Source organism: Pseudonaja textilis, chromosome 17 (genome assembly GCF_049901715.1).
Source record: "Pseudonaja textilis isolate UNSWEBS1 chromosome 17, rPseTex1.2, whole genome shotgun sequence".
Taxonomy (NCBI): domain Eukaryota; kingdom Metazoa; phylum Chordata; class Lepidosauria; order Squamata; family Elapidae; genus Pseudonaja; species Pseudonaja textilis.
In genome coordinates this window covers 5,238,654-5,310,321 of record NC_142006.1, presented here as the reverse complement: position 1 = coordinate 5,310,321, position 71,668 = coordinate 5,238,654, and the positions used below count along the sequence as shown (strand labels likewise).

The 71,668-nt window shown below is 43.0% G+C and overlaps 1 protein-coding gene across 5 annotated transcripts; it reads right to left on the bottom strand.

Annotated features, from left to right (window-relative positions):
• Positions 1-12,930: 12,930 nt before the first annotated feature.
• On the bottom strand, positions 12,931-64,489 carry TNC (tenascin C). Of its 5 annotated transcripts, XM_087914482.1 has the most exons (26): positions 64,006-64,489; positions 50,002-50,574; positions 46,816-48,315; positions 46,237-46,500; positions 45,440-45,555; positions 45,199-45,355; positions 43,942-44,211; positions 42,762-42,947; positions 41,206-41,295; positions 38,290-38,553; positions 36,074-36,346; positions 34,008-34,280; positions 31,057-31,233; positions 29,660-29,932; positions 27,572-27,844; positions 25,232-25,354; positions 23,465-23,608; positions 22,332-22,451; positions 21,054-21,197; positions 20,066-20,196; positions 19,110-19,242; positions 17,500-17,651; positions 16,486-16,582; positions 15,762-15,923; positions 14,753-14,916; positions 12,931-13,950 (listed from the first exon to the last, which is right to left on the bottom strand). In XM_087914482.1, the coding sequence occupies exons 2-26, from the start codon at positions 50,462-50,464 to the stop codon at positions 13,840-13,842; spliced, it is 6,060 nt and encodes a 2,019-aa protein (XP_087770608.1). In that variant the 5' UTR covers positions 50,465-50,574; positions 64,006-64,489; the 3' UTR covers positions 12,931-13,839. The 5 variants fall into 5 exon arrangements, with proteins under 5 accessions (XP_087770608.1, XP_026568228.1, XP_087770605.1 ...); XM_026712443.2 differs by lacking the exons at positions 29,660-29,932; positions 31,057-31,233 and having other exon boundaries at positions 64,006-64,487; XM_087914479.1 differs by lacking the exons at positions 29,660-29,932; positions 31,057-31,233; positions 36,074-36,346 and having other exon boundaries at positions 64,006-64,486.
• Positions 64,490-71,668: the final 7,179 nt, after the last annotated feature.

Genomic DNA, 71,668 nt, shown 5'->3' with positions numbered 1-71,668 from the left:
CTTCCTTCCTTCCTCCCTTCCTTCCTTCCCTTGGTGATGCAGTGGTTAGAGTGCAGCACTGGATACAAACTCTGCCCATGGCCAATGGTTCAAATCCCACCAGGCTCAAGCTTGACTCAGCCTTCCATCCTTCCCAAGTGGGTAAAATGAGGACCCAGATTGTTGGGAGGACAAGTGGCTGACTCTGTAAACTGCTTAGAGAGGGCTGTGAAGCACTGTGAAGCGGTATACAAGTCTAAGTGCTATTGTTATTCCTTCCTTTCCTTACCTCCCTCCCTTTTCTCCTTCCTTCCTTCCTTCCTTCCTTCCTTCCTTCCTTCCTTCCTTCCTTCCTTCCTTCCTTCCTTCCTTCCTTCCTTGGTATGGTGGTTAGAATGCAGAACCCAGATCATTGCGGGCAAGAGGCTGACTCTGTAAACCGCTTAGGAAGGGCTGTAAAAGCACTGTGAAGCGGTATATAAGTCTAAGGGCTATTGCTACAAACTCTAAACTCTAACTGCAAATGGTCCCTAAACGAATAGCTAGCTGTACAGTAGCTGCATTAGCGAGCCAGCTCAAATGGATTGAGAAACAAAGAAAGGCACTGAATAGTGAAAGTCAATTCAGGGCAAAAATAAATAAATGTCCTGTATCATCGGAAGAGAAACCAGATCCGGTAACTGAAGGATGGCAGGTAGCCAGCCACTCCTTTCTCAGGTTGTACTGAGTAATTTTGCGTGGGTGGTTTATGATTCTTCAGTCCGAGATCCTTCTTAGCCTTAGTTAGAGGAGATAACATCTCTTTGTGCTATGCAAAGTTGCCGAGGAGGAAAGAAAACCTATTTACAAGCTCCTGCAGGAAACTGCACCTCGAAGAAGTGAGGAGGAACATAGAATCATACTGGCTGGAGGGGACCTCAGAGGTCTTCTAGACCGGGCCTCCACTCAAGGCAGGACCCAATAGGGAAAGGGCCTTTTTTTCTTTGATGTGAAAACTTGGAACAAATTACGCAGTGGATCGATCTGATGGGGGAAAAGATCAGAGGAAATATTTTCATATTAGATTACAGAATAAGAGTTGGAAGGGATCTTGATGGCCTTCTAACCCAATCCCCCGCTCAACCAGGAGACCGTATACCATTCCAGACAAATGGTTGCCCAATCTCTTTTTGGAAAGCCTCCAGTGATGAAACCACCACATCTTCTGAAGGCAAGCTGTTCCACTGGTTGACGGTTCTCACTAAAAGGACATTTCTCCTTAGTTCCACCATGGTTCTCTCCTTGGTTCGTTTCCATCCATTGTTTCTTATCTTGTCTTCTGGTGCTTTGGAAAATAAGTTGACCTCCTCTTCTTCGTAGGAGCCCCTCAGCTATTGAAACAGTACTATTGTGTCTCGCCTAGTCCTTCTTCGTACTAGACTAGACCTAGCCAATTCCTGCCATCGTTCTTCAGATGTTTCAGCCTCCAGCCCCTTAATCGTTGCCTTTCTCTGCACTCTTTCCAGAGTCTCTACATCATTTTTATATTGTGGTATAGAATATAATAGAATAACAGAGTTGTAAGGGACCTTGGAGGTCTTCTAGTCTAACCCCCTGCCTAGGCAGGAAACTCTACACCACTGTAGACAAATGGTTATTCAACATCTTTTTAAAAACTTCCAGTGGTGGACCATTCCCAACTTCTGGAGGCACTGATTAATTGTTCTCACAATCAGGAAATTTCTCCTTAGTTCTAGGTTGCTTCTCTCCTTCATAGTTTCCACCCGTTGCTTCTTGTCCTGCCCTCAGGTGCTTTGGAGAATAGCTTGACCCCCTCTTCTTTGGGGCAGCCCCTCAAATATAGGAAGACTGCTATAATGTCACCCTTAGTTCTTCTTTTCATGAAACTAGACATACCCAACTCCTACTCAAGACTGGGTTTTTTTGGGGAAAAGATACTCCAGAAGAAAGAAACGACATGTTGTTTCCATGATGCTGTTGGGAAACTTACGTGGATGTGTTCCCTGCAGATTTGAGTTTCTCTCAAGGGGAAAAAAAAAAACTTTCTTTGTCTCTGCAAAGAACGGTATCTGGTTTGGTTGGCTTTTAGATGGGAAAACACTGGGAATTTAACGCTGGAGGGTGTATTGGGTGCTTGAAAGGACCTGTTAGAAGAAAGCAGAAGTTAAAAACACTTCTGTACCATTGCCACTTCCTCTATCTGCTGGCATCACCCCCGGTGTCTAATTTTGTGTCAGATGGATCCCTCTTTTGCAACAAACGTGTGGGAATTTAGGAAGATAGGATAAAAGAAAAGGTTGCTTGATTCAGGCAGAGGTTGCCTTCGCCTGGGAAAATCAAAAACCTCACGAGCCAATAAGGAGGGCAGTTCATAGTATTCTCAGATCACAGAATAAGACTAGGAAGAGACTTAACCCAACCAGTGGTGGGATTCAAATTTTTTTTTACCATCAGTTCTGTAGGTGTGGCTTGGTGGGCGTGGCTTGGTGAGAGGATACTGCCAAATCCCTGTTCCCTCCCCCAGCCAACTAACCTGCTTTCCAGCTCCGTTCTCCTGTGCAGGGCAACCAAAGAAGACCCAGCTGATCAGCTGGGACTCAATGGGAGGCGGAGAATAGATGGGGACAGGGCCAGTCAGAGGGTGGGATTTGCCGGTTCTCCAAACTACTCAAAATTTCTGCTACCGGTTCTCCCGAACTGGTCAGAACCAGCTGAATACCCACCTCTGAACTCAACGTCTCTCTCAGCAACAGACATTTCGGGCTGTGGGTTGTGGATCGACATCACTAGACGGGCGAGGAAAAGCAAGATTAGCAAGGAAGGCCAAGTAAAGAAAGAGAGGTTGAGTTATCCGGAAAAAAGATAAAAGTCAAGAGGAAAACACCGAAATCTCAGGAGAAAAGACTCAGCTTTCATTTCCCCTAAAATCTTTCCCAGGTTTTGGAGGGGAGTAGCAGACCTTCCCCTTATCTGGAGGCATCTGTGGGGGATTCAATCAGACTGTGATTCAACCCCCCTGCCCCCCATGGGGTTCTTGACCCTCCACTAACCCGCTGAGGGCTCCACCCGTTGCAGCTTGTTTTAGACTTCCCCTAGTGATGCAACGTCTCCGCTTGTGCCATAAACCGAAACTTGGATGCTGCCAGTTGAAACAAACCAGTCGTCTTTTCTTCAGAGAGAGACAGAGAGAGAGAGAGAGAGTGACGAGGAGGAAAAGAGGAAGCGAATCTTTTAGGAACAGGCATTCAAATTGCATGGTTAGCTAATACTTTCTTTGCCTGCCACCAAAACAAAAACCAAAATTTTTCCTCCTCTTTCTCAGAAGGTTTCTTCATCAGGTACAGGGGTGACCAAGGGCAGGAGATGCTGGTAACAGGTAAAGAGTTTATATGTACAAAAGAAAAGAAAAAAGATGTCGAGGCTCTAGAAAGAGTGCAGAGAAGAGGAACCAAGACAATCAGGGGACCGGAGGCTAAAACATATGAAGAACGGTTGCAGGAACTGGGCCTGGCTAGTCTAGGGAAGAGAAGGACCAGGGAAGACAGGAGAGCAGTCTTCCAATGTTTGAAAGGCTGTCACAGAGAGGAGGAAGGGGTCAAGCTATTTTCCAAAGCACCAGAAGGCCAGACAAGGAATAATGGATGGGAACCGATCAAGGAGAGATTCAAATAAGAGCTAAGGAGAATTTTTCTGACAGTGAGAACAATCAAATGGAACAGCTTTGGAAGTTGTGGGTGCTTTATCCCTGGAGGCTTTCAGGAGATTGGGCTGCCATTTGTTAGAAATAGTATGGGGTCTACTGCTCGGGGCAATGGGGCTGGATTGGATGACCTACAAGGTCTCTTCCAATCTGTTTAATATATCAATAGTTGCCACAAAGCAGGCAGGGTCAAGCTATTTTTCCAAAGCACCAGAAGGCAGGACAAGAAGCAACGGATAGAAACTGATCAAGGAGAGAAGCAACCTAGAACTAAGGAGAAATTTCTTGACAGTGAGAACAATTAACCAGTGGAACTCCTTGCCTCCAGAAGTTGTAAATGCTCCAACACTGGAAGTCCTTGGTCCTACATGCCATCTCACAAACGGTTTTTCCCCCTTCATAATAGGATTAAATAATGTAAGTTTTTGGTTGAGCCAATTCGATGCTTTTCTTTGCACAGCAGGCAAAAAAAAAAAGTGTAACAGAAAACAAAAATAAACAAAGCCATTTTTAGATTTAAAGGAAGTGTTAATAATAATTAAAAAAAAGAAAAAAAATGAAACCACCATCCAGAGAAAGCCTTAAAAATGAGGATTCATCAGGAATTAACTCATCAACACATAACACTCTTATGAAAAATGCATGCGTGAATTTGAATGCCTTTGGAAGTTCAGGCCATGGAAAACAGAGTAGGTTATGAAATGAAAGGATTCTAAGAGAAACTCATCGCACAGAAAAAGGGGTTCTGAGAAAAGGTAGGACAGGTTTTGGCAGAAGATGATAACTGTAAGCCTGTCCTGAAGAGGAAATTACAGTGACATCAGGACTTGGAGAACTGAATTTGACTCAGTTGACATATTGGATAATCAAATCACAATTAGCTAACCGCAAAGCTATTTTTAGCAACTACACAGCGTAGGCCAATAGGAAATTATTATTGTGTGCCTAGTTTTGGCTTCTCCTTCTTTTCTGACTCTATCTTGACAGTTCTAATGATTCTACCTTGGTAGATTATTCCTCCTCCTCCTCCTCCTCCTCCTCCTCCTCCTCCTCCTCCTCCTCCTCCTCCTCCTCCTCCTCCTCCTCCTCCTCCTTTTCTTCCCCTTTTTCTTCCTCTTCTTCTTCCTCCTCTCCTCCTCCTCCTCTTTCTTCTCCTCCTCCTCCTTCTACTTCTCCCCTCCCCCTCCTCTTCCTTCTTTTCCTTCTCCTTTTCCTTTTCCTTCTTCTCCTTTTCCTTCTTCTCCTTCTCCACCTCCTCCCCTTCCTTCCTTCCTTCCTTCCTTCCTTTTTTCCTTCCTTCCTTCTAGTTGGGGAGGCCACACGTCCAAGAAATGAGCCCGTGAAAGGCAAAACTGGTGTGCCAGCTTTCCTGCTCTCCTTTTCAAGAAAACTTCACGATTCTAAAGAAATGCCAAATGGAGGAGCGATACTGCACAGGAGAAAAATCTGTGAGACATTCTTGCATTCCTAACTACTTCCTCAATGCAAGAATACTTCTGTCAATCACCAGCTGTAATGATGTGTGGGAACGACCTTCTGGAACAGGGTGAGCCAAAGAAATGCAGTGATCTGGAGCCGTATCTGGAATGTGGGTAGGGCAAGCAGTTGAGAAGGGATCTTCCCTCATTTCTTGGACTGTAAAGGGACGGCAGCCATGGGAGATTACTTTCATCTTGCAAGATCAAGATCTTTAAGCACTGATCTTTGGCATTAGATTGATCTTGCAAGGTAAACCAAACAATGAGGTAATTCTACTTTATCGTAAGATTACATTAGCCGAATCTTGCAAATATGAAACTACATCTCTCCACCCTCCCCTTTACAGCCTAACAAACTAGGGAGGGTTTCTTCCAAACACCCCTCTCATATTCCTGCTACAGGAACTGCTTTTATTTGCATCTTCGCTTGATTGAGTTTCCTTTCCTTTAAGGTCATTCCCGGATACCATTACATCAGCCTTTCTGGATTGCTGGACTACAACTTCCATTATCCCCCAAGGGGTTGATGCAGGCTGTTGGGTTCTGAACATCAGGCAGTCTACAGATTGTCTTGGCTTTCCTCAGACAATGTTACTGAACATTGGATAGCCATTCATCTAGGATAGCATAAGGACTTCAGATTTATATGCCTATGTTGAAGGCCTCCACAGTCCCTTAGGTTCTATGATTCTATGAAGATCAGGGTTCTGAGAAAGGTCAGCAGATGTGAAGAGGCCCATAGGATCAAGACTCAGACATGACCAAATATCTAGGATCTAGTGAAAAGAAGGGATGACAGGAAAGCAGTATTTCAATCTATGAGGGGCTACTATGGTCAACCTATTCTCCACAGTACCTGAAGACTGGACCTGGAGCAAGGGATGGAAACTCATCAAGGAGAGAAGCAACCTAGAAATAAGGAGAAATTTCCTGATAGAACAATTAATAAATGCAACAACTTGCCTCCAGAAGTTGTAGGTGCACCAACACTGGAGTTTTTTAAGAAGATATTGGACCCTCATTTGTCCAGAATGGTACAGGGTCCCCTGGTTGAGCAGGGACTCGGACTAGAAGACCTCCAAGGTCCCTTCCAACTGTGTTATTCTGTTACACTGTTATTTCCAACTCTGTTTTTTTTTTAAATTCTGAATGAATAACATCACCACCATGATTCTATGGTCCTATGGGTCCATGAGTCAATGATTCTATGGTCCTATGGTTCTGTGCTTCCATGATTCCATGGTTGCATGGTTGTATGGTTCCATGGTTCTATGATTATATAGACCAGGAATCTTCAAAGTTGGACCATAGGACCATAGAATCATAGACTCATGGAACCATAGGACCATAGAGTCATAGAACCATGATCCTATGGTCTATATCAAGGCTCTTCAAATTTGGCAAGTTTAAGACTTGTGGTCTTCAACTCCCATAATTCCTCCTCCAGTCATGTTAGCTTCTGGGAGTTGAAGTCCACAAGTCTTAAACTTGCCAAGTTTGAAGACCCTTGATATAGACAATAGGATCATGGTTCTATGATTCTATGGTCCTATGGCTCCCTGAGTCTATGATTCTATGGTCCTATGGTCCCATCGTTCTATGATTCTATGATTCCATGGTTCTATGAATACTTGGTTCCACGGTCCTATGAATACATGGTTCCATGGTCCTATGGTTCTGTGGTTCCATAATTCCATGGTTGCATGGTTGTATGCTTCTATGTTGCATGATTCTATGATTCTATGGTCCTATGGTTCTGTGAGTCTATGATTCTACAGTCGCATGGTCCTATTGTTCTACGGTTCTGATTCCATGGTTCTATGAATCTATGGTTCCATGATTCCATGGTTGCATGGTTGTTTGCTTCCATGGTTCTATGATTATATAGACCATATTAAATATAGACCAGATTTTATAGATCATGGTTCTAAGATGCTATGGTCCTATGGCCCTATCATTGTATGATTCTATGGTTCTATGTATCTATGATTCTATGGTTCCATGGCTCTTATGATTACATAAACCATAGGATCATGGTTATATGATTCTATGGTCCTATGGTTCCATTAGTCTGTGGTCCTATGGTCCTATCGTTCCATGGCTCTAGGTCCTATCATTCTATGGTTCTGATTCCATGGTTCTATGAATCTATGGTTCAGTGATTCCATGGTTCAATGATTCCATGGTTCTATGATTATATAGACCATAGGATCATGGTTGCATGACTCTATGGTCCTATCGTTCTATGGTTCTGTCTATGGTCCTGTGGTTCTGTAATTCTGTAATGACCATAGAGATAGGCAGGTGCTTTATTGATCTTCCCTGCCTGCCAATTCTTCCTGCTCCTCTCAATACTTTCTGTAAAATTAAACACAAACTGGAAACGGCAATCGGATTGTGGTTCATTTTTTTTCTTGTGCTCGATGATCGCATTCACTCGCCGTGTTTCACCATGACTTCCCAACAGCAAGTTAAGCAAAGTTGTCATGTCTGCCTCATTATTACTATTATCAATGTTTGTTGCAAGTCTGTTTTTGTTTGTTTTTAAATAGACGTGTCTGAGCAAGCCACTGGGGTATTTCCCTCTATTACTCTCTATTTACTCTAAACTTACCGGCTATATTTTGAAACTGAGAGTTAGAGATAATACACTATCAACTCAGCAAATGGAATGTATTTAGCGTCCACAAAGAAATCTAAGCCGGTTCAAATCAAGTCAGTTTAGTTCATTTCGTAACAACTCACAAAATTCATCCCTTCGATTCATTTGCATTTTAAACTTGGAGAAAGCTGAAACGTGTATGATTTTACAAGATTATAAATCAAATCTTTTGACTTTTTTCTTCAGCTATGCTTTGGCACCTGTAGTTTGAAACAATCTCTGAATCTTAAATCATAACATATAAGCACTTCGAAGAATTTGTTTTGGTGCCATATCTTTCATTATTATTTATAGATTAATGTGATACCACTCAGGGGTGGGATTTAAATTTTTTAAAAATTTTTTATTGGTTTTTAAAACAAACATAAACAAACAAAACATAAAAACATCAAGTCATCTTCCATATATGTACATACAGTGTGCCGGTTGGCTTACAAATTGTTTTGTGCTTCCATTTCATAGTCTTCAATTATAATTACATTGTATATAATCTCGTATTTTCAATCAAATATTAAATACATTAATATCATTATTAATCAATCATTTGACTATACTTTTATTCATTCATGTTTTACAAAACGATCATATTTTACTTAATTTGTTTTATGTCAATTCATATTATCATTCCAGATCTATCCTAGAATCATTTTGTAGATATAATAAGAAAAGAATACATCTTTATATATTTATTATTTTCTAAAAGTCTACATATTTCATTACTATATTTTATTGTCTAACCATTGATAGAATAGATCCCAAATTTTATAAAATTGTTTATCATCTTGTTCTCTAATTTCAAATGGGCGTGGCAGGGGAAGGATACTGTAAAATCTCCAGTCAGAGGTGGTGGGATTTGCCGGTTCTCTGAACTACTCAAAATTTCCGCTACCGGTTCTCCAGAACTGGTCAGAACCTGCTGAAGACCCACCTCTGCTACCCACCCACACCCACACCCACACCCACCCACACCCACACCCACCCAAACCCAAACCCAAACCCACCCACACCCACACCCACACCCACCCAAACCCACACCCACCCACATATCAGAAAGAGGAAGACTGAGAGTTCACAAGATTGATACCATATGGAACAAAACTATGACCGTATCTGGATGTTCTGCTTCAGTTACCACAAAGCTCCTCCCAAAGAGAACAGGGAAAAAACATGCTGTGTAAACATGCTGCCTGCTGTGATATTTCTGTGTCATATATGTGTATGTATGTGGGTATGTATGTATGCATAATGGTTATCTTTTGAGAACTGAATGCAACTAATTTTTTTTTAATTTATGTGGTTAGTTTACATTTAAAGTGACAATAAATATTCTATTCTATTCTATTAATTCTTCTATTCTATTCTATTCTATTCTATTCTATTCTATTCTATTCTATTCTATTCTATTCTATTCTATTCTATTCTATTTCATTTCTACTCTACTCTACTCTAATCTACTCTATTCTACTCTACCATTCTATTCTATTCTATTCTATTCCATTCTGTTCTATTCTATTCTACTCTACTCTACTCTACTCTACTCTACTCTACTCTATTCTATCATTCTATTCTAATTCTCTCGTGTCTTCTAATTCTCTATTCTATTCTATTCTATTCTATTCTATTCTATTCTATTCTATTCTATTCTATTCTATTCTATTCTATTCTATTCCGCTGTATACAGCTCTATTCTACTCTACTCTACTCTCTACTCTATCTATTCTTCTATTCTATTCTATTCTATTCTATTCTATTCTATTCTATTCTATTCTATTCTATTCTATTCTATTCTATTCTACTCTACTCTACTCTAATCTACTCTACTCTACTCTACCATTCTATTCTATTCTATTCTATTCATTCTCTATTCTATTGTAATTCTTTATTCTATTCTATCATTCTATTCTAATTCTCTCGTGTCTTCTAATTATCTATTCTATTCTATTCATTCTCTATTCTATTCTATTCTGTTCTGTTCTGTTCCGTTCCATTCCATTCCGATTCCCATTCCATGGTGCAAATACATGCCAATTGCCAAGAGCCCAAATTTTGATCCCATGAGCATTTGGGGTACTGTGATGGTTCTAAGTGTAAGTACCAGTCATAAGTCACCTTTTTCAGTGCTGATGTAACTTCAAATGGTCACTAAATGGATGTAAGTAGAGGACTACTTGTAACTCAGATTGAAAACTAGGGTTACTTTTAGCCTTGGGATCTTAGCTATTTGGGAAACTTGATAAGTATCATCCAGGACTTGAGGTGTTAGCACACAGAAGAGGGAATTGACTTATTCTGCAAACCACCCGAGGGCGGGATTAGACATAACAGGTAGAAAATCCTTAAAGAGAAATCCAACCTAGAATTTAGGAGAAATTTCCTGATATGGAACAATTAATCAATTATGAAAGGGTTTGCCTCCAGATACTGGGTGCTCCAACACTGGAGGTGTTCAAGAAGAGACTGGATAGCAATTCGTCTGGAATGGTACAGCTTTCCTGCTTGGGCAGGGGGTTGGACTAGATGACCGCCAACTTTGCTATTCTGTATTTTGCTACCTGGTGGCTCATTTCTCAAAAGCGGGGTTGCAGTGCCATCTAGTGGTTCTGAATGGACATTTCCCATCAAGGCAATTCGGCAAAAGATTAATGGTGGATCACACACGAATCCAATCCATTGCTTCTTGCAGACGTTTCACTACCCCATTAGGTAACCTAATCAGGGACAGGTGTACTCGTTTCCCTCTATTGTGTACACCTCAATTATCCTGCAGGGTTTTGGGATTATTGACTGGTTAAAACAAGAAAAATAACACAGGGACTAGGACTGTTTGGGCAGACTGAAAAAAAAACCCAGGTTTATTCATCTGGAGAAAGTCATCCATTCATCTGGTTGCAAGGCAACTGTGATAACCATGTTCAGGTGCATGAAAAGGTAGTGTAAGAAAAACTCCCCAAAACCAGGGCCAGAAATAATAGGTATATATGACAGTCAAATTAATTTTGTTGAACAGGGCATTGCTTAAACTAGGAGTCGCCACAGTTAGCAACTCTGAGACTTGTGGACTTCAACTCCCAGAATACCTCAGCCAGTCATGCCATGCGGGCTGAGGAATTCTGGGAGCTGAAGTCCCCCAAGTCTCAAAGTTGACAATTGTCTTCGTTACTTAAGGCAATGGTCTTCCAACTTGACAAGTTTAAGACTTGTGGACTTCAACTCCCAGAATGCCTGAGCTAACATGACTGGAGGAGGAATTCCGGGAGTTGAAGTCCACAAGTTATGAAGCTATCAAGTTTGAAGACCCCTGACTTAAAAGGCGAATTGGAGTTGGGTCTCCAACCTTGGCAACTTGTCGACTTCAAATCCCGGAATTCCTCATAAAGTCATAGGGTTGAAATTCACAATGCCTGGCTGGAGAATTCTGGGTGTTGAAGTCCACAAATCTTGGTTGAGGACTTCTGGGAGTTGAAGTCCACAAGTCTTAAACTTGATAACTGTCTTCCAGTAGTTGAGTGGGTTGTCACAGAGAAGAGGGAATTGGCTTATTCTCCAAAGCACCTGAAGGCAGGGCTAGAAATAAAAATGGGAAAATTCTTAAAGAGAGATCTAACCTAGAACTAAGGAGAAATGTCCGGACATGGAACAATTAATCAATGGAAGGGTTGACTCCAGAAGTTTTGGGTATTCAATCACTGGAGCTTTTCAAGAAGAGACTGGGCAGCCAGTACTCTGGGTTTCCTGCCTTAGCAGTGGGGTTGGACTGGATTACCTCCAAAGTTCCCTCCAATTCTGTAATTTTTTTTCTACCAGCAGCTCATTTCTCAAAAGTGGGGTTGCATTGCCACCTAGCGGTCCTGGATTTCCCATCAAGGCAATTTGGCAAAAACGTTATAGTTACAGGTGAAACAATAGTGGATGACACACCTCTTGATTGTAACCGTTTAACATCTGTATTTGGGTGCACAGCAGTGGTGGGATAACCCTGCACTCTTTCTCGAGTCTCAACAACGCTGATTTTCAGCTTAAATTAACCTTAAGAGTTTATCTATCTTGAGCTCAGCTTTCCGTCTGCAAGTTCTTAATGATTTCCCCCATAGGCTGCATTTCAAAGATTGCTAAATCAGTAGAATGATTCACAATTCTTCTCCTTTTATATGACTTTCTGTCTTCTCCTTCCTGGCCGTTGTCTTGTTGTTTAAATCAGCCATAGTTTTCATTATAGATCTGTTACAATTTTACCCACCGTTACGTTGTCCTTCTCCAAATACTGTACATTTTAAAGTTTTCAGCAAGGGTTGAGGCTGTTTCAAGGGTATGAGAGGAATACTGGAAAACTTTAGAGCTGGACCATGCTGCTGCCTACAAGGAAGGCTAACATTGTTTTAAAGAACCCCAAGAAACAAGAGAAGAATCAGTGAACTATTCCCTGTGTTGCCCGCCTCATTTCTTTGTCCACCCAAGCCTTGCTTGACTGCCACCCCGTTAAAAAATTGTGTTGAAAAGACAAAATAAACTCTGCAAGTTGGAAACAGCCCAACTTCTTCCAAAGAGCAGTATGTAAGGAAGGGAGAAATGGCATTTTCTTCTGGCTCTTGTTCCCACCCTACCCCCTATTTGTCTTGGCTTTGTTTAGCTGTAGACAGGGAAAGAAAAGAAAAGAAAAGAAAAGAAAAGAAAAGAAAAGAAAGAAAGAAAGAAAGAAAGAAAGAAAGAAAGAAAGAAAGAAAGAAAGAAAGAAAGGGGGAGGGAAGGGACAAAAAGAAGGAGAAAGAGGACAGAGAGAAGGAAGGAAAGAAGGAAGGAAGGAATGTAGAAAGAAGAAAGCTGAGGGAGGGAGGACAGGAGGGAGAGAAGGAAGGAAGGAGAAAGGATGGAAGGAGGAAGGAAGGGAAGGAAGGAGCTATAGTCCAAAAGAAAATTAAAGTTCTTGCTTTATGTCTGAGTGAAATGGGTGTTTTGAATCAAAACTGATCTGCATCTATTTAATACACAAATACACAAATACACACACACACACACACACAAAACCTACAATTACACTCCTAATCTGACACAACCCTGGCTTTGCATACAAAGTGTACAGTCCTGGGGCAAAAAAACCAAACCAGAAATGTCTATAAAAGTAAAGTTGTGCTTTTATTTATTAATTAAAAAAAGTACAATCAGACACCATCCCGTTGGATTTCAGAAAGCATGGGCTTCTATTTGTTTTTTGTTTGTTTTTTACAAAATGACACAAATTTAGCTTATTATTATTATAATTTTCCCTTTTTTCCCCCCATTTATATTAATAATATTAATTTTTAGGCAGAACCGTTTCCTCCCGTTTTCCTGGTTCTGAGAAATGGATGGATGGACGGATGAAGGGATGGAGGTGAAGAGAGATTCCAAGAGAGTGAACTACTAGTTTGGAATGGAGACACAAACACAATTTACCTGTGTGTCTCTCTCTGTGTGTGTGTGTGTGTGTTTGTGGCTGGTTTGTTAAGCGAGGAGAGAGTAAAAAACAACAACACGGAAGTCCTTCCATTCTGCAGCCTCAGCTCCTGGTCCTCTGAGCCACTCAGAAAAGATTCAAGTCAACAAAAACCCTCCAGCCAGAGAGGAAAAAAAAATAAAAGACTGTATAGAAAAATGTCCCCCCCTCCTTCCCTCCTCTTCCAAGATAATCTTCTTTGGTGCAAAGAAAGCCATCTATGGACAAGGAAAAAAAATAAGAATGCTCCACCAAGCACGCTACATTTCGAATGAGGCTTTCCCCCCACCCCACCCTACCCCAAACACACAAAAAATAGAAACTGGTCAAGGAGAGCCAAAAATGGGCTCTCATACAACACGGATGCTTTGGTACACATTCCCAGCTTTGTCGCCAACTTCTCTCTCTCTCTCTCTCTTCTCAATTTTTTTCTGGGGTGAGTGGGGAGAAAGGCTCTTTTTTTTAAAAAAAAATGTCCACCCTTTTGTTCCATTTTTCTCGGTCAATGCCAAAAAAAGAAAAAGAAAGAAAGAAAAAAGTAAGATATCCTTTACGCTCTCTTCTGCCTTCCTTCCAAATTCCTAAAACTGGAAGGCCGTAGCTTCATCTCCGCAAATGGAATGGAATGCTCGTGGCCTTTCCAGTGGAACCAGTTGATTCCCTGCAAAATACAAAAGCGGTAAGGTGAGGTTGGAGGAAGGGACGTCCAATCGGACTAGGAGCATGGGGGGTGGGGGAGGGAATGATGGGACAACTTGTCATAGTCAATTTGCCATGGCCAACTCGCCATGGCCAAGTCACCACGGCCAACTTGCCATAGCCAACTCACCATGACCACCTTGCCATGGCCAACTCATGGCCAAGTCGCCATGGCCAAGTCGCCATGGCCAACTCGCCATGGCCAATTAACCATGGCCAATGTGCTATGGCCAGTTAACCATGGCCAACTCACCATGGCCAACTCGCCATTGCCAATTAACCATGGCCAACTTGCCATGGCCAATTAACCATAGCCAACTCGCCGTTGCCAATTAACCATGGCCAAATAACCATGGCCAACTTGCCATGGCCAACTCACCATGACCAACTCACAACATCCAACTTGCCAGGGCCCACTTGCTGTGGGAAAACTTGCCATGGGACAATTTACCAATTCTGTTGAATTATTTAAAATGGATACAAATGGTTTAATTTTTGCCATTCATGTTTCCTTGTGTCCCTCCTTTTGCACCCTTTCCTTAACAATTCTGTTCCACTGATTTTTTGATATTAGTATAGCTTTTGTCCCTGAGCAAGTTGTCCTACAGTGAGTTGGTCATGCCAAATTGACTGTAGCTAGCTAGCCATGGGAAGTGATGGGGAGTCCTTGGTGGCCTCTGAGCTTGGTTGGTTTTCTTGAAGACAATGCCACAGAATGTCTTCTAGGCCAATGGGTGCACAAGAACTCATCCAGAATGACTCACCTGGCTGTGACTGTTGTCTCCGTACCGACCCATAAGGTTGACTCGATGACAGTTTTTGTACCAGAACGCTCCTTTGTATGATAAGGCACAATTTGTGATGGCGGAGTCATTGTCCTTGTCAAAGGTGGAGAACGAGCGTCCATTGTGGTAATTCATGGAATCACCTAGATGATGGGAAGAAGATAATGTTTTTGACCGACAAATAAGGATAGTCATATAGTTATGGTGATTGTTATTGCTATTAGGTCATGGAGCTCTGGATTTTCAAAACGAGAGACAGAAGTAGCTAACAGAAGAGAATATTTGCAGATCAGGGTTTCTTGCAGATGTTTCATTGCCCAACTAAGTAACACCATCAATGCCAGGAGGAAGTGGGGTTTGCAGAGAGTTGTTGTAGTAGTAGTAATAGGAGGAGGAGGAGGAAGAGGAGGAAGAGGAGGAAGGGGAGGAATAACTGTGCAGTCTTTGGTGCTTTCTGGGCTTGGTTGTTTTCTTGGGTCTATGAAGAGAAGGAGAAGGAGTAGAGAGGAGGAGGTAGAGAAGGAGGAGAACTGTGGGGTCATCAATGCTTTCCGAGCTTGGTTGTTTTCTTGATGACATTTTATTACCCAACTAGGTAACATCATCACTGGTGCTAGAAGGGAATGGAGAAAAGGAGGAGGAGGACCGAGGAGGAGGAGCAGGAGGACTGTGGGGGCCCTCGGTGCTGGTTTTCTCGCAGCCATTTCCTGATCCAGTTAGGTAACATCATCAATGCTGAGGATGCATTCGTAGGACACTGATGATGTTCCCTAGTTGGGTAATGAAACGTCTGCAAGGAGGAAGAGAGCACCAAGGACCACACAGTCCCCCTCCTCCTCCTCTCTCCACAAACCCCACTCCCTTCTAGCACTGATGAGGTTACCTAGCCGGGTCATGAAATGTCTGCATGAAAACAACCCAGCTCACCGAGGATCCCAAAGAATTAGCTGCCAATCCTTCTTTCCACAGAACAAAGAGAAAGATCTACCTGCGTTACCACTGTAGCCATCTACTTTCAGCCGATAGCGTGTCCTGGCATCCCCCACGGTGAACTGGTTGTAGAGAGCATAGGCGGTCTCGTCGCGATCGCTCAGGTCCACCCTCAGCTCATACGGGCCTTGGGAAGTGATTCGGTGAAGCTTCTCCAGCCCTGCAGAAACAAACAAATGAAGGCTGTCAATTAAATGGTTGGATTGTCCAATGGCCATTGTTGCGTTACTTGTCTTCAACTCTAAGGGTTTGTAGGAAAACATGCATTTGAATTCAAACATTCATCTGTAAGGGTTGTTTTTTGAACATTCAAAATCTGCAACAAGAGTGGCATAATTTTGGTGTTTAAGGGGTGGTGCTTAATATCTAACAAGCGTATCTCTGTCCGTTGACCTTCATCGTTGACCTGTCCATTGACCTTTATTGATTGAGAAAGACCATTTGAAGTTTCTCCCCATGTCTATAGAGTCTGCCCATGATTTGGACTTTATGTGTTATGGGTTTTAGTCTGCATAGCCACAGATCAGAGATGAGTGAAACTATAATCTGGGGTATCTGGTCCCCAACCCCAGTTGGAAAGGCCGAGAATGTGGGAGAAATAACACCAAAACCATATTGGATGTTGTCCTTCTAGTGAAGCATACAGGAGTTTGAAGTACTCCATATTCATTTAGAAGAACCAACAGATCTTGATTAACTCAATAAGTTTTGTAGCCACGTACCTAGCCAGAATTCATGATTGGGATCCCCAAAACCACTCTCGTAAGTCCTCCAATTCTGGTAGAAGTCCACTTCGCCGTTCTGCCTTCTCAAAAAGACCTGGGGAAATCCCAATGCAATCGCGGTCATTTTAGAGGATTGTAAACAAGATCTGAGCAGGACACTGATAAGAACAAGTTACTAAACCTTCCTTAATATGGATTCTTAACAAAATAGAATTAGAATTAGAGTTAGAAATTAAAAATTAGAATTAGAATAGAACAACAGAACAAAACAGAATATAGAGTAGAGTAGAAATAGAATAGAATAGAATAGAATAGAATAGAATAGAATAGAATAGAATAGAATAGAATAGAATAGAATAGAATATGGAATGGAATGGAATAGAGCTAGAAGGGACCTTGGAGATCTTCTAGTCCAGCTCTCTTCTCAAGCAGGTGAACCTATACAATTTCAGACAAGTGGCTGTCCAGTCTCTTCTTAAAAACCTCTAGGGATGAAGCGCCCATGATTTCTGAAGGCAACTTCTGTTCCACTGGTCAATTGTTCTCCCTGAGGTGATCCAAAAATCCAACACTCTACTGCAGGGGTCTTCAAACTTGACAGCTTTAAGACTTGTGGACTTCAACTCTCAGAATTCCTCCTCTAGTCATACTAGCTCAGGAATTATGGGAGTTGAAGTCCACAAGTCTTAAACTTGCCAAGTTTGAAGACCCTTGGTCTACTGTAAGGGTTTCATATACAGAGAAGCTACAGAGAAGATCCGGGATCTGCTAGCTGGATTTGCAATCGTACCATCACAAGAGAACGAACTGCAGCCTTTTTCATCCATCTGCCTGTTGGACACAGCCTGGATTAGATGTCCATTCTGGGCTCCGTAGGAGTCCCTCTGAAGCATGGGAGAAGCTTCTCCCCTTTCTTAGGGTCTCCATGCACTGGTGCAAATCACAGACATGCTACACACACACAAAAATACTTTAAGAAGGGAGGAAAAAGCCAAAGAGAGAACTACGTACAATCCATCCGCCTCCGTCAGAGCTCATGTCACAATACACTTCAACAGGCTGAGATTGGTTGCCGTTGATATAGATGGTGTACAGTCCAGAAGCTATTTCCCCATTCAGCAGAGTTTGGGAGCAGTCTTTGGGGTAAGGGTAGAGAAGTCCAGCTGCAGGGAAGGGAAGGGAAGTCAAGGCATGTTGCAATCAGGGAAACTTGCCTCCTCCTCCTCCTCCTCCATCTCCATTTTTCCTCCTCCTTTTCCCCTCCTCCTTCTCCTTCCTTCTTCTTCCTCTTCCTCTTCTTCCATTTCCCTCCCTCTCTCTGCCTCCTCCTGCTTCTGCTTTTCTTTCTTTCTTTCTTTCTTTCTTTCTTTCTTTCTTTCTTTCTTTCTTTCTTTCTTTCTTTCTTTCTTTCTTTCTTTCTTTCTTTCTTCTTCTTCTTCTTCTTCTTCTTCTTCTTCTTCTTCTTCTTCTTCTTCTTCTTCTTCTTCTTCTTCTTCTTCTTCTTCTTCTTCTTCTTCTTCTTCTTCTTCTTCTTCTTCTTCTTCTTCTTCCCAATCTCCCACCATTGCTCCCCCTCCTTCTCCTCTTCCTTCAACTCCCTCTCCCCACCGCCTTCTGCTCCTTTTCCTCCCTCTCCTCCTATCTTTTGACATTCTCGGCCTCTTCCCTCTCTTCACACAATCTTTGCATTTCAACCATTAGGATGTGATTTAAAAAAGAAAGAAAGAAAGAAAGAAAGAGAGCTAGACACGGGGGCTGCGTTGTGGGGGTGTGGAATGCTGTTCTGTCCCTCCCGGCTATTTTAATTTCTTTGACTCTTCTCCAAGCGTCTTCTGGCCCATTATAAAACTGTATTATGCATCATTGTCCTTTTGCAAACTGTGATCTATCATCCCAGGCCTATGCCAATGGGGAAAATGGGAGGATTTGCTTTGCATAATGTCTGCCCCTGTCTCCCACGGGCACAAAATCATGTTCCCTCCGCAACATTATAGTCAAAAAAAGAAGGAGTTGTATTCCGTCACACCCCTCTCATTCAGAGGCTGCCAAGACGCTTTTGAAAAGAAAATTTCATCTCATCGCTTTCTATCTCCTTCCTTCCTTTTTCTGTTTTTAATTTATTTTTCTTCCTCTCCCCCCTCCAAACAGAATTGCCTTCTACAGATAGCCCTCCACTTCCGACCGCAATGGAGCCCAAACATTCTGTTGCTGAGCGAGACAGATAAGTGAGTTTTGCCCATTCTATATTCTTTTTCGCCACCATGGCTACGCGAATCACTGCAATTGTTTCATTAGTAACCTGGTTGTTAAGTGAATCTGGCTTCCCCCGTTGATTTCGCTTATCGGAAGGTCGCAAAAGTGGATCATGTAATCTCCCTGTCGCATGCAACCGTTATAAATACGAGCTGGTTGCCAACCACCTCAATTTTGATCCCCTTACTGTAGAGATGCTTCAATAGCCATGAAAAATTGTCATCCTAATTCCCCCTTTTTCAATGCCGTGGTAACTTCAGACAGTCACTAAGCCGACAAGTATCTTTCTTAGAAGCTCTTCCATTCTCCATCAAACTGGATCGAGAAGAATGTGGATATGACTTTCTTTGGAAACGCCGGTCACTTACTTGTGGTGAACGTGGTTTGGATGAAGTCGCTCTTTAATGTGTGGAGCAGGGCCTGCAGCTTTGCCTTGTATAGAGTGGAGGAACTCAAGTCTGCTAAGCTGTATGAAGTAGATTCGGGCCCCAGGACCACTTCCTGCCAGAGAAATAAAAGCAAAAGAGGAAAATGAATGAAGGTGGGCTCTGGTTGAATAATTCATGCAACTTTTAAGAAAACAGTGCCGAAGATGGATGAAATCGGGGCTCTAATTTTCTCCCAAAGTTTACTTCTATTGAGAGTTTTGCAGAGGCGACAATTCAGCACCAGAAAAATAAACACAGATGGCTGATGCTTCATTTAACATCTTTATAAACACAATACAATTTTACAAACCAGTTGTAGATTTCTCCAACATGGAGCAAACGCGGACAGAAGTAGACAACATGTTGCAAGTTCAGAGCTACAGGAGTAACTTCAGAGGGTGGGGGACACGACATCATCTAACTCGAATCTACAACACAGTCCTTTCAGCAGTTCCAAGAAAGCTCCTCACCCATTTGCACCACCCAGGTAACTCTGAGGACACAGATAAACCTCCAAGTGGCCTCAATGACTCTCTAAAAGAAGGCAAATGACCAGCCGTCTGCAAGGAATATCAATCCTTCTATTTCCCACCATCTGGTCAACTTCTTGGATGAGAAGCAAAATGTGTACAAAAGAAAAACAAGAAAGTCTAGCTGCCTCCCGAAAAAAACCACCTTTGGGACTCTGGAGTCAAGTTTAACTTCCACTGCTTCCATCCATGCTGTTGTTTTTTTTCTTCACAACATAATGGAAGCATCGTTGTCTTCCATGTTGTCCCTTTACTTCCCACTGGGAAATGGAGATGTCAGGAGAAAGTTCTTTAAATGCTACAGATAGAGCAGAGATGCTTCTGCATGTAAGAGAGGACCAATTCTGGACCTAAACCCTTCCTTACCTTGATTTTGCCATCAGCAGATTCGTAGATCAGAAGGTAGCCTGTGATAGACCCCTGGGGTGGCTTCCATGTGAGGACAGCTGTTTCAAACTGGACATCAGAAGCAGTCAGAGATCTGGGAGCATCAGGACCTAATATTGTGAGATGGGTTACAGGAATCAGATTGATGGAACTCCATCAGCCCAAATCTAGCTGGAAACAGATCACCAAGATGATGTCAAGAGACGACATGTCAACCACATCCTTATCAATCCCCAAGAATCAAGAATCACACATAGAACGACTCAAGTAGTTCCCTTTATTGTTCTTCACCTACAGACAGGGTCTTGCCAGACTAAAGCAACTATTTGCATAACTATAGATATACTCTTGCAACGGAGAAGCCATTGTAACCTCTTCCCGCCAACCAAACTTCCCAATCTTCGCTGCCTCTTTGCCCTCTGGAAAGCAGCTCCTCCTTTCTGGGAATCCAGACTACATTCTACCACATTATTTAAAGTTTTGCTAATGTGCCAACGTCTTGCTACTTTGAGACTCCCCCAAATGTACAAGACACTTCATCACACCTTGCAATGTTGATGCACTCTGAAATGAAATTTTGGATCTTTTTTTTGGTAAGCTTCCTAGGAAGCTTCTATTCAGAAGGTCTGAAGCTTCCTCAAAGGGTCTACATTCCATTCAAGACAAAGCAAGGCAACCTTTATTGTCGCTTTTTTTTTCCTGTGGACCCGCTGGCACACATTTAAAAAAAGGAGAAAATGAAATTCTGATGCCCGCACTCAAAAGAAAAATAAATACATAACCATACTCATATAGGCACACACGTATATGCATATACATGCTACACAAAGAGACACACACAAACAAACAAACACAAACAAACACATGAAGCTTCACTTGTGAGACCTTTCCACTTGTGCACGTGGAACTTCAGGCGCAACCCAACTTTAGGGATCTCAGCAAATGAGACAAAACCCAGCCAAGTTACCTGTAATGAATCTGGCCGAGAGAATCCTGCTTTTCTGAGGGCCTTTGATGGCTTGAATCTTGAGGGTGTATTCCGTAGCCGGTCGAAGGCCAACGAGATCATATTCCATGGTATTGCCAGATACCCTTTGTGTCACTTCTGTCTCTAAACAATCCAAGAAGGACAAACATATGATAAATGAGCAAAGCACGGATTGTTCTTCTTACTTTGCTTATTCTAAAAGACATTCATTAATTCAGTGCTTGTAGATTTTGAGAAATTTCATGCTGGAATGATCTCTGGCGATGCAGAATAGAGCAGTTGGGCTCTATACCTGCCTCTTGAGATGTAGTTCCTTTTTAGGTTTGATAGCGTGGTTTTCTGGCCTTGATATAAAAGCAAAGGTTCCCCTCGCACCTATGTGCTAGTTATTTCTGGCTCTAGGGGGTGGTGCTCATCTCTGTTACAAAGCTGAAGAGCCAGCGCTGACATCTCTGTGGTCACATGGCTGGCATGATTAAATGCTGAAGAAGCACGCAACGCTGTTACCTTCCCACCAAAATGTTTTTCTACTTGAATTTTTTTACGTGTTTTCAAACTGCTAGGTTGTGTTCTGACCCAGCCAAATTCCCCGAGAGCAAACCCAGATAAACTCAGTAACTCACACTTTCATGGCTTTAATCTACAAATAAACCTCTTTGTAGATAACAGATGGCTTGCAGCCAATTAGTCCAATTAGAAAAACCTTGGCAGAGGTCTTCAAATAAATCAGAGTCTGTCATCACAACGTTTTGCAAAGGCAAAAACCATTTGAAACCAGGCTTATATTCCCTAGAGAAAAGGACCATTATGTTGCATCCTTACTCCCGAGTCATCTGTGCAGCTTCAGCTGTTCTCTTCTACAAATCATCCTGTGCTCACGTGCACTTAGCACAGGCTCTTCTGGAACCTCCTCATCACTGCTGCCATCCCCCACCATCCATGAAGGCAGCAGTCTACCCCCTGATGGTCCCGGCCCTCCTCCGAGTCCTCGCTCTCCTCCACCGTCTGCACCTGCTGCCCGCTAACCACAACTGGTTGGCAGAAGCTGGGAAGCTCACTCCGTTACACGGCGCTAGGGATTCGAACCACCGAACAGCCGACCTTTCTGATCGACAAGCTCAGCGCCTTAGCCACTGAGCCACCACGTCCCTCGTTCCTGTCATAAAGTGATCCGATTGGATTTGATCCTCAATTTTCCCAGAGTGGCTGGCCAGATTGGAATAGCTTTACCCTTTCTTCAGAGTAATCAGAACTTACCTCCTTCTGCAAGATAGGATATCAAATATTTGTCCACAGCGGCAAGGGCTGGTTGCCAAACAGCTAAAGCTTTGGAGTCCGTGATGTTTACTACCCTCAGCCCAGACGGACTATCCAATTCTAGAAAGAGAGTGACACCATTACAATGAACAACAACTTCCTGGTTGAGCACATAGAACTTACGTTAAATAAATCCGAAAAGTGATTTTTTTTTTTTTTCAAGAGGCAATTGGACTTTCTGGGTTTTTCTATGAAGACGTTTCGCTTCTCACCCAAGAAGCTTCTTCAGCTCTACAATAATTAGGTTTCCCATAAAGAAGACAGAAGGACTCACCTAGTCCCTCCTAAATGTTGTCCTGGCTGCCCCAAGAATATGCGAAGTTCAAGAAAATGCAGTTTGCGGACATGTAGTCCAAATAAAAAGAATGAAAGGAATGGGACGAGGGACTTAAAAAAACATGTTAAAACAAAGCAGTCTGGCGTATATTCCCTCGTAAAAAGAGGCCCTTGGCTTAAAGTTCAGCCTGAACTCGTCCAGTCCATCGGTCTTTGCAGACAGCTCTTCTGTTTGTGTTTCCAACCCCAAGCCATTTCTTGGAGAAAACAAAACAGAGATTGGGGATGGCGTGGGAAGGGTTGAACAGAAGGCCAAAATTCAGTGGCGATTTTTCATCCTCACTCCCAGCTTCCTTGGTGCTCAATCAAAGGAGCTGTCATACTTTACATTAAAGCCGGCTGGAATCTTGTCTGGTTCGGGCTGAATCAGCTTTGCAAGAGGGTTGAGTTATTGGCCTCATTAACCAAGGGAACAGATCATTGCTTAAACTATTCCACATCTGCTTTGCCGTTCACCCTCCAAGAGTAACTAAACCCTCTGCAAATGGATAGGAATGAAAAGTGTTGAACGTTTAAAGAAGGCCGAGAAGAGCAACAAAGGTGATTAGGGGACTGGCGGCTAAAACATACGAAGAATGGATGAGGGAATTGGGTATGTTTAATTTAATGAAAAGGAGGACGCAAAGGGTCCCTCTTCCTCCTCCTCCTCCTCCTCTTTTTCTCCTCCTCTTCCTCTTCCTCTCCCTCTCCACAGACCCCATTCCCTTGTAACACTGAGGATGGACAAATGTACATACCTGTAACTAGAGATCCAGAAACAGGGTCACTTTCTTCAAAACCTTTGATAGCTACAACATTGACGATATATTTTATGCCAGGGATCAGATCGACTAGCTTGATTCTACTCCGGTTTCCATCCACGGTCAAAGATTTGAAGTGGTCTGGAATAGAGGACAAATAAAACTGTCAGTCTGGGCTTTCACAGAGGGTCTTTTTTAAAAAACAAACAAACAACCCCTATCCTTTCAGTTGCGTATAAAGTTACATCTTTAAAAAAAAACCAGAACAAAACAGAACTAACTAGCAATATCACTGGAAAATGCTCAAAGGCATTTTTCTCAATTTGCATATACTTTCCTCTTAAGGTCTGCTACCATGTTTCCCCCAAAACAAGACCTTGTCTTATATTTTTTTGGCCACCCAAAAAGCCACCAGGTCTTATTTTCGGGGGACGTCATTCACTGACTAACGTCACTTACATGTGTCAGCCCTGGTCTCTTTTTCGCTGTCAGAGACCTTCAAGAACTTCTTCTGCAACTGGCAAGGCTTTCCTGAAGGCCTCTGCAGATGATAACAGAGCTCTGGATCGATCCTGAGCTTTGTTCTCAGCTCCAGAGGCCTTCAGGAAAGCCTTTCCAGACTTGCTGGCTGGATAAGAAATGGGCTGGCAAGGCAGGTGTTGGGGTGTGCGAGGACTGGCTACAACTGTCCAAAGGTAAGTAGTAGGGCAGTTCCACCCCCCCACCCCCATCCCCACCCTAGCTTAATTTTTACCCGTCCACTCTGGAGTGGGCAGGATCTTAATTAGGGCCTATTTTTTTGGGGGGGGGGGTAGGGCTTATATTGGGTGCACGTGTATAAATCTAGCTAGGACTTACTTTCAGGGTAGGTGGTATTTTCGGGGAAACAGGGTAGTTTTTAAGGGAGAATATTTGTAGCTCAGGGATGAAATTTGGGGTCTCTGGTCCTCTCTGGGCCTGGTTGTTTTCTTGCAGATGTTTCATTGCTTAAACTATTGAGTAATGCGATGGTGTTGAGATTGCGAAGCTGATATGCACGCCATTAAACATATTGTGCAAGATTGCGTTCTCTGATTCCTTAGAAGAGCTGAATTGGATATCCAGTTATGAAGCCACTGCTGCACCCCACATAAATTTTGTATATGCTTAGGTGGACTGTGTGCATATCTTTCCTTTCCTTTTGTTGTGTTCTCATCATATACTAAATAACAGATAATAATTACTTAAATTACATAACATCATCAGCACTACGATGATTAGTTCTGATGATGTTCCCTAATTTAGGATATGAAACATCTGCAAGAAAACAACCAAGCTCAGACAGCACCAAGATCTCTTAGTTTTCCTCCTCCTCCTCCTCCTCCTCCTCTCCACAGACCCCACCCTCTTCTAACACTGATGATGTTACCTAGTTGGATCATAAAATGTCTTCAAGAAACATCCAAGCTCAAAGAGCACCAAGGACTCCATGTCCCCCCACCTCCACAGACTCCACTCCCTACTAGCACTGATGACATTACCTAGTTGGGTCATGAAACATTTGCAAGAAAACAACCCAGTTCAGAGAGCACCAAGGACCCCTCATTGTGTTCTTTTTTTGACAATCAAGCACTCTTTCTCATGCACAGTCTCCCTTCAAGTCTTCACTTTTGCAAGCTGCTTCCTTTAATATGATACAATCTATGCTTGGTTTAATCAACATAATCCTCAAAGCAGAACATATGGTTAGCCAAGGTAGGCAGCCAGCCAGCCCTGTTTTTTTACCTCCAGGTTCTGGACCGTATGAAATTCGGAAACTGTCAACTCGCGTCAAGGGAGGCTTCCAACTAACCACAGTTGAAGTTTCAGTAATTTCTGAGAAAGAGATTTCCTTCGGGGATCCCACCGCTGTATATAGAAAGTGATGAAAAAAAAGAAAAGGAGTTAGCACACATTTCAAGTAGCTCGGTGAGCTGGGGAAAACGCACACAGAGTCTCGAGAGCAGGAGCTACAGTGAAGATTGTGTTAAACCCAGTGTTATGACTAGAACGAAATTAAGCTCCATAAAAGAAAAGTCTTTGTTTGCAAACAAGTTTCTCATCAGCCCAGCTTTTACTTATAATAGTAAACTTTTTGGCAGGGGAAAGTATTGAATAAACACTGCAGAAAAACAAATAATCTCTATTTTGGACTATGAGTAATTTCGATTCTGAGCATTATGTCATCCTCGAGGTATATACAGAGCTTAAGCATTGTAGCTGTACCTTTAAAGATTTTTAAAATATATTGCTTGAATATTCTTAGGTTTCTTCTACCCTCTTTTCTAATTTGTCTGCCTCCAAATGCAAATTAAGGTTTTCTTTCAATGTCCCCCAAAATGAAAGCTATTGAAGGGCAGAGAGAGAAAAAGAGAGACAGAGACAGAGAGAGACAGAGACAGATCAAACAAATGAATGAACGACCAAGATTTAAAATCCTTGATTTGGGAATATTTGCATTTCAAATGGTAGTATCTTAATTACTAAAAAAAAAACAACTAACCCAGGAAGATAAGGTTGAAACATCTACGTCCAATTTAACGACTGGTTAAACAGGCTGTTTTCTGTTAGCTTATTTGTTTATTGTTTATGATTCTAAAGGACAAGATGGATGTGCACAAAATCTCCACCGTTCCATATTCCATCTCTAAAATGACCATTATCCATCCCTACAGAAAATAAGCTTACCAAGTCCACCAATTTAAACAAGAAACACATTCTTTGGGTTGGTGGGGGAGGGAGGAATTTCCACAAAATCATTTCACGGGGTTTTCCTAAACCGGTGATCACTTCTATGTATGCTGCTTGGCCTAGACAAAGTTCGCGTTTGGTACCCCTTTTTTTTGTACGGTGAGAAAGGAAAGGAAACCGTAATAGATACCTTTGAAATATAGATGATTAAGAAGGGTTAGTAAACATAAAAGAGGGAGAGAGGAAGAAATAAAAGCACCCTAGAAAGAGAAAACTTACAAGAAAGCTTGGATTATTAGTCACTGTAAGCACAATTCGACAGAGTCGCCAACACACCAGTCTTGTTGAAAAGATTGGGAGGTAGGCCAGAACACTTTTGGCTACTTAAACCATAGCACACATTAAGTGAAAGTTAGAGCAGATGGATACGAAAAGTTGATTTTCTGGGTTGGAAAGAAGGATAATTTTCTCCCACAAAAAAAAGGGGGAGAGAATTTCAATAACTGAGAGTCATATGGGAAGTACCTAAATTTGAGAGTTAAAATAAATACAAATGAGTACATCGCAAATCTATGATTCTATGTTTATCCTTGTATACAAGGGGCCTTGTTGGAATGTGTTTGTATACAACAACAACAGTAGCATTCAGCCAGTAGATGGCGGTGTTTACAAGTTTGGATCTATGGTATATTCTCTATGCTCTTTTGTTCTCAGTAGAGTTTCTGGTTTCCTGTTGCAGTTAAACAATTGAGCAGTAAAGCACATGGTGACAGTATAGCAGTTGAGCAGTAAATCACATTTGTTTGCTCTGTGATGCTATATATAAATAGAATTCCTAACAGGCCTGCATTGAGAGCTTATCTGAGGATTGTGCTCAACATTATCACTTGGAAAAATACAGGTAGTTCTCAACTTGCAATAACAACCGAGCCCAAAATTTCTGTTGCTAAATGAGGCATTTGTTAAGTGAGTTTTGCCCCATTTACCATCTTTCTTGCCACAGTTGTTAAGCAAATCACCATGTTGCTAAAATAGTAACAGTTATTAAGTGAATCTGGCTTCTCATGGACTTTGCTTTATCAGAAGATCACAAAAGCTGTTCACATGATCCCCAGATACTGCAACTGTCATAAATATGAACCAGCTGCTGAGCATTCGAAGTTTGATCACATGACCAGATGGATGCTGCCGGAAAAACAAATGCTTGTAAATCACTTTTTTCAGTGTCGTTGCAACTTTGAATGATCACTGAACGAACTGTGGTAAATTGAGAACTACCTGTAAATGTGATAGACAAACACACTCACCAATACAAATACAAACACGTATATAAGCATGCATGTGGCCAAACGGTGTGGTTGTGATCCTCGACAAGCCAGAGATGGACCGAGGTACCTGTCATAGCAATTGCATTTACGGGCTGGGAACGCCGTCCGCTGATAACTCCGTAGAGCTCTACATAATATTCGGTCCCTTCTTTCAGCCCTTGGATGTCCTGAGTTCGTTGATGACCTGGTACGATTATCTCCAGAGGTTCTAAAAGCCTGTTGGAATCCCTGATTTTAAGGACAAAACTGTCAAAGGCTCCTTCATCCGCTGTCCAAGACAGGCGGAAACCGTGGGGGGTAGCGTCCGATACCAAAAGGTGATCTACTTCAGGTTCGGCTTCTGCAATGGCAAAGGAGGGTTTTAATGTCCTTTTTGGAAAAAAGAAAGAAAAATATCCAATAGAGAATCTAAGTCCGAGTTAGTTTAGGGAGGTGAGCATTCCGACTGCAAGTCCGGAGGGATAGAAGCAAACACCGTGCTATTTGGAAAGTGGGGAGGAAAAAGTCATCCAGTGATTAATAGAAAGATTCATTCCAAAACAAAGATGGAGGTTGCAGAGATGATCTTCATGGGATTCAAACTTGCACCGATCTGTAGAAGCCACGCTTTCCCCTACCATGCAAAATGAAACATGCTAGTAGTAGTAAGAGTGATATTCATTCATTCCCAAGGGGAGACATGATAGCAGTGTTCTGATATTTGAGGGGCTCCTAGGAAGACAAGAGGTTCAAACTATTTTCCGAAGCACCTCAAGACAGGACAACAGATGGAAACTAATCAAGGAGAGAAGCAACCTAGAACTAAGGAGTGAGGACAATCGACCAGTGGGATAACTTGCCTTCAGAGGTTGTGGGTGGAGGCTTTTAAGAAGAGACTGGACAGCCATTTGCCTGAAATGTTATAGGGTTTCCTGCTTGAGCAGGGTGTTGGACTACATGACCTCCAAGGTCCCTTCCAAACCCTTTTTTTCAGTGCCATTGTAACTTTCAATGGCCACTAAATGAATGGTTGTAAGTCAAGAACTACCCATACTAAACTTCTCCAAAACTGTGTGGAGAGTTTGATGCTTGTACTTAAGGAAGCAGTAAATTCTTATAGGTGTCCTCAGCTAGGTTGCACCTCTGATCCTATAAAGCTCCCTCAGGAGTGAGGGGAATGCTAGACAAACCCTTGATGAGTGATCATGTACAGGGATTAACTTTGAGTAAGATAGACAGAATACGCTGTCGGATTGAGGGTCAGTGATGGAGCATTTGAGGTCCCCCATGCAGTCTTTAAGTTGCTTGCTTTGTGGTAGGAGAACGGTTGAAGATCAGAAAAGTCAATGCTAAACTAGAAAGAGCTGAGATGGTGTGGATGGAGCTTTCCAAAAGTACATTCTTCTTTGAAACCAGGTCGAGGAAGAGCTAACGCCTTCTGCAACACACCGGTAACGTGTCCTTTTGATGATGATCAACTTTGGATGGTAGTGAGCTTGTCTTTATATTGGAAACAACGATGCTAAATGAAGATCACACTGTGATGGATCCCAAGGTTGTTTAAAAGATGGAGTATTGAATTTTGGAAGTGTGTCCCCAAGTTTGGCCAGCTATTTAATACAAGGGTTTAGAAGTCTAGGAGCTAACCTAAACATCAGCTTAATCGTTCTGGATTATACCATTTTCTTGACCTTCTTTTAAAGATGTTGCTTTTTCAAAGACAGAGGACTCATAAAATATGATATTACTCTTTGGCTAGGATGACCAAGATATCTGAATGGAACAATGGAACAACTTGCCTTCAGATGTTGCGAATGCCCCATCATTGGAGGCTTTCAACAAAAGACTGGACAAACGTTCATCTGAAATGGAATGGGGTCTCCTGCTCAAGCAAGGGGTTGAACTAGATGACCTCTAAGGTCCTTTCCAATTCTATTATTCTCTGTTCTATGAATGATTTGATGTGTCTCCACCTTCTGTTGTAACCTTTAAAATGTTGGTCCATTGAGAGACAGGAAGGAAATGGAGAAAGAGGTGATAAAGGAGATATATTAGTGAAAGGGTCAGTAAGTAAAGGAAGTCACGGTTCCATTGTGAATGGAGAAGACATGAAAGACCTTCCAGAAGAGGTGAGAAGGGACAAGCATTCCAGTTTCATGATTTAAAACAAAAATACCTGTTAAGGCAACAATGCTTAAGGGTCTTGTTTGGCGGCCATGGATCAAGCCGTAAAGAAGGACTTCATACCCAATGCCTGTTATGAGACCTCTAAGGGTTAATTGGCGCTGGCTTCCAGGAAGAAGGAATTCTTGGGGATCTAACAGTTTGCCAGAATCCACCACGATGACCAGAAAGCTTTCAAAGGCATCTTTTGATGCCATCCAAGATACCGTAAACCCATATGGATTAATCCTGGAAACTGTGAGGTTTTCCAGTGAGGGCAATGCTTCTGCGAAAGGGGAGAAGGGATAAGAAGGGCTGAATTAGACCGAGTTGTGGGCGCCATTTGAAACAAACCACAGGTCTCCCCACCACCAAAAGAAGGGGTCCATTACAAGTCACGATATGCAATGCCTATGCCGTTGGACTATGGGAAGGAAAGTCATTGGTTGTGCACGTCCCTGGTTATCTTTGCAGGTTGCCAACTGTGTTAAACCGGCATGCTACATCCTCCATTGAGCTCACTGACTATAATTAGAAGGAGCCTGGTGTAGCGGCTGTACACAGAGTTGGGTTTGTGTTATTCTTGGCTAGGTTTGGGGATCACGTTGTGTTAACCTAGACCTTCTGCCAGATGAGGATATCATGATTATGGAATAGATTGAGTAAATCCCAAAATGAGTATACTTGGGAGCTGGAGTAAGCATTATATTGCAAGGGCTATCATGAAATTCCAGGATCATTAATGGCTGTGATGGCTTGTTCTCTGAGTTTGTTGTTCAGCTTCTGAACATTTCATCACCGGGCTAGGTGACAGCCTCAGCAGGACTTTTGGTTGAAGCATTTTATTTCACCGAAGACCCACTGAGGACGTCACGCTGTTCAGAAGCTGAACAACAGGCTCAGAGAACGAGCCATCACCAACATCTACCACCCAAGCTACAAATGTTTTTCTATCACATCTAATAGGATCACTAGAGGGGTGTGGTGGGTCTAGAGGTGGAGCTCTCACTTCACAATCTGTGAGTTCGATCCTAGGTAGGGTCTGCTATTTCTCTCTCTGGGCACAGTGAGAATATATCTGCTGCAAAACTCTGCATTTGCAACAGGAAGGGCATCTGGCCAGTAAACACTCCGCTCCATTCAGTTGCCTCAACTCCACCCTGCAAGGGATTATGGGGTCATTAAACAATGAAAAAGAAAATTCTAATAGGATCATTCATCTCAGCAGAAGAGTCTTGTGGTCCTCAAATGTGCTGAGATTGTTAATGCCTAACGGGAAACAAATGGAAACAAAATCACTCATGATTTTTTGCAAGGATACTGGTCAGTATCACAGGAGGAGATCCTGTTGGCCCCCACCTGTGGTTGTGCCCTGAATGTTAACCTCATAATCCAAAGAATCTACCATGCCTGAGATGAAGGTGTCGTGAACCTCTTCTGAGATTGCCAACTTCAGAGGCTCCTGAGATTGGTGGAGACCTCTAACATTGACTGTCATATGTGCGAAAGCTTCCTCTCTTGTAGTCCAGGAGAGCTCGCTCAAACGAGCATTTGTGAGTGTGAATGTGCCCAACTGTAGCTTGAGTTCTGAAGAGAGAAGGAACATAAAGGTGGGAAAAAAAGAGACAACCATTATGGGTAGAGATCTGGCTGACAAGCTGATGAAGGAGATGTCCTACAGAACTACAACAAGCCGTTCTTGGATATTCTGTTGGGCTGTGATCATTGATCAGGTTAATGAAGGATTCAGCTGCTTACAAGAACCTTGTTCATGTCAAGAACAATCAACCATTGGAACAACTTGCCTTCAGAAGTTATGGATGCTCCAACACTGGAGTCTTTTTAAGAAGGGATTTGTCTGAAGTGGTCTAGGGTCTTCTGCTTGAGCAGAGAGTTGGACTTGAAGACCTCCAAGATCCCTTCTGATTCTGTTGTTCTGTTATTCTGGTTTCATGGCCCACTAATGACAAAGTGTAAATGTGATTTCATGGCGACCTTCAGAGGCTTGGTGGACTTATGGAGAGAGACCTTTTCCTTTTCAAAGTCAAGGAGAAGGAGACAAGGGGAAGAAGGGCTCAGTACTACAAAAAGATGGTTGTGACTGTTTTGAGTGAAGAGTGCTGGAGTGGCCTCAATTAAGGAGACATGCAAGACATTCAGGTTGTCAGAAAGTGACCAGCAAAAGCCAGCAGGTAGAGATTTCCTGCTCAAGATCCATGGAAGCACAAACCCAGCAAGATGGCTAAGTTCCTTAAAAGGGAAAGAACACAGACATGATCCCATCAGATGGTCATGCGATTTGAAGATTTCTCAAAATTCATACTCTTTACGGTTTTGTTCAAAGCATGCTTTTGCATTCGGATCAGGCATAATCCTTGGGCCGCCGAGATTCTGACATGCAATCAGGTTTAAGAAAATCTCCCTGAGATACCAACAACCGCAAAATTGTCTGGAATCCCTCCAGAATCTGTCTCACAATCCCACTGATGATTTACGAGGCAACAATGAAAACCTTAAAGACAAGAGAGATTGGGTGCTTTTGTTCTGGATACAGTTCTGATATCCAAATAGATGCAGAACATCTGGACAGAGAAGATGCTTGGAAAAATGCATGCATGTTTTTGCTGGATACATTGCAATATTAAAAATGCAGAGGTGTTCTACACTCTGTAGCAGGCCTTGGATTCGTACACAAGGTGCAAAGGACATCACATGCAAAGAACCATTTCCTAGGAAGTTAAGATCTTTGAAGAGTCAAGAGTCAGACTTCATAATGTGGGGAAACAAGACAAGCAACCAGAAAGAAAAAATCAAGGAAGGTACAGTAGATGTAGGACAATGGATGCTTGGAATCAGTCCCAAGCATGTTCCACAGAGATGCCAAGAAGAACAAACATTGATACATATATTGTCCTAGGCATTATGTTACACATAATCCTTCTAGATATATGTATCTAGAAAAAAAAAGAAGAAGCGTGAATGCATCCAATTGCCTTAATTGCGGGAACGCAAGCACTGTGATTCTATTATTTGGCCTGGTGAGCTCACTCAGGTCCCTACATTTTTAGATTCCTTGAGTCAAAAGGCACTAGATGAGATGGTCTCAGAAGATTGTATATAAAGGAAAAGGAAAAAATGGTGGTCATGAGACACCCTTAAAAGTTGGAATTGTCAAGGCCTGTTGAGTTTGCTCATCAACCTGGCCATGAGATTAAACATCATAATTACACCTGATCTTATATTAGTAATAGCAAGTCTTCACATGGCTTCGGGAAAAGTGCACAGCTGAGAAACCAGAAATTTGTACTGGTGTGATTATTGTCTACATTTTAAGTTTCTCTTAGCCATGGAAACTCCTCTGAGGAACTTTGGGTCAATCATCCTCTCGCTCCATCCCAACTCAAAAATGTCTTTACAGACAGTGGTGGGATTCCACATTTTTTTCCTACTGGTTCTATGAGAGGGGGCTTTGCGCATGCAGCACTCAAAAACCACCCTCTGTGTCCGCACTAGTGAGGTGAGCTGTTTTTTTTTAGCTCAGCTGAGGCACGGCAATCAAATCAGCCGAACTAAAAAACAAGGGAATATAGGAGAGGTAATAGCAGGGCCAGCCAGAGGTGGTATTTGCCAGTTCTCCGAACTACTCAAAATTTCCACTACCGGTACGCCAGCACCGGTCTGAACCAGCTGAATACCATCTCTGTTTATGGGGGAAAAACAAACAAACAGAGAAAAGCTTTGAGTTTCTGGGGGAAAGAACAGTATAAATTTAAATAATGAGAGTGACCAGGAGCAGAGATTCATTAAATGTCTCTTAAGTGTACTCATTGCGCTTATTACACATAGAAAAATATTTGGATAGGGGAAAAAAGTCATCTCCATCGTTCCACTAACACGTTAGATGTCCATGTGAATGGATGGATCTGCATTTTGCACGGAGGGTAATATTTTATCATGCAAGCCCTTCCACTTAGCTCAAAATGAGAAAGTCCAGCACCACGCTGACCACCTCTGTCAAACCCAACTATTAGTGGGTAACTTGCAGATACATCTAATTGCAAACTAAGAATAGAATTTCTGGAGGCGAACTGGCTTATTCTGTGACCATAAAAATCCACAGGCGCATCTTACGAATTTATGCTTTCTCATTTTTCCAAAGCTTAAGCTGGAACAAAAAAAAAAGTTACTTCCCCCCCCCCCCTCCAAGTCTACATGAAAAATCCACGCTAGGAACCCTGGGATCTAGACCAGAAAGCAAGGGGCTAGATCAAAGAGAAAATGGAATCGTGGAGTGGTGAGGCTGCAAAAGAAGGTTGAAAATTAAGAAACAGCTGGTTAATTTTGGGAGGACCATAATGTACCTGTTACGGCAGTTGTTCTTAATGCCTGGGTGCGGATGCCACGAGTGACTCCATAGAGGTAGATAATGAAACTGGTTTGAGGGGGCAGCCCTGAGATATGGGCAGTCCTTAAACTGCCTGAAATGTTGTATTCCATGGGTTCCAGCAACCTGTTGGAATCAATGATTTCAAGGGTAAAGAGTTCAAAGTTTCCTCGGGAGGTCGTCCACGAGAGGTTGAAGCTTTCCGGGGTCACGCCCCAAATGGTCAGGTTTCCAACTTCGGGTTTGGCCCCTGAGGAAAATAAACAACATTTGGGGTCATTTTTAAGGAGCACTTGATACCTGCCGAAGGTTTGCTTAATGGTGATGTCCCTGCTTTGCGTGGTGGAAGAGGTCTTTGAGCAAGCATCAAAGCCAAGAACCTCCCTCCAAAGCTGAGCATGCCAAGCTTAAATTGCATGTTAGGAAGGAAAAGAGCTGAAGTAGCCCATCTCCTTTCTTGGGGTTGGAAAGCAAGAAAAGTTGGATCGTTCCAAGTTTCAAGAAGCGGCGGGGTGGGATGTTGCAACTTGTGTTTTCAAGGGGCGTCCAAGAGAGAAATGCCAGCATAGATGGATGTTCATGCAGAATATCAATAGCAGTAGCACTTAGACTTACACAAGGAAGGAAGGAAGGAAGGAAGGAAGGAAGGAAGGAAGGAAGGAAGGAAGGAAGGAAGGAAGGAAGGAAGGAAGGAAGGAAGGAATAGCAATGGCTATAGCAATAGCACCTGGGGTTCTATACCACTTCACAGTGCTTTACAGACCTGTCTAAGCAGTTTAAGGAGATATTGCCCCCAACAATCTGGGTCCTCATTTTACCGACCTCCGAAGGACAGAAGGCTGAGTCAACCTTGAGCCTCATTAAGATCAAAACTGTGGGCTGAGTTGACCTGCAATACTACAGTTAATCACTGCGCCACCAGGGCTCAATGCAGGCTGAGACAAAGCAACAGTTTATAAGAGGAGAGGTTTTCGGTTTCCTCCAAGAAGACAGAAGGAAAATGTGCTTCCATCTTTGCAGCAGAAGCACAATTTCCTTCTTGTCTCCCAGAAAGTGGAAAGAAAGCAGACAACGAATGCAAAAATCACAGGAGGGAAGGACGGAACGAGGGTGGCTTCTTGACGTGTTTTGCAACTGACGTGGTTTTGTGCAGACTGTTCAATCTTTCTATCTCTATCCCAGGATTAGTGCTGCGTGTTAGATGAGGCAAGAGAGTCTTGGGAGCGAATAACGAAAGAAACAGGGTGGAAAGCGGAACCCCAAATCGATTAATTGCAGGACGAGCAGGGTTGAAGCTTTAAGCCCCGGCTAGCACCTTCAAAAGTTTAGGAAGCAAAAGGAAGTGATATTCAAGAACATCTCAATGGCAAACTTTTTTTTTTTTTTTACTTTTCTAATACCAATTCTGAAAGAATAAATCAGAGAAAGGCAGCATGACGCAGAGGGATTAAATTCAACGCCCCATTCAGCGACGAAGCTGAACGATCAAGCTGGCTTACCATCTTTCAGGCTATTGAAACTTTGCATTGCTCAAAGTTTGTAGGGAGGATAGATAGAACCAAGCAAAAAGCATATAGGTTGGTGTGGAAACTGGCTCTAAATAAAACTAATTGAACAAATGAAAAGGAGAATGTTTTTGACCTCAGTTTTTGTGGACTCAGGAGGAGAACTTTCAGGTTAGAAGACGTTATTTTTCCTCCACAGAAAATTCAAATGAAAATAATTTAGCATAGAAAAAGTGTTTCCCTTTTATTTCTTTTCCATTTCCTCCTCTTCCAGGGAGCAAATTGTACATGAGTTAATATCTTTTCTCTGCCCTTGCCCCACCCATCAAGCTTTGGCTAGATGCAAAAAAAAAAAAAAAAATTGCCATGAAATGCAACCTTCAAATGTTGAGAAATTTGCTGGTTATTTAAAGTAGGGGGCCAGAGGAAATTCTGGTGCAGGATTGAACATGGATGTGAGTTTTTCTTGTGAGGGGAAAAAGCGACGAAGAAAGCAAGGCGAGAACGTGAACCAGGAGAAGAAAAGCGGAAAGAATACCTGTGGTAGATTCAACAAAGATGGGTTTTGTTTGGTAGCCCTGAGTTATTCCATAGATGGTGATTGTGTAAAGAGTATTCGGCAAGAGTCCGGAGAGATTTATCGACCGTTGTGTCCCCGGAAGGGTGAGAGTTTGTGTATCTTCCGGTTGGTTGGACTCCCGCACCTGTATGACAAAAGTCTCATAGGCACCATCAGCTGCTGTCCAGGTGAGGTAGAATCCATCCCAGTAGACTTTTGCAACTGATAAATTGCCCAGCTCAGGTTCTTCTTCTAAAGAAGGACAAAGAGGTCAGCTGGATGGTCAACTCTACGGATCCAAAGTAACCAAGGATTGACCCTTTCGGCTTGTCACTGGTTACCTATTTATAAACCTGTCTCTCTCAAGAAGCAAAAGCCCGAGTCCAATAGAGCACCCGGTATCAGGTTTCTTGGCAACGTGGACGAGAAGGTGAATATACACCTGATATTAAGTTACGGCATCAGTCAAGCAATTGGGAGACCGGGCTTCTGCCAAAGTTCATTTTTACAAGCACTTCATGAGATCTTTTGGGGTTTCACTTCTGCTTTGGTTTCCTTGCTGCTTTGGGGCAGCTGTTTAACTATGCCAGGCTGGCTCGTTCCAAAGGGTTATGGAATTGTAATAATGAGGCTACGCCAAGGAGGGATGGACAAAGCTCTACTATTCATGTTACCCTTGGGATGTTTCTCGGAAGTATGACCAACATTTTTTTCCCCGTTCCCCATCTGCTTAATTGATGACTGCGCAGATCTAGCCAGAAAATGGTTTTATTTTAAGTCTAAGGAAGGAATGAGCTCTTCCCGCCTTATGTAGAGAAGCCAGATAGATGAGCAAAGACGTCTTGGTTTAATCCAGGACAGGATCTGGACTGAGCAGTAGGTTACTCCAGGACACCCAGGATAGGCTGTCTGGGATAGAGGTAGGAGGAGGAGGAGGAAGGGGGAGGGGAAGAAGAAGAAAGAGGGAAGAGGGAGGGGGAGGAGGAAGAAGAGGGAGGAGGAAGAGAAAGAGGAGGAAGGGAAAGAGGAAGGGGAAGAAGAGGAAGAAGAAAAGGAAAGAAGGAAGAGGGAAGAGGGAAAGGGAGGAGGAAGAAGAGGGAGGAGGAAGAGAAAGAGGAGGAGGAGGAGGAGGAGGAGGAGGAGGAAGAGGAGGAGGAGAAGAAGAAGAAGAAGAAGAAGAAGAGGAAGAAGAAGAAGAAGAAGAAGAAGAAGAAGAAGAAGAAGAAGAAGAAGAAGAAGAAGAAGAAGAAGAAGAAGAAGAAGAAGAAGAAGAAAAGAGAAAGTAGATTGAGATGAGATTTAGCTAGATCATGAAAAGGAAAGAGAAGTCAGTTCTTGTTGGCCTTCAAAGTTTGCAGAAATGGATCCTTCTGTAAAAATTAGAATGATTTTTGACACATCTCTCTTCTGCTTTTCCATCTGGAAAGCAAGCAAGCTTTTAAAAAGTCTATGCCCATTAAGAAAAATTAGTCTGGATGTTCTTCACCTAAAAAGGATGCATCTGGGGTGAAAAGGCGATGGAAAATAAGGGGACACGCATGCCCCTCTGACAACACTCTAGGTGTGTGGTTATAAAGGCTTGCACGTTTTCTCTTCCAAACCCTTCCCCTTGGCTATAAACCTCGTGCATGCATCCAAATCTTTCTTTCATCTGTTTTTTTTTTTTTAATGGAATATACAGTTTTGGATTTGGGTCTGGGAAAGTCATTAAAACAAACATTTCCTTCTTGGTGCTTTGTAGAACTCAGACAAGAAAGACTGGATGGAATCTGATCAAGGAGAGAAGCAACCTGGAATTGAGAAGAAACTTCCCAATAGGGAGGACAATTAACCAGTGGAACCGTTAATCTTTTTCAATAGGGTTTTCCCAGCCAGATGTTTGGAATTTCAGTTGCTGGAATTCTTTGCAAGGAGAAATTTGGAAGATAGATGCTTACCCATCTGGAGGACGTCAAAGTTGAGGAACCAGAATTGAGAAGAACCAAAAGAAAGTCTACTTACTACCTTTGGGAAAGCACCTTTGGGACAACCATGACCTGGATGATTGAGAATCTCCACAGATCAAACTTGAGAAGGCATCTCCTACTTCTCAATGCATCTAGAGAAGACCAACTTCCTCACAGTGGCACCAGAGGAAAGTAGGTGATTAACAGATCTACCAGTGGACATAAGTGAGGACCAAGAATCTCACCTACCTGTAGAACCAGTGACAGTTGAAGGCTTACTCTTGAGCCTGCCTTTTTCAGCCACGAGGATGATCGTGTATTCCGTCCCAGAATCTAGTGACCTTAGGATATAGGATGTGCTATCAGGTGGAATCTCAATTTCATTCTTCTTCCCCAGAGAGGTGTTGTAAGTAAGGCGGTAACGGTCAATTTTGGCCAGAGGTCTCTTCCAACGTAAAGTAAAAGCAGTTTCAGTAGGGTCAATGACCTCCAGGTCCTTGGGACTATCTAGATCTGCGTTGAGAAGAAAGTGTTTTATTTTACTATTAGGTTCCTGAAATGGAATATATAGCCTATAGTCTTCTTTATAATCATGGGTGCAAGAGTTGGATACTGAGAATGGCTGATCGAAGAAGAATCGAGACGCCTTCGAACTGTGTCGCTGACCTAAATTATTGAATAAACAGGCAATCCTCAACTCACCCAAAATTAGTTTAGTGACCGTGTGAAGTTATAATAGTAATAGCAATAGCATTTAGATGCATACACCACTTCACAGTATTTTAAAGCAGTGGTCACCCTCACCCCCTCACAGGCCAGGAAACACCCAGGAAGGGTTCCGATGCCACGATCTCCCATGCATAGGAGTCCATCTGCCACCGGTATCACCCCTGTTGCCCCACCTCCCTGCCAGCCATCTGGTCTTCTGAACATGGCTCGTTGGCCTCTGGATATCAGATTCTCCCCACCAAGCACCAGTTCAGAAGTTCCTTTCCCCTCCTGCCCACCCCTGGGGAGAGAGAGGGAGAAAGAGAGGGAGGGAGGGAAAGAGAGATGAGAGATCCCGGTGTTTTTGTTTTCCGTGGGAAATGGGTCCACGTGACTTTTTGAGTATTTAAGGTTGCAGAAACAGGCAGCCAAGCTAAGTGCCTGAAGGACCCCATCCCGTCAGCGGGAGTCCAGGCGCTTCAGCAAGCCGTGTGCTGGATTTGTAGTAGTGGTCCGCAGGATTTAAAATTATGAGTTTGGTGGTCTCTGAGGTCCAAAAGGTTGGTGACCCCTGGCCTAGAGAACACTGGCCTATAAAAACTCCAAGAGTTGGACACATGGAACAGTTGAGACGGACAGAGGCTGCCCAGGAAAATAAATCCATCAGGAAACGCACGGCGAGTTCCCCCATTATGTGCACCATATGGAACATGTTCTCTTACGCAAGAGACAGTGGTGAGGAAATGAAAGTCCATGAGCTCAAAATGGCTCTTGGACACTCCATGGTTAGCCACAACTGGACCAGTGACATTTAGCTCCGTCCAAATGACTCTTAGAAGCTGCCTTTATGTGGGAAGGACATGTTCATGTCCCAGTTGTCTCTTTTCCCTTTCCTACTCTGAATTAAGGGGGAAAAAAAGCTGATTTAAGCCTTTATTTTTGGTCTAAACTGCATGTTCAGGCTTAACTCTGGCTCGGGAACACAACTCTACTAAGATCCATCTCTTTCTTTCTGTCTTTTCACCAATTTTTGGTGGTTTGGCTCACTTTTTTGAGGCATCCAATGCATTTCCCCCTATAATTATTTTTTGACCAATTAGAAAAAAGCCTCTTTAGGGCTTAATGGGAGCTTCTGGGCCAGTTTTGTGAATTATGTCAAAGTAGGGGGAAAAAATGGGAGGAGGAGGGTTTGGGTAACCTTAATGAAAAGCATGGAAATATCATTCATTTGCCCACGCAGCTGTGGATTAAAAATGGTTTTTGCTGCTTCTGCCAAATCTTGAGAACAGACGTTAAGCAGAACAGAGAAAGAGGATAAATGTGCATTTAATTATCTTCAGGCCTTCCTGAAAGAACTCCATGGTGCATGCTACCTTTCTTGCTTAGAGCTGTGGATGAGTAAAGTAAAGGTTCCCCTCGCACATACATGCTAGGTGTTTCTGGCTCTAGGAGGTGGTGCTCATCTCCTTTACAAAGCCAAAGAGCCAGCGCTGTCGGAAGACGTCTCCGTGGTCATGAGGCCAGCATGACTAAATGCCTTCGAAGGCACATGGAATGCCGTTCCCTTCCTGCCAAAGGGGTCCCTATTTTTCTACTTGCATTTTTTAAAATGCTTTCAAACTACTAGGTTGGCAGAAGCTGGGACAAGTAACGGAGCTCCCTCTGTTATGCAGTGCTAGGGATTCGAACCGCTGAACTGATGACCTTTCTGACCGACAAGCTCAGCGTCTTAGCCACTGAGCCACCGTGTCCCCTTGGGAATGAGTATCAGCCATCAATATTTCCCATTCTATGCGGCAGATAAAACTACAAAGAGCTACTCTTGAATTGAAAATCTGGAGAACAAGTTCTCCAGCTTATTAATGGGAGTACTGGGAAGTTGAAGCTTAGAGATCTCTTGTCCAGGTTTTTAGAATTTATACCTGGGCTGGCTAAGGAAAAGAAAGCTGTGCTATCAAACAAAATAATATTTGTAGCTCAGGGTTGAACTGAGAGGTCCTTGGTGTTCTCCGAGCTTCGTGGTTTTCTTGCAGATGTTTCATGACCCAACTAGGTAACATCATGAGTGCTAGAAGGGAATTGGGTTTGGGGGGAGGAGGAAGAGGAGGAGAAGAGGAGGAGGAGGAAGAGAAGGTGGAGGAACAGCAGCAGCAGGAGGAATGTGGGTCCTTGGTGTACTCTGAGCTTGGTAAGTTTTCTTGCAGACAATTCAATACCCAACTAGGTAACACCATCAGTGCCGTGCTTAATGACATCACCCCAAGCCATCCTTTTAACCAGTTTTTGACCCAGTATCACAGTCCAATATTCCTTTTGGTGCCTAAAGCTGGTTACAGTAGTCCAGGCAAAGTCTACTTTATCTTGCTAAACTAGGGTTCAATAAATTGTCCTAAGCCTCCAGATCCTTCATAGAAGTTTTCTTTCTTCTCCTCCACCTAATAAATGAATATTTCTTACCGGTTCCAGCATTGATGGTGGAAGGAAAACTTTCTTTGTCCTCTTTCACTGAAGTTACTCCAATGCCGTATTCTGTTCCCGGTCTCAGGCCTTAAAAGAATAGGTAATTATTTATATTGCTTCTAATAAACAGTTTTTTTTCCTTCCCCAAAGTATTATCAATTAAGCGAGTTCCAGTAGCAAAAATGTCATTATTTATGTTTATTGAATTTATATTGCCGCCCATGGCGACTCGAGGTGGCTTACAGAATATAGAAACCACATTTAAAACAATCAAAAGGAACAAAAAGAATCCAATAAATGAATATAGACTTGGGAAATCATTCCCCCAAAATGGAGAAGACCCTATATTACACAGGTTATCCTCTACTTATGATCGCAATTGAGCTCGACATTTTTCGTTGCTAAGGGAAACATTTTCTAAGTGAATTTTGCCACATTTGACAATCTGTGGTGCCCTAGTCGCTAAGATCACTGCAGCTGTTGTTCATTGTGCTGTCCAGACAGTTTAGAGTTAATGGGATTTGGGATAGTTAGGAGTTGTGAGCTGTCCCCTTAAGGGAATGCATCATGGTAAATGTAGTTAAGGAATCCTGGGAAATGTAGTCCATGTCATGTGGCCATATCTGTAATCCTGATTGATCACTAAATTGACCCTTGTTGGGTTGGGGGAGGCTCCCTCACTCTTGCCTGAACACAGCCTCATGGTGGCAGCTCTACCCTCTGCCTCTGCGACTTTGGGATAGAAAGATTAATATCATTTACACTTCGATTTCAACTATGCAAAGAATTGGATGTCAGATGCATCTCGACATAACTGTGAGTCCCCTTGAGGATACCTAATATAATCCAATAAAAGAAACTTTGTATGGAAGAATTTGTGGAGTTATTCTATCTGTCTTTCATAAGACAGAATATTCATCACACGGTCATTAAGTGAACCTGGCTTCCCTATTGACTTGATCCTGTAACCTTAGGATACTGCAATCGTCACAAATATGAGTCAGTTGCCAAGCGTCTGAATTTTGATCAGGTGACCTTGGGAAGACTGCAACGGTCATTAGCAGGAAAAATGGCCATAAGTCCCCCTTTTTTAATGCCATTGTAATTTTGAAAGGTCAAATAAATGAACTGTCATAAATTGAGGACCACCTGTAGATGGTCAATGAATGCTTGTCGCCAAAAGAAAGGGATACATTCCTTTTGATCTCGTTGTGTGGACCGGTTGGTCAAGGAACATTCTACCGTGTGATGAAATTGCCTGCCTTCAAAATCAGAGGTCACCAACCTTTCGGACCTCAGGGACCACTAGATTCAGAATTTTAAATCCTGCAGACCACTAATATGATCTGCCTAATGACCATGGTATGTGTAGTTTGAGGACAATTTAGTGCAATATAAAAAATGCAAATAATTTTTTCTGTGGACCAACAAACATTTCTCGCAAACCACCAGTGGTCCACAGGCCACCAGTGGGTGACCACAGCTCTAAATCATGAATGAATTTAGGTTGACATCTATTGAGCGATAGCCTCAGGGACATCCTGAAGTCCTACCAGAGAGTGTAACTTTGGAGGTGGCCTGATTGCTTCGGGGCACCGTGACCTCAGCGTGGTCTCCACCAGAGAGAGGGGCGTATTTGATCCTGTAGACATCTGGCATGGCTCGACTGTTTTCCCACTCCAGCGTGATAGTGCGGTCCGTCTGAGAAACGTGCCTCAGATTTTGGGGAGCATCCAGATCTGGGAAGAAAGAGAGAGAAGGAAATCTAACATTCTCCGTTAAACATCAGGAACACAGATGAGTATGTGTCAGCCCCAAACCATGAAATAAACTCCACAGGAAAGTTAAAGTTACTTTTCTTGAAGTTGGCTAGGATGACAGAATCTTGCAAGTCTGATTATGCTTCTTATAATTCAATGGATCAGAGAGCACTCTGCCTCAGCTTCTTCTGAACATTATCTGGATGTGAGAGGGATCTTGGAGTCTTAGGGGATAACCAACCAAATATGAGCCAGCAGTGTGCAGCAGCAGCTAAAAAAGCCAATGCAATCCTAAATTACATTAACAGAGGGATTCAATGAAGATCATGTGAGATACTAATGCCACTCTATAAAGCCTTAGTAAGACACCTAGAATACTGCATCCAGTTTTGGTCACCACACTGTAAAAAGATGTTGGGACTCTAGAAAGAGTGCATAGAAGAGCAACCAGGAGGATGAGGGAATTAGAGGCTGAAAGATACAATGAACAATTGCAAGTACTCAGCGTGGCTAGTCTAGCGAAGAGAAGGGCCAGGGGAGACATGACTTAGAATGAATCTCAATGTGTCAGAAAATGTCTATGGAGATTCTTAGTTATCCAGGTCATGGTTGTCCCAAAGGTGCTTCTTCAAGAGGCAACTGGACTTTCTGGTTTTTCTTTGAAGATGTTTCGCTTCTTATCCAAGAAGCTTCTTTAGCTCTGAGCTCAATGGGTCAGGTTTCCAGATTTTTAATAGTCAGCTTCATAAATCGCCAAGATGGTTCTTCAAAGTCTGAAAGCTAGGGAACACATGAATAGAATAGAATAGAATAGAATAGAATAGAATAGAAATTGGAATAGAATAGAATAGAATAGAATAGAATTCTTTATTGGCCAAGTGTGATTGGACGTACAAGGAATTTGTCTTGGTGCACATTAGAAAGATACTAAAAAACAAAGCCAACCACCCCCCCAACCCAACCCAGTTCATACCTGTGACAAAATTTTCAGTGATGGGGTCACTCGCCATGAGTCCACGCCGAGACACGAGGATCACCTCATATTCCGTGTGTGGCTTGAGATTTCCAATGGAATACTGGCTTTCGTCTTCGGAGAGGTCAATGGAAGTGCGGTCTCCTGGGGTATCCTTGGGCCCATAAGTCAACTCAAGTCCGTCTATCTCAGCTAAGGGCCTGAACCATGTTATGAGGGCGGTAGTGTCGGTAACATCCTTTGCTTCAATCTGGCTGGGGGCATCCAGTTCTTGGGAGGAAAAAAAACAAAAACAAGGCAAGGCAAAGATATGACGAACCCGAATACAGAACAATCCCATTATTAAAAAAAAAAAAAGAATTGGAAAAGGGTTGTGCAGTGGAACAAGATTTCGTTGAAAGAAAATCCATGAATTTTCACCTGGAGTAAATTTTCCTTTATATCAGGAGTTCCCAAACTCTTCAACTCATGACTTTGCTTCCTGCAAAGGTTTCTCTACCTTTGCACTTCCTTTATACCTTATGGGAGGGGCAATTACCCACAAGCCCTACTCCTGAATCACCCCTTTTGTTTCAGCTGCTCTTGCCTTCTAACAGCTCTGTGCACATGCACGCTGGGAACAAGATCCCCTTGTTCCTCTTCCTCGCTGCTGCCAGATTCTGGAGGCTCCAGAATCAGCACACAACTCTCAGATGGTCCTGGCCTCTGTATCAAATCCAGGACCTTTGTCTGAGTTCTCCCCAGACTCCCGGACTGGTCCCTGTTCTTACCCCATTGTCCAATTCTGCTGCCGTCTGCACAAGCTGCCGGTGAACCACAACAGAAGCTATGGGCTTTCTCTCACTACCTTAGTTGACGTTCCACAATCAGTGGTGTTATTCAGCTGGTTCTGACTGGTCTTGGCTGACCAGCAGAGAAAATTTTGACTGGCCTCACCCACCTGCCCCTGCACTTACCTCTCACCTCTCTTACATTCTGCTGTTTATTAGCTCAGCTGATTCACAAAGCCGAGTGGATTGCCGTACCTCAGCTGAGCTAACAAAACAGCACAGCTCACCAGGAAAGGGCTGTCCCTGAGCCCTGCACACATGCCATTCACACGTTTGGCATGTGTGCACGACAGGCGCGCCTGCACAGCTCACAAGCCTCGATTCAGAGGGCGGAGTTTGATCACTGCTCATGGCGCGTGCGAAGCAACCTCCGAACCAGTAGGAAATTTTTTTTCAAAACACACTGCTGACCACAACAGCTACTTACTTGTGGTCACGATTCTCGACACAGCAGGTCCTCTGGTCTGATTCTTCACGACAACCAGAGATACATTGTACTGTTGTCCTGGGGCAAGACCTTGTTGTAGGTAGGTTGTTTGAGGGCTCTTCAGGCTGCTTCGAATGGCCCCATTCTCTTCCTCTTTCTGCAACGCAAAGCATCGAAATGAGAAAATAGGAAGGTAGCCAGAAAAGGAAAGCGGGATATCCCAAGGCAGAATCCTTCTTACCATGCTTCTAAAGATAATCTCCCACCCATGGAAAGGGAAATTAAAGGCATCCCATTCAACCTCCACGGAAGTCTCTTTAACAGATTTGAACTTCAAGCCATCGGGGGCAGGCAAGTCTGAAAACCAGAAGCAGAAGGAAAGGTGACTATTTCCGCAATGATCCAAATGATTTTTTTTAAATATCTTCACCCTTTCGTATGTCTAATTTAATGAAAAGAAGGAGTGGGGATGACACGAGAGCAGTCTTCCAATATTTGAGGAGCTACCACAAAGAAGTGGGGTTCAGCGTATTCTCCAAAGTACCAGAAGGTAGAACAAGAAGCAATGGATGGAACCTGATCAAGGAGAGAAGCAACCTAGAACCGAGGAGGAATTTTCTGACAGTGAAAACAATTAACCCGTGAAACGTCTTGCCTTCAGAAGCACTTGGAAGTCTTTAAGAAGAGAGTGGACAACCATTTATCTGAAACGGTATGAGGTCAACTGCTTGAGCAGGGTGTTTGACTAGAAGACCTCCAAGTCTCTTCCAATTCTGTTATTCTGTTATAATTGTGGTCATTTTGTAAATCATGGTTACATTAAATAGGGTGAAGATGACATTATGAACCACTCCCCAAATCTGGAGATAGTTTAAGCCTAGCTTGTGTTGGATGTCAATTTTTGAGCTGCTCAATGTCTTCTATCACCAGTTACTTCAATCAACACAAAACTCACAGGCTAACTAATGTAGCATGGTTTTCCATAATTATACCTAATTTAACAGCATAGATTACTCACTTGGCCTTTAAAGTACTTACAAGTAGCAATTCGGGCATTAATTGGGATGCTTTTTTTGTTCCTTAGGATGGCAAAAACACGGATGAAATATTCCACACCAGGTTCCAGCTCCCGGATGGTGGCTGATGTTTTGTTTCCAGGTACCCGGAACTGAAATTCTAAGCCATCAATGCTGGTCGGAATGTAGCTGATGAGATATTCATTGACAACATTTTCATTTGCCCATTCCAAGTTAATGGTTTTATCTGTCACTTCGGTCACCATCAAATTCTTTGGAGGAGATACTGTCATGAAGATTTAAAGAAGAAGAAGAAAAAGTCATCCAAGAAGTCCAAGAAGCAAAGGAACTTGTCTTTGTAGAACCAAAACCCAACTTATGAAAGACTGACCTACAGACCCAGGAAAATATTTTGGAATCTACCAATTGGAGCTATAAATGTAGAGTTATCAGCCCTCTTATCCCCAAGGTGATGTATTTGTCTATGAGTGCCATTATTCTCAAGATGGTATGAATGTGTTGGATGAAGATTATAGGAACTGCCCAAGGGATTCGCCTCTAGATTCTCCATGTGTCCTTTCTGTGATTTGGTAGAACTTACCATCTGAACAGTCAGCACCTATGAAGCCTTCTTCACAGACACATCGCCCGGCTACACAACGACCAAGATCATTGCAGTTGTTGGGGCAGGACTGTCCAGCACAAGCAGGGCCTTCATATCCTTCATCACATAGACACACGCCATCAATGCACTGTCCTCTGTTGTTGCAGTCATCAAGGCATTTCCGTTGGCCACAGTCTACACTGGTGAAGCCCTCATTACAGACACACTGTCCATTCAGACAATGGCCTTGGTTGTTGCAGTTGTTGATGCAAGCTAGCTCCCCACAGTCCTCCCCAAGGAAGCCTTCGTTGCATTCACAGACACCATTGACACAACGTCCACGACGGTTGCAGTCCTGGGGACAGGTCAGTTCTGAGCAGTCTTCAGCAGTGTACCCTTCATCACATATGCATTGCCCATCAACGCAGCGTCCGTGGTCATTGCAGTCATTGGGGCACCGCAGTTCATTGCAATCAAGCCCAGTGAAAGCTTCTTCACATACACACTGGCCATCCACACATTTCCCTCGCTTGTGGCAATCGTTGGGACACCTGCGCTGGCTGCAGTCCTCCCCCACAAAGCCTTCATCGCATACACACTGCCCTTTGATGCACTGGCCGCGATTGTGGCAGTCATGAAGGCATCTCAGATCCCCACAATCCTCCCCCATGTAATCCTCATCACACTGACATTTCCCACCAACACACTGGCCATGGTTGTTGCAATCCTTGGGGCATCTTAGTTCACGACAATCCTCCCCCATGAAGGCTTCATCACACACACACTGGCCATTCACACACTGGCCCTGGTTGTGGCAGTCATTGAGACACCTCACCTCCCCACAGTCTGGCCCCAAGAAGCCTTCATCGCACACGCACACCCCATTCTCACAGCGACCATTGTGATGACAATCATTTGGACAGGCCAGGTCTCCACAGTCCTCACCAGTGAATCCAGTTTCACAGTAGCAGGTGCCGTTGATGCAACGACCCCGGTCATAGCAATCGTTGGGGCAAATGAGCTCACTGCAGTCCTCACCTGTGTATCCTTCATCACACACACACTCCTCTTCCACACAGCGCCCCCGATTATTGCAGTTGTTAAGGCAAAGGGACTTGCTGCAGTCCACTCCAGTGAAACCTTCCATGCAGATGCATTGTCCATTCACACAATTGCCATACTCACTGCAGGGCACCAAGCAGACCTCAAAGCTGCAGTCATCCCCAGCGTAACCATCGAAGCACACACATTTCCCATCCACACATTTGCCTTGATCGTTGCAGTCCCCAGGACAGGCCAGCTCTCCACAATCATAGCCGGTGTAACCATAATCACAAATACACTGGCCATTGATGCACTGGCCTCTCTCGTTGCAGTTCTGTGGGCATTCTGGTTCAGAGCAATTTGGTCCTTTCCATCCCTGTTCGCAGATGCAACCACAAATATCATTGCTGTAGTTTCCTCGTCCGCTGCAGTAGGGAGTAGCATCAATGGTACCTGTCCAAATAAAATGGCACTTTGACTTATGTACCGCTTCATCACAGTGCTTTGCAGCCCTCTCTGGTTTACAGAGTCAGCCTATTGCCCCAACAATCTGGGTCCTCATTTTACTGACCTGGGAAGGATGGAAGGCTGAGTCAACCTTGAGCTAGTGAGAATTGAACTACTGGCAACTACTGTGCCACCATGACAAGGAAGGAAGAAAGGGAGGGAGGGAAGGAGAGAGGAAGGAAGGAAGGAAAGGAAGGAAGGAAGGAAGGAAGGAAGGAAGGAAGGAAGGAAGGAAGGAAGGACAGAGCCAGCATATTGCCCCCCCCCAACAGTCTGGATCCTCATTTTACTGATCTCAGGAGGATGGAAGGCTGAGTAAACCTTGAGCTGGTGCTTCGACAACCCTCTAAAAGGATGCAAATGACCAGCTGCCTGCAAGGAATATAAATCCTTCCATTCCCCACTATCCTGTCGGAGCTGAAGAAGCTTCTTGAATGAGAAATGAAACATGTTCAAAGAAAGAAAAGAAAACAAGAAAGCCCAGTTGCCTCCTGAAAAAAGCACCCTTGGGACATGGTTCTGAATGCCAATCAGGAACCCCCAAGCCAATACCTGTAGTGCTGTCCAGGGTCCTGAAATGATGTGTTCTAGACCTGCCTTGCCTTTAAAAAAAAAAGTCTTTTGCCTTATGGGGACAATCAAATCCTTGATGAACAAGGCAACCTATAAGAGATGATTGGTCAACAGGCCACATATAGCCTATAAGATCTCTGTGGTTCTTGGTCAAGAAATCAAGGAAACCTTTTGGCATCTCGGTAAGAAATGCGGAGCTGAACATAATGATACGAAAGAAGAGGAAAAACTCCCCTGCTGAGAATTCTTACTGGGGAACTTGGGGGAAGAAATAGGTAATACAGAATATCGAGTAATAAGCATATTTAATTTATTTTACTTCTGTTCTAACCTTTTTAGAAGTTCACCATGCCTCTCTCTATCACATCACTGTAGTAGTTGGGTTTGCCCTTCTAAAACTTTAATAATCAAGTGTAGTTCTCAGGTTATAAGCTAAACAACATATTTATTTTATTGTATGCACTTACATTTGGATAATATAGTTCAGAATGATTGCCTCGGTGCCTTTTGTTGCTATATATCTAGCAGTGAACACACACACACACACACAAACACATGTGGGTGTGTATGTGCACAGCAACCTAGTTTTGAATACCTTCAAGAAGCAAAATTATTGATACCTTTTAAATTTATTGATTTATTTCTCATCATTGAAAGTAATGAAGGGAGGGGATTTAAATATAAACGGGAAATGAACAAAATGTGGTCTACCACAAAAGTTCAAAGCAGAAATATTTGGGAATTCTAGTTCTTCTATTTCTTTGTTTGGGAATTCTAGTTCTTCCAGTTTTTGTTTGGGAATTCTAGTTCTTCTGTTTCTTTGTTTGGGAATTCTAATTCTTCCAGTTTTTGTTTGGGAATTCTAGTAGTTCTGTTTCTTTGGGAATTCTAGTTCTTTTATTTTTTTTGTTTGGGAATTCTAGTTCTTCCAGTTTTTGTTTGGGAATTCTAGTTCTTCTATTTCTTTGTTTGGGAATTCTACTTTTATTTTTTTGTTTGGGAATTGTAGTGCTTCTCTTTTATTCTATTCCACCTTGCATCTGGGTTCCCCTAACTTACCTTTCGCCGTTTGAGGACTGGAACAGCACCCTGACCCACTGCCACACTGTTCCTGCAGAGAAGATACCAGCTCTTCCAATTCTTCAAGTCGGCTTAGTAGCACCTTGATATCTGGGGCCGCCGCACAACCACAAGCCCGTCGTGGGATATTGATGCGGTGCGTGAACACAATCTGATTGTCTTCATTCAGTGTGTGCTCCTGATAGTGTTTGCCTGGCTCGGACGGGACTTTGAAGTCTGAGTCTCCACTGGGAGAATCCAAGTCTACAGAGCAAAGGGAGCCCACAGGGACATTGATGTTGTAGACGTGGTTGAAGACCACAGGTTGGTTATCCTCTGGCAGTGTCACATTGATTCCCGTTTCCCTCTTCTGCCGAATGATTCTCTTGATGAGTCCACCGCTAGCATCTTGATGGAAGAGAAAGATGGCCACCGAGGCCACGACCCACGTGGAGAGGGCCATCCTCAGTTCCTCCGAAGCACTCTTTGTAGACAAAGGGCTGTTTTATGTTGCACAGAAGAGACTCCACTCAGTTGCAACAGAGAGGTTCGGGCTTGCCTCCGCTTCTCGTCCTGCAAGAGTTAACATGAGATATAGACTCATTTAATTTGCTGTGAAATCAATACCACACAACCACTGGAATGACCTGCAGGAAAGGATCAGCACTTTGCAACACAACACAACAGAAGCTCGGGGACTGTAACGAAAAGAGATGGAAGAAGGAAGGCGATACGTCAAGTCATCACCAGGACATCCAGCTGAAATCAGGACCATGATAGCGGATAAATGAATTGGCTGTCCAAAAGCTGAAAACTGAGCCTAAAATGAAGAAGGAAGTTGCCTCCCATGCCAGCTTCGGCACAGTACAGAAATCGGCCCTAGTAAAATAAACATTTCCTCTTTTATGAGACAGTTCCTAGTTTGTTCCTACAGCAAATAAAGTTTTTTATTGTGATTTTACAAGAATGGATTGGTTTTTATTTTTTGACACACAAATAAAGTGTGGATGCACACAGAGAGAGGCAATCCTGAAAGAAAACGAGTGTTAAAATTCCACACTCTACTGGCAGATATTTTCCCCCTTCCTCATTCAGATAATCTCTCTCTTCTTGCAATTTCCAGGAACCTTCCCCAAACAAGAGCTCCAGACGGCTCTTATTTTAAATAAAAACTTGTAGATTGAAAACAGCAGGTCCTCCCTGAAGTAAAAGAAGAAAGAGCTTGTTCTAAAAATGGAACTCAAGCTGAGGAAATAGGCCACTGGAAACGACTCCTGGAAAGTAAGAGAGAGATGACTTTTTAATTTAAATTTATTCCTCCTGCTCTCGCTGGCTGCTCTTTGAAAACTCAGCATGGGGTGCTGAACTTTTTCAGAATGTGTCCTTCAATCGGTGCTCATTGAAGGAAGGAGATCTTCAACTCAACTGCTTCTCTTTGTGATCTTCTCAACCCAGGAATGTTCAATTTTCTCACGCTGAGAGCACATGTCTCATCGGGCTGAGATGAATGGTTAGAGCAACTACTCCAAGAGTTATTCCAAGAGTTCATGACAGTATCCTTCCCCTGCCATGCCCACCAAGCCACGCCCTTCAAGCCGTGCCCACAGAACCGGTAGTAAGAAAAATTTGAATCCCACCACTGTATGTCACCCTTAGTTCTTCTCTGTCACCTGAAAGAGTATCTTTTGTTCACCCTACTAACTTTGCCCATGGCTTAAGATGGAGAGTCAAATCAGCATTCGTAGCACCATGACACGGTGTGCAAGTTTCCCATGGTCTCCAACCCCAACTCAATTTCTTTAGGGAAGACATATGTCTTGCTGGCAAATATCAATGGCTTCGAAAACTTTAGGATTTTGGAAAGTTCTACTGCCAAGTTACACATAGTTGGGAGCTCGTTCCCCCCTCCCAACCCTTTTTGTTTGCAATGACTTCATAGTGGATTGGGCCAACACGGTTAGACCCTCTGTTTCATACTTACAGAGCTTGTAATTCTTTCATTCCCTCTCCTCCCTCAAATAAATCAGACCCATGAATGCAAAATTTAAACATAAGGCTGCTGTTCATTTCCAGGATCTTTCAGAGTTTTGCCAAAAATACTCCAGCTTTAATTCAGAATAGCCCTTTCTGGAAAAGATTTCTTTTTCTTTTTTTAAATCTATTAAACCTTCTTTGTTATTGAATGGCTGCTCTACTGTATAAAACTCACACGGCTTCTTTGCAGAGTCAATAGAGAGCCTGTCTGCTGTTTGTTGCTCATGGAACAGAAGTGGGAAAAAAAAAAAACTCTCCACTAATGAGAGATAGAAAGTCTATATTTGGCCGTGCTGAAAATGGGGAAACGAGATGGATATAGGCCAGTGATACTGTGAAGCTAGCAGGATTTGGATATGATACGTTTTGAAAAGAAGAGAGTAAGCAGTGTGATTGGGGTCCCTTAGTACTTGGAGATTCCACCACCCCCACTCCCATCCTCTCCAAGTCACGGGATGGTCCTAAAATAGTTATCAGGGCTTGATTAAAAGGATGTCAGGAAGCATCAATAAGAGGGGTACAGAGAAACAGGTTGCACGATTGCTCCTTGCTTGACACTGACCAGTAAATTAATCAAATAGGCAGGGTTTGTATAATGTTCTAAGAGAAGGAGAAGGAGGGAAAGACAGACAATGAGGAGAAGGAAGAAGAAGGGAAGGGGAAGATAGGCAATGAGGAGAAGGAGAAGGAAGAAGAGGGAAAAGAGAAGGGGAAGACAGACAATGAGGAGAAGGAAGAAGAGGGGAAGGAGAAGGAGAAGGTAGACAATGAGAAGGAAGAAGAGGGGAAGGAGAAGGAGAAGGTAGACAATGAGGAGAAGGAAGAAGAGAGGAAGGAGAAGGAGAAGGTAGACAATGAGGAGAAGGAAGAAGAGGGGAAGGAGAAGGAGAAGGTAGACAATGAGGAGAAGGAAGAAGAGGGGAAGGAGAAGGAGAAGGTAGACAATGAGGGGAAGGAAGAAGAGGGGAAGGAGAAGGAGAAGGTAGACAATGAGGAGAAGGAAGAAGAGGGGAAGGAGAAGGAGAAGGTAGACAATGAGGAGAAGGAAGAAGAGGGGAAGGAGAAGGAGAAGGTAGACAATGAGGAGAAGGAAGAAAAAGAAAAGGAGAAGAAGATAGTCAATGAAGAAAAGAGGGAGATAGAATGAGGAGAAGGAAGAAAAGGAGAAGGGGAAGGGGAAGGAAGAGAAGATGGACAATGAGGAAGAGGAGAGGGAGATGATAGATAAGTTAACCATATCACAGGCACACAGAAACAAGTTGCACAATCCTGCCTTTCTTAGCACTAAATAATAAATTAATCAAAGCATTAAAAGAAAGAGAAGGAAGAGAAGGAAAAGATAGACAATGAGGAGAAGGAGAAAATAGAGAAGGAGGAGAAGTCCCCAAACATAACATTAATCTATTTGCTCATTGTTATTAATCTACAAATAAATAAAAACTAGGGGACCGAAGTGGTAATATGGACAATATCAGTTCAGCTTATAATTGGAAAGGAGGGCATTTCATATAAAACACCATCTTTTTGCCTTAATTACAGCCGGCTATCCAACTGGTTTAGCATCATCTCTTTTCTCCAGCTTCCTGGTTTCCATCTGTCACTAGGCCTGGTGGATTCATTCTCGAACCTCGATTGGTGTTTCTGCTGCTCATGGAAATCCACCCTCGTTCTACATTCTGGTTTCCTCTGAAAAAATAACTTAAGTGAAGGATCTTTTGGCAAAGTGCCCAGGCAGTGAAATCCTCCTTCACTTAATTGCGACTCGAGAGAATAATTAACACATTTTGGTATTCATTTAGAAGTGTTCAACAAGGAAATGGCATTGTGGTGCCCAATATTCAAGGCAAAATAGAGTTGAGGAGAGCCGTTATAAATTAGTCTATTCCTCCCCAAGGAACCATCTGGCACCAGAAACGATGTTATTTTTTAAAAGATAGCTACTGCATGAAATGTACTGCTTGCCCTCTTATAGGTCTCCAAAAGGTCTAAATAAATTTATCCTGAAGAGAATTTTTTCCCTCTGGCTAAATAATCCCCATCACTACCCCAACCTCCTGTTTCCTGCTCCTAACATATTTAAAATTTGAAGGAGAACTAAATTTCCCGGCTATCATGAGGCCACCGAGATGTTTCCTAAATGGCTTCATGTTAATGCTTCCCTCAGGCCTCACAGTTTGATGGCTGACTGACCTACTTCTGTCAGAGCTTGTGAAATCAAGCTCTTACCTTCCTTTTAAAGGAGGAATGGAAAGTCAGCCATTTGGTGGAGAAACGGAAAGGGTTTATTTCATTTCTGTCCCACAAAATGAGAGAAACAGATCAGGGGTAAACTTTACCTCAGAGGTATCTCTCAGAAAGAGGAGGAAGGGAAGGAAGAAGGGAAAGGAAGAAGGGAAGGGAAGAGAAAGGAAGGGAAGGAAAGGAAGAAGGGAAGGGAAGGGAAAGGAAGAGAAAGGAAGGGAAGGAAAGGAAGAAGGGAAGGGAAGAGAAAGGAAGGGAAGGGAAAAGAAGGAAAGGAAAGGAAGAACGGAAGGGAAGGAAGAAGGGAAGGAAAGGAAAGGAAGAAGGGAAGGGAAGGGAAGGAAAGGGAAGGGAAGGAAGAAGGGAAAGAAAAAAGGAAAGGAATGGAATATCCCAGATTATTGAGGGCAATATGCTGACTCTGTACACCGCTTAGAGGGGGATGCAAAGCACTGTGAAGCTGTATATAAGTCTAAGCGCTATAGTGCTAGTATAGTGCACGCTCTTAGCAATCTTCTCTCAGAATCCCCCCTCTTCTTAAAAATGAAGCAGAAAAAACAACCAAGTTGGAAGGAACCAAACCGAGCTGGGACTTTGTAAGCCCTGCCAGTTAACATCTGTGGAACCAGATTGAGTAGATTAAGAAATCCGATGATGCAAACAATAGGTTTTGGGCCAACCTATGGATCAAAACCCAACTATTTCAGCGGCAGAAGTCAGGTCCCCCCAGGGCTGTGGAATTAACGTTTCGCTTCTTACTCAGCATCAAAGATTTTCTTTTCTTTTCTTTTGCCTCTTTCGGTTTGTCCATTGGCAAGCTGGAACGGATTCAGAGAAGCACTCTAGATATGAGTCTCTCTCTCTCTCTCCAGCCAAGGAATGCAGTGAAAAGATGTGTTGCCGAGTCATATTTTAAAAAGGTTGTGAGTAAGAATGAGTGGGAAGGAAAACAGTCCATTCTGCAGGCCATGATGAAGACAAGACACCGTGGCTGAACATCTAAAGATCTTCCTAAGGGGCTCTTCAACTTTCTCCACCTCTTCACAGGGAGCTGGACTAGAAGACCTCTAAGGTCCCTTCCAGCTCTATTCTGATTGATTGATTGAATGAATTGATCGAATTTAATGAACTGATTGAATGAATTGAACGAACGAATGAACGAATTGAATTGAATGGACGAATGACTGAATGGATTGAATGAATGAATGACAATTTTTCAGGAGTGGGACTCTGCTGCTCCTCAACTTATGACCACCATTGAGCCTTCAATTTTGGTTATTGTGAGACATTCGCTAAGTGTGTTTTGTCCCCTTTTACGACCTTCCTTGCCACCATCATTGAGCGAATCACTGCAGGCTATTAAGCAAGTAGCACAGTTGTGAAGTGAATTTGGCTTCCCCTGTTGACTCTGCTCGTCAGAAGGTTGCAAAAGGGGACATTGCAACCACCATAAATAGGAAGCATCGGAATTTTGATCATGTGTCCATGGGGGACACTGCGATGGTCGTAAGTGTGAGTCTTTCATGAGTCTCTTTTTTCAGTGATGTTGTAACTTCGAACGGTCACCGAATTGTAGGTTGAGTACTATACCTCTACTCTACTGTACTTGAGTACTACCTCTACCTCTACTGTAACAGTAGTGCACTTTCTTCTAACATAGAATAATAGGGCTGAAAAGGACCTTGGAGGTCTTCTAGCCGAACCCCTTATTCAGAGCAGGAGACCTTATATCATTCCAGACAAAGTCTCTTCTTCTTAAAGTCAAGATTGACTCATCCTTCCATCCTTCCGAGGTGGGTAAAATGAGGACACAGATTGTTATGGGCAGGAGGCTGACTCTGTAAAACCACTTAGAGAGGGCTGGAAAGCACTGTGAAGCGGTATATAAGTCTAAGGGCTATTGCTATTGCTCTATCTATCTGCTTGCCTGTCTGCCTGCCTATCTATCTATCTATCTATCTATCTATCTATCTATCTATCTATCTATCTATCTATCTATCTATTACTTATCTATCACTTATCTATTACTTATCTATCTTATCCATCCATCCATCCATCCATCCATCTATCCATCCATCTTTTTGTTTATCTATTCATCTCTCCATCTACTCATCTGTCTATTGAAGCCATGGTGGCGCAGTGGTTAGAATGCAGTATTGCTGGCTAACTCTGCCCACTGCCAAGCAGTTCGATCCTGACCGGCTCAAGGTTGACTCAGCCTCCCATCCTTCCGAGGTGAGTAAAACGAGGACACAGATTGCTGGGGGCAAGAGACTGACTCTGTAAAACCACTTAGAGAAGGGGTGTAAAGTGCTGTGAAGTGGTATATAAGTCTAAGCACTATTGGCTTAGACCTAGCAGCCCTCGACGCATAAATAATTTGGTGGGGCTTTTTCAAATAATTTGGTGGGGCTAAATAAGTCCAGGGATGGAGCACCTAGAACTTCCAGAGCTAAGATGCTCCCCTGTTTGATTCCTCTTTTGTTTTGTGTCCACTGTCAAACAGGTACCAAATCCATCCCAATTCTCTTCTCTCTCTCTCTCTCTCTCTCCCTCCCTCCCTCCCTCCCTCCCTCCCTCTCTCTCTCATCCACAGTTTGCATTTATCCCAGCATCTGACCTGTTTTACAGCATGGGTGAGTAGACCTAGCGGCCCTCAACGCATAAATAATTTAGTGGGGCTTTTTCAGAGGAAAAATAAATAAATAATTTGCAAAGCAATCCTTCTCTGAAACGTTACTCTTGATTTTTCCGGAATGTGAAATGACAAGAGCTTTTCCTGCACTAGAACATCTGGTTGATGTTTTGCACGCTACCTTGAAGTGGTATTTAGCAGCATTACAGTTGCAGCTTGGGTTACATATAGATGCTTCACAAAGGCATAGATGGGGACAGATATAGGATAGCGGGTGAAAATAAAATTAAAAAAAGAACCCTACCAATTACAGTGACAGTGCTTAGCACTTGACAGTCAAATACATATATTTCCAGGGTCAACATTCTTACTGTCTAAGGTTATTTCTATATGTTGACCTAATGATGTGATAAGAAACCTGACCCAGATGTTACAGGCACACAGATTTTATCCTTCCCCCCCCAAATGTGTTCAATGTAACACATAAAAAAGGCACAATTCCAGTCACTCCCATGTTACAATGTTGCCTTTCTTTCTTTCTTTCTTTCTTTCTTTCTTTCTTTCTTTCTTTCTTTCTTTCTTTCTTTCTTCCTTCCTTCCTTCCTTCCTTCCTTCCTTCCTTCCTTCCTTCCTTCCTTTCTTTCTTTCTTTCTTTCTTCCTTCCTTCTCCTTTCTTTCTTGCAGCCAACAATACCATCATAACTGTGTCCTGTCAATTTAACCTGACTTAACTGGCAAATATATATTTGCTAATAGCAATTGGCTACATTCAGTTGATTTGAGATGAACTTTAGATCAAAACTTCATCAGGATATACTAGGAAGCTTTATCAAGGATAAAGTCAACTCTATGAATACAGGAGATTTTTTTTACTTTTTTTGTTCCTAGTTGGATATTCTGTGTGGGTCTCTGTGTAATTTTTTTTTTTTTAAAGAAAAGCAATGTAAGGTTTTCTAATGAAGGAAGGAACATTCCCATGAGAAAGAGGTGGAGTTCCTTCAGAATAGAATGTATATTTTAATTTTAATGAGATGGGTGGGTGGGACTCTCCATAACTGCTTAGGGTACATCAAGTTTCCCTTCCATTTCTAACAAAATAGATTGGGGGCGGGTGCTGGTTTTCCTTGTGCATCTACTCAACGCTTCCTATTAGCCAGACAGACACCCCCTTGTCCAGGAAAGGAGCACCCCGCTCCCTATTTACATCATACTTGAGAAAGCGGGGTCAGATTCCCTGCTTCTTGGATGGATGCCCAGGTTTAATTTTTCCCACATGTGGAACAAATTCACCCTGTACAAGGAGTGTCTGAGAGGAAGAAAATACAGCAGCCAGACTGAAAGTTTCCTTGAATATATTAAAAAGGGCCTTTCCTTCCCTCCCTCTCTCTCTCTCCTCTCACTCTCTCTCCTCTCTTTCCCTTCTCTCTCTCTCCTCTCTCTTTCTCTTCTCATTCTCTCTCTCCTCTCTCCTCTCTCTCCTCTCTCTCCTCTCTTTCTCTTCTCTCTTCCTCTTCTCATTCTCTCTCCTCTCTTTCCCTTCTCTCTCTCTCTCTCTCTCTCCTCTTTCTCCTCTCTCTCTTCTCATTCTCTCTCCTCTCTTCTCTCTCTCCTTTCTCTTCTCTCTTCCTCTTCTCATTCTCTTCTCTCTCTCTCCTCTCTCTCTCTCTCTCTTCTCATTCTCTCTCCTCTCTCTTCTCTCTCCCCTCTTTCTCTTCTCTCTTCCTCTTCTCATTCTCTCTCCTCTCTTTCCCTTCTCTCTCTCTCTCTCCTCTTTCTTTCCCCCCCCACTCTCTCTTTCTCTCTTTTCTCTCTGTCTCTCCTGCTGGCAAGGGAAAACTTAAAGAGAAACTTAATGGGATTCTTTGCTTGCTCTGTCTGAACCCTTCTCAGCCTCCCCGTCCTCAACTCACAGTGCTTTCCACTTGGGTTGTGAACTGCAAGAGGTAGTCATGGACAGAGAAATCATGTCAGGGTAAGATCTTGTGGAGTTGGAAGTTCTCACTCACCATATGTTCCAACCATCCCCTGAAAACTCCACCTGTGTCTCCTTCCATCCCACAAAGTCAATCTACTATCAAGGGCTATGAGACAATGGAGCTGAAGGACTAAATGGCGCTTGATAGGCAAGTCTTCATAGTATGGGTTTAGATCAGAGCTTGTATTCAGTCGGTTCTGACCAGTTCTGGAGAACCGGTAGCGGAAATTTTGAGTAGTTGGGAGAACCGGCCAATCCCACCTCTGACTGGGCCTACTAACCCTATCTCTTCTCTGCCTCCCATTGAATCCCAGCTGATCGGCTGGGTCTTCTTTGGTTGCCCTGCCCAGGAGAACGGAGCTGGAAAGCAGGTTAGTGGGGTGAGAGGGAATGGGGATTTTGCAGTATATCCTTCCCCTGCCATGCCCACCAAGCCACGCCCATAGAACTGGTAGTAAAAAAAAAATGGAATCTCACCACTGGTTTATATAATCTGTGTGATTGTCCACCTCCAATTATTTCTGCCAGTCCAGCAAAATCTGATAGGGTTTGGCTGCCATCACTTAAGCAATGCCATCTGGCAGGACCCCAGAAGTGTATTTTCTCTGTTGCTCTTTGGAATAACATGCCCTGCCCCCCTGAGATGTAGCTGGCCCATCCCTGTCTACCTTTGCAAAGGCATTAAAGATCTGGCTCTTTCCCCAGGTAAGGAGTGGTCTGGTCCATTCAAATGATTTATTTCTGGCGTGTCATACCCTAATGTTTTCATGTTTTATTTCTATTATTTGTTGACTGCATTTTTTGATAGTGTCAATTGCTGTTCATTGATAGGTTGCCCTGTGAGTCAAGGAGGCACCTATATAATGTAAATTAACTAACAAATAAAACAGAACTCTGGCAAATAAGAATAACTCCATCCACACTCCCAAATATGGTAATCTGCTTGATCTTGATGACTATAAGGAGAGGGCTGAAGAAAATCAACTCACTTCTCTCAGGTGAGTCCTAATTCTGGCTATACTTCCTTGTGCATATTCATCTCCAGAACTCCTGATAAGATCAGACTCCAACTTCTAGGCTTACTCTTCTAGTTTTTCTCCCAAGTCTTCAATCTTCTCAAGAACTTCGTGGAAGCTAGTTAACCACCATGCTAGTCAAAACTGTATAGGAAAGAACTTTTAAGTTGTAAAAGTCGTAAATTACGGTTTGTAATTCTGTAAATTCTGTACGCCAGATGTGATTGACCACTGGATGCCCTCCAAATATTATTGAAGTTTAACTTCTCCTTATAGGTTCGGGAGAAAGACTGGGAGTTGCAGTTCTCAAATGTCAGAAGAGTCACGCATTCTTCATTCTGGTTCTAGACTGATCTTTTTCAGCCCTATCCAACCTAATACTTCACAGTGCCAGTCCAAAAGGGAAGCATTTGTTAGATTATAGCATCCTGGGCTACATCTAGGTTTGCTTTATGTCTGTGCCCACCAAAACATGGACGGGGCAATGACATTAATCCTAATCTGCATGATGTTTTAATTTTCTGCAAATTTGTACCCATGCCGTTGTGGGAGGATTAATCAAATGTGCATATTCATTCAACTTTGCCACTAAGTTCTTCAAAATATGTCACACATGTATCTGTGATCCTAACTATTTGTTCATTAGATTTCTACTCCACCTTTATTTTGTATAACTCAAGATGGCACACACGGTACTCCCTTTCCTATTTTCCCAGCAACAACTATGTGAACTGGGCTGAAAGAGAGAATAAACTGTCCCCAAATCTCCCAACTGGCTTTTGTCTAAGGAAGAACTAGAAGTCTTAATCTCCTAGTTTCTAGAGGATCACAAGAAAAATCCCTAAACTCGGTGTTTTGATGATCATATATGCCTAGACATCTTTCCCCTATGATTTGGCTGAGGTCAAACTAGGGTTACCTTAATGGATGACAGATGTAATACTTCTGTTCAACTTTTCTAAGAAATACAAGAGTTGCTTTCTTTCGGTGCTTATATTCTGCCACTGCTAATAATCTCGAGGGTATATTGAAACAAGACAATTCAAGACAACTCCCCCAATTCCTTCGTTGCACAGTAGGAAATTCAGGGAGGCATTTTCCCTAGTTGAAACAGAACCTTTCCGAGTCATTCAATGGATCTGAGCGTACATCATAAATAAATTACTTCTTGCCAGCTTCAGACAAAGGGTTTTGGAAGACACGCCAGCAACTGTCTTCGAGGGAGAGAATAGGATTTAGTTGAAAAAGGAGGGATAGGAGAAAAGAAGTAACAAGCTCATTTCCCTCCACATTTAAGAGTTTCTTGACCATTCCAATGCTCATCTGCCTATTCCTATTTGGAGTTAGTTCTAAGTAAAATAAATTCAACAGAGATGTCTTTATAATTTGTTAATTTTCTAAATGTCTTTATAACTTTCTAAATGTCTTTATAATTTTCTAAATGTCTTTATAATTTTCTAAATGTCTTTATAATTTTCAAATTATTTATTCAGGCATTTTCAGGAAACATTGAAGAAAAGAGTGACATGTTCCATCTGTCCAGATTATATAGAGATAGGTAAGCCTCATGTTTCCAATCAGGAAGATTCAGGTAAGAACAAGGTGAGCTAACCTCTCACCTTCTTCTAATCTAATTCTAATAGACAAAACTCTTCCATCAGAAGGACTGAAGGGCGATCAATGTTGAGAGTCCTTCAGAGATTGGATTAAGTTAGTTTTATTTTTGAAAAGGCAACTGGACTGATTTTTTTGAGGAAGAAGAAGAAGAAGAAGAAGAAAGACCTTTTGCTTCCTTTCCTGGAAGTTTCATCCATTGTAATCACTTCTGATACAACGATGACCTGGACGACTGAGGATCTTCATAGACATTTGGCAAGTATACTTTGGGATGAAACATCCTTCAGATGTTGGGTTACCACACCCATCAGCCTTGACTACTGGCTGGGACCTCTAGAAGGATAGAGATTCTGAACTTAGTGTTCCTTTGGTTCCCTGAAAACTAAAGAAGCCAAATCTCTCTATCTTATTCCCTGACATATTTGCAAGAACAGGTAACTGTCTGACTTTAGAGAGACAAAACCAGATGGCCTCTCCCAAAGTGGACAACACCCAGAATGGTTTAGCCATGGATATCCATTCTAAATACCCTCAAAACGATGCTATAGAATACTACACACCAGAACAACTAGATACAAGGACAGTTTTTCCCTGAAAGCCATCACTCTGCTAAACAAATAATTCCCTCAACACTGTTCAACTATTACAAAGTCTGCACTACTATTACTATTAATCTTCTCATCACTCCTTATCACCCATCCCCTCCCACTTGACTGTTTCCTGGTATTTGTGATACATTTTTGAATGTTCAGTTGACTGAGTTTCATGTTTAATGAATAAAGTATATAATTATATGACTGTAACTTTGTTATGACTGTAACTTTGTCGCTTGTGTCCTTATGATTTATATTGACTGTTTCCTAGTATGATATGATTGCTTATCGTACCCTGTGACTATTATTAAGTATTGTACCTTATGATTCTTGACTCTTGATGAATGTATCTTTTCTTTTATGTACAATGAGAGCATTTGCACCAAGACAAATTCCTTGTGTGTCCAATCACACATGGCCAATAAAGAATTCTCTTCTCTTCTCTTCTCTTCTCTTCTCTTCTCTTCTCTTCTCTTCTCTTCTCTTCTCTTCTCTTCTCTTCTCTTCTCTTCTCTTCTCTCCTCTTCTCTTCTCTTCTCCTCTCCTCTCCACTCCACTCCACTCTACTCTATTCCTATATTATCCTATCTTCTATTCTATTCTATTTCACTCCAATATTTCTATTCTATTCTATTCTATTCTATTCTATTCTATTCTATTCTATTCTATTCTATTCTATTCTATTCTATTCTATTCTATTCTAAATTAAAGACTGAAGACAGCAAACGTCAATCAAGAATAAGTCCTAGTGGATAAGGCTCTCATTGCAAAATATTGGATACTTTCATTGCAAAGCTGTACTGTGCAATGTTACATTTAGAGAAGTTCTTTGAACAAAAAAAATGGAAATGTTCTGCAGATACAATCCACCGTCTGCCACGAAAGCAGAAAACATATGTCTGGCGAGTTCAGAAGCCGAGCCAAATGCTACAAGAGAGGGTTTCTTTCTTCCTTCAACTCATCTTCCCCAGCCTGGTCAGAGCCCACAGATAAACCCTTCAACAACGAGAAGGATGGTTGCGGGTCAGATAAAGCACAGGAACCTCACACTGCTAAAGAGTGGAGTTAAAGATTGGTTCTCTGTGCTGGTTAGATTTTTTGCTTTGGAAGGGGTGTGTGAGTGGGTGTGCGTGCATGTGTTTTCACTCTGTGTCCAAGGGCTCATTTTTCTGGTTTTAATTGAAAAGAAAAAGAAAAACAAAAAGGGAAAATGAAAGAGATGAGTTAAGCTGCCTCTTTTGATCTCTCCGCTTGCAAGGAGAGGTTTTCCTTCTGTCCTGAAACTGATACCCATTCCAAGCCCAGGATGGAAAGAGGCTACCAAAACACAACTTTGCAAAAAAAAAGAAAGCCATGTTCTGATTACACACCACCCACCCACCTCTCTGAAAGACAGAGAAAGTCACCTGAGTCACCTGGACTCATATCATCCCCTCTCTAACATCAGCATACTTCTTAGCAGCTTGCTTTCCTGTACAAATTTGCGTGGCTCGTTCAAACCTCTAGAGCAGCAATCCAACAACCGAGGGCTAATCCCATCCAACATGACAAAACAAAACACAATCGGAGTGTGTGTGCGTGTGTGTAAATCGTGCCTCTGCCTGTCCCAGATAGAAAAAAGAGAATAACAGAGTTGGAAGGGATTTTGGAAGTCTTCTAGTCCAATGTAGACTTGTACATCTCATCAAAGATGTAAAACCTGAATCACCATTATGCATGATTCCTATTCTTCTTCCCACCCACCCACCCAAGAAGCATTTTTATTTTTACAGAATTATCCCCACGTCCCACAGTCCTAAAACTCACCACGCTGTGGGATGAGTGGTTGGGTGGATGGATGGATGATGAGGGAGAGGTGGAGGGGAAAAGGAAGAAAGAAAAAAAGAGCCTTACCTCCTTCCCTTTCGATACGTTATGATTTCTTTCTCTTCTCACTCGGTCAGATCTCCATGGGATGTGAGGATTCTTGGTTGCTCCTGAAGTCAGCCGAGTTGTCTCCTCTTGTAGACGAGAAAGCAAGCAAGCAAGAAGAGTTTGAGAGCCACAGAAACTGCCGTGAAAGCTCCCACCTTCTGTTGGTTTCTGTAACCGAGGTCCTTCTTAGCTGATTTCCACTGTAACGGGATGCCTTGGAGACACAGCCAAGCCAGCAAATTAAAGGCACAGTTTCCCTCTGAAATTACACAGACACATTGCTTTATATATATAGGGCCAGACACCCAAGGGGATTTGTGTGTAGTTTATGGCCAGGAGGAAAAAATTGACCACCTCCCACTTTTTCCTCCCCCTCCTTCCTTCAGCATCAAGCCATGTGCGAATAGGAAATCGCTCCAAGTTTGAAAGTGATTCGAGGAGGAGGAGAAATAATTCCCCCCAGAGATTTTAGCCATGGGTGTTCTCCAGACAACACCGCATGGTTTAAGTTTTGAATATTGATGTTTCTCCCCATTGAAGGGAGGCAGGATTTCTCCGCAGCAGGGATACAATAACACCTTCCAATCAACTCTGCTATCCAAATGTGCGATGCATGTGTGCATTTTCTCTTTCCTCTCCACCCTACTCCACCCCCCCGAGCTCCCCCATATGTTTCTTTCCTTTATTCTACGGGTGAAAAAATTCCACCCCATTTTTCAGTCTTGTTCTACCTTTGTGGCAAGCCACATTTTCCTGGCGGCTAGTTGGGACATTGTGAAAAGAGATGTGGAATCAGGTTTTCTTTTTTTTTTTTCTTATTTGGAAATTATGTGACTGTTCTGGGGAAGACGTACGTTAAGGTCAAGACTGAATCTGTTAGGAGGAGGAGGAAGAAGAGGAATGGGAAGAAGATGAAGAAAAGAGAGGAGGAGGAAGAGGAGAAGGAAGAGAAGGAGGGGGAAGAGGAGAAGGAACACACGGAGAAGGAGGAGGAGAATCATTTCTTTCTTATTTAGAAATTATATGACTCTCCTAGGGAATATTAAGGTCAAGACTAAATCTATTCGGAGGAGGAGGAAGAAGAGGAAGAAGAAGAGGAAGGGGAAGAAGAGAAAGGAAAGGGAGGCAGAGGAGGAGGAAGAGAAGGAAGAGAAGGAAGAGGGAGGAGGAAGACATGGAGGAGGAGGAGGAGGAGAAGAAAATCTCAGTCTAAACTTTTGGGCTCCTTTCTGACAGAGAAAGATGGAGGAGAAGGAAGAGGAGGAGGAGGAAGAAGAAAAAAAAAGAGTGAAGGAGAAGGGGAGTGGAGAAGGAGGAGGAGAAGGAGGAAGAAGAAGAAGAAGAACTACATATCTCCCCCTTCCTTCAAATATCCGATAAAAGGAGTTTTCATTCATATGTTCTTCTTCAAAGGATGCCAAAAAAGAGAACCTTGCAATGTGATGCTATGATCCAAATCCCAACTTTGCACCCTTGGATTCCCCAAATCTGACGCTAGCACATTTGCTTCGGGTTGACCCAGTGCATGATATGTCACTTGATCCCACTACGCACACTCACAGGCTGCCCCCTTTGTATCGGAGGGCAGAGAAAACACAAAGGTAACCCTTGTGACTGAACTGGTAACCGGGCATTTGCTCTTGAGGTACCCTTGAGCAGAAAGCTGGCCATCTGCACCGTTAGGAGACCTCTTGTCAATGTCCAACTTGAGACCATGGGGATGGGATGAATCCCCTCCTTCAGTGTTGGTGGATGGGCAATTGGGGAAAGGTTGCCTGTCGTAAGGAGGTGTTTTGACATCTGTGCTGGTAATAATTCTTTTCCCTTTTCCTGGGCAGGAGGATGCCATAAAGCTGAATGAGACGCAATGTCCACAGGGCCAGGGTTAGGTGCCAATATGGGTCCAAATAGCACTGAATTGAAATAATGGATGAGAATACATTTTTTTTCCTGAAGATGCTCTTGAGATAGTCCTTATACTCTGCTTAAAAACTCCAATGTTACACTGGGGAAGACAATGACAATCAAATTTGGATATATGCAGCCCTAAAACACAGCAGTCTATCTGTCTGTCTGTCTGTCTATCCATCATCTATATTTGTCTGTCTATCCATCTATCCATCCATCCATCCATCCATCCATCTATCCATTTATCCATCTATTCATCCATCCATCAATCCATCCACTTGCCCACCCACCTGTCCATCTATCTATCTATCTATCTATCTATCTATCTATCTATCTATCTATCTATCTATCTATCTATCTATCTATCTATCTATCTATCTATCTATCTATCGGGCTCCATAAATGGAAGCTTTTCAAAAGAGACTGGAGAGCCACTTGTTCAGAAGTGTAGGTTCTCCTGCTTGGGCAGGGGGTTGGGCTAGAGGATCTCCAAGGTCCCTTCCCTCTGTTCTTCTGTTATCTACAGGTAGAAGGGTCCAGGTTTCACCCCCAGATCTTCTGGAAAGACAGAGAAAAAAACTCACAGTTGCTATAACCAATGTTCACATTACTGAGCTTAATGGAACACTGGCAAAGCCAAATTCTATGTTCCATTATTAATCTTGACCTCTGCTTTCAAATTTCTCTCACGCACCATCCTTGCTTGGAATCCCTGCTTCATATGCAGCTCAGGTGCTTTTTCATCCCTTCAACTCACCTCCAACAAATCAAACTATACTAATGAGCTACCAAGAGCCCCTTTCAAACTTCCCCACGGTTAAATATTTTATGCACAGCTCCCATCTCCAGCTTATGAGCACATCTTGCTATCATTAGCTTAGCTGCAGATGAGTTTGGGCGCATGACTTGTGACACACACGTGTGTGCGTTTGTGTGTGAGCACGCATGTGTGGAGGCGGGGATTGTGACCCGCTGGAAAATCATTAAAGTGGAATGATGAAGTATGTTTTCTGGGAATCAAATTCTCACAAGAACGTTGCAAGATTGCTTTGCCCGGCTTCAATTATACAGGATGTGTGTCAGTGTGCTGCTCTGTGTAATCATCTCTCAGATAGTCTGCCAGTTTTCAAGGCTTCCATGAAGTTTCAATAGAAGTAAGGAGATAGGGTGTTCTGGGGGAACCTTTTTCCAATCCAGAAAATCTAGGCAAGTTGGAGAGGGAAGGAGATCTCTAATTTCTACCACCTTTTGAGAATGAAAATACCCCATTAAAAGACAACAGAGATTCAAAAGGCACCCCAGAAAGAAACAGAAGAAATCATTTGGGAAACTTCAAGGCACTTTTTAGCATATATTGATGAGATTCATTTAATGGCTGGATCCCTGATAAGAGAGAAGCAATGCATCTTACAGGACCAAGGAGAGTTCCAGTAATATACAGGTGTTGCTTTGACAATAGAGTTCTTAGTAGTTTGCAAAGTATTTACATTAACTACAGTTTCCATTTGTATGCTTTTCCACAAGTGCACAGAAGAATTGAATATTCATGGATGAAGTATAGTTATACATTTTTCATTTCTACCTACTTTCTAGCATCAGCAGCCCTGATGCTATTACCTAATTTAGGTAATGAAACGTCTGCAAGAAAAACAACTAAGCTCAGAGCTACTGTATATAAACAGGGAGCAAGTCACACACACCAGCACTGATGATGTTACCTAGTTGGGTAATGAAACATCTGCATGGAAACAACCCAGCTCAGAGAGCACCAAGGACCCCCTCGCTTTCTATCCCTATATATGCACAAACAAAAATATCAATCTGCTGACAACTCTATATACATGGATAAATGATTTAGGCTACATTACTCAACCAGATATATAGAGAGAGCCTTAAATATCTTATGAATCACTTCCGAACAATCAGAAGTTGAAATGGACTATCAGGTCAGTATTTTTGCTCATCGGAACTATCAGGAAAACAAAGGCCCAGTTTAATTTTTTGGCTACAGTGTTTTTGCGACTCACTTTGTAGGGTGAAACATTTTAAATATACAGCCAGGCTGAAAGTTATATGAAGAAATAACCTTTGAGAATTCCTGCACTGCTAATAATTTGAATCAGATATTCTTGGGAAAATATATATATATATACACACACACACATAGACTTGGCCTGGTAAGAACAGTGGAAACATTCTCATCACTCAAGAGAAGTAGATGATCTCCTATGGAATTTTTTCTTCTGGATTATGCATGGTGCTCCAGTAAATATAATTATGGTGAGAGGACACAGCTGCTAAGCTTACTTCTAGCCAGCAAAGAGAGTACACAGAGGTATAAGTGCTTGAGTTTCTTTCGACATTTCCATCATAGCAATATACTCATCTCTACTCATACCCAGGGGTGGGAATTCTACTGGTTCAGGCCAGTTCAGGCAAACTGGTAGTTCTGAGGATCAGCTGGGAGAGAACTGGTTCGGTTTGCTCTGATGATCAGCTGTTGGGCCCACCCGCCTGCCTGGGCTCTATGCTGTGCTTTCTATCCTGTTTTGCAAGCTCAGCTGATTTGCGCGGCACGGGGATTGCTGGAGAAGGTCAGCAGAAAACCGGTTGTTGCACTGGTTGAACCGCACGCCTGCTCATACCCTGTTTGGTCTTCTCTGGGGACCTAAGGAAAACCTCCAAGAGGATGAGGTTACTTTCTGTGTGGCTGATTCTCCCCCCGCCCCAATTTAAGACAGCTGCCCTTCCAGGAGAGTTAAGCCCCATGGGTGGATGGATGTATGCATGCATGGATTGAAATAAGTAGACAGGTAAATAGGTGGATAGATAGATGAGAGAGATGAGTGGTTGGATGGATGAATTGAAATAGGTAGATAGGTAGACCGACAGACATACAGACAGATAGATGAGTGGGTGGGTGGGTGGATGCATGGATTGAGATAGGTAGACAGGTAAAAAGGCAGATAGGTAGGTAGATAGATGAGAGAGACAGAAAGAGAGATGAGTGGATGGATGGATGGATGGATGGATGAATTGAGATAGGTAGATAGGTAGACCGACAGACATACAGACAGATAGATGAGTGGGTGGGTGGATGGATGGATGCATGGATTGAGATAGGTAGACAGGTAAATAGATAGATAGATAGATAGATAGATAGATAGATAGATAGATAGATAGATAGATAGATAGATCAAACTTCCAATGATGGAGCACCTACAACATCTACACCTACCATAGCTGTTTCTTCATTCATGGCAAGGATGACACCACCATACCCACCATTTTTTTTCAGTCCCCTTTCAAATCTCTCAGCATTTTCTCAGACATCATGTTTCCTATTCTTAAGTGATCTGGGAAGACAGGGATACTTATGCCCTTCTGCTGTCTAGGTATGCACATCATATACATTCACACATTACTTCGCTTCGGAACCACTATGAGAAGCATGAGTAGCCAACAGACATCAGAATAGCATAATAAGAGAGTAGAAGGGACTTTGGAGGTCTTCTAGTCCAACCCCCTGCTCAGGCAAGGAGACCATATACCATTTCGGACAAATGGTTGTCCAATCTCTCTTTAAACACCTCCAGTTTTGGTGATGTGGGGTTTAAATCAGAGGCCGCTGAGCCAATGCACCATACCAATGCCTTGAGTGTGGAGCCTCTGGCATGACATGCAGTTATCCCACTTCTGCTAAAGGCATTCAGGCAACAGTGAGGGATCAGATAACATCTCTGCCCTTGTTCACGTAAGAAATGAATAACTCTGACTCGGTAAATTTCACCTTTCGCAAATGTTTTCAATTAAACGTCGGTCTGGTCCACATCCACGCAGTCTGGCCAAGATGTGCTGCAACACATCTTGAAGGGGACCACAACTGAATCATTCTCCATGTCAACCACTTCATTCTGTGTGGGAGAACAAAAAGCCTCTTTGCCTTTGTTAATCTCTGGCTTGCAAAACGGAGTTGATTCTCATTCTCTCTCTCCCTCTCCCCCCTCTCCTTTCTTTCTCTCTTTCCTCTTCCTTTCCTTCCCTCCTGCCTTCTTTCTTTTTTTCTCTTTCTTCTTCCCTCCCTTCTCCTGTCCCCTGCTCCCTCTGTCCCTCCCTCCCCCTCCCTCCCTTCCTTCCTTTCCTCTTTCTCTCTCCCTCTGTCCAGTCTTCTTCCTTCCTTCCTTCCTTCCTTCCTTCCTTCCTTCCTTCCTTCCTTCCTTTCTTCTTCCCTCTGTCCCACTCTCCCTCCATCCCTTCCCCCCTCTCTTTCTTTCTCTCTTTTTCTTTCTTTCTTTCTTTCTTTCTTTCTTTCTTTCTTTCTTTCTTTCTTTCTTTCTTTCTTTCTTTCTTTCTTTCTTTCCTCTTTCTTCCTTTCTCCCACTTCCTTCTTTCCTCCCTCCCTCCCTCCCTCCCCCTCCATCCACCCTCTCTTTTCCTCAGGTCCATGTTTGGGGTAATACACAGGAGACACTCCATTGACTGCCCTCAGAATGCACTGAGTCACAATAGAAGCAAAAGACTTCAGTAGTTTCTGTGGAAAAGCCAGGTGACCTCATTGCTCAAGCATGCCAGCTCCTGTCTCCAGGCGAGAGAGATGCCGGAGTTCAGCTGCGAGTAGGCTCAGCTCTGAATTCCTCAAGCTGGACTTCATCTTCCCTCCCCCATTCCCTGTCATCTTGGGTCAGAGGAAGAGAAGTTTTCCATTGGTTCCAAAAGCTGGAGTTGCATACCTTGCAGAATGAGAAGGTGATTGATCTCATCATGGAGAGGAGCAACCTAAAACTAAGGAGAAATTACCTGACAGGGGAATGGCTTGGCATCAGAAGTTGCGGGTGTTCCATCGTTGGAGCTTTTAAAGACATTAGACAGCCATTAGTCCTGAAATAGTATAGAGTCTCCTGCTTGAGCAGGAGGTTGGGCTAGAAGATCTCTCACGCCCCTTCCAACTCTGTTAGTCTGTTATTCTGATGGGATCAAGTCTGGAAGGAATCTGGTGTGTGTGTGTGTGTTTGTGTACCCCCAACTGGAATGTGTCAGGGTTCCAACAAATGCTCTAATCCAGTGGTCGCCAACCAGTGGGCTGGGGGCCATTGGTGGTCCATGAGAAAATGTTGGTGGTCTGCAAAGAAATGTCCTCCCCCAAAGTAATGAATCCAGACTGTGTGGGAACACAAGGCTGCACCACCCACATGGCCCGTGGGAACACAAGGCTTGTGTCATCGCTTCCATTGCAAACAACATGAGGTCGTGAGGGAAGGGGGGAAGGGGCGGATGGGGGGAACTTGACCCACTTGCCTGGCCGAACCACTGGGCTGCTTCTTTCTGCTTCTTTCTTCTGCTTTTGGCTGCATGCAAGGAAAGCAGCAAAAGTCTTTCTCTCCCCCGAGCTCCACCAGAAACGAGTCTTTGGGACTCTGCAAGGCATCCAAGAGGCTGCGCCGGCTTGACAAGTCTCACAGAGACTAATTTCTGGCAGAGTTTGGGGGAGAGAAAGAAAGACTTCTGCTGCTTTCCTTGCATGAAGCCAAAAGTCTCTCTCTCTCTCTCTCACCCCCCCCGCTCTCTCTCTGAGAACGGATCTGGAGACGGTATCCTGCGATCCCAAATAAAGAATGATTGAGTGGTAGGAAAACAAGGTGGGGAATTTTCCTGAAGACTGTTTTGGGGATTTTCCCAGGGTCTCTGGTCCATGGGATTTAAAATTATAAGTTTGGTGGTCCCTGAGGTCCAAAAG

Coding starts and splice junctions, on each gene's coding strand:
- TNC (XM_087914482.1), bottom strand. CDS start 50,464: ATGGCCCTCTCCACGTGGGTCGTGGCCTCGGTGGCCATCTTTCTCTTC. Junction 44,212..45,198: donor GTCGAGAATCGTGACCACAA/GTAAGTAGCTGT, acceptor TTTCCTCCCAAG/AACTGGATGCCCCCAGCCAG. Junction 29,933..31,056: donor TCACGACACCTTCATCTCAG/GCATGGTAGATT, acceptor CCCCTTTCGCAG/AAGCATTGCCCTCACTGGAA.